Source organism: Pezoporus wallicus, unplaced genomic scaffold (assembly GCF_028554395.1).
Source record: "Pezoporus wallicus isolate ANWC-B61680 ecotype Strahan unplaced genomic scaffold, APGP_CSIRO_Pwel_v1 scaffold_2696, whole genome shotgun sequence".
NCBI lineage: Eukaryota > Metazoa > Chordata > Aves > Psittaciformes > Psittacidae > Pezoporus > Pezoporus wallicus.
This window is the reverse complement of record NW_026637439.1, coordinates 385,241-437,500: the sequence shown is the minus strand read 5'-3', so window position 1 is coordinate 437,500 and position 52,260 is coordinate 385,241. Positions and strand designations below refer to the sequence as shown.

At 42.6% G+C, this 52,260-nt stretch overlaps 2 protein-coding genes and 1 long non-coding RNA gene across 3 annotated transcripts in view; all 3 read left to right on the top strand.

Annotated features, from left to right (window-relative positions):
• Nucleotides 1–12,656, top strand: part of TBCA (tubulin folding cofactor A) — a 28,370-nt gene extending 15,714 nt beyond the window's left edge. Inside the window, 3 exon segments of the mRNA XM_057405512.1 lie at nt 4,389–4,494; nt 10,528–10,614; nt 12,412–12,656. Of these exon segments, the coding sequence (XP_057261495.1) occupies nt 4,389–4,494; nt 10,528–10,614; nt 12,412–12,492 (274 nt within the window). The 3' untranslated portion in view covers nt 12,493–12,656.
• Nucleotides 12,657–24,495: 11,839 nt separating this feature from the next.
• Nucleotides 24,496–27,121, top strand: LOC130597200 (uncharacterized). The gene is made up of 2 exons (XR_008971693.1): nt 24,496–26,221; nt 26,488–27,121. It is a non-coding gene; the product is annotated as an uncharacterized LOC130597200 (long non-coding RNA).
• Nucleotides 27,122–30,829: 3,708 nt separating this feature from the next.
• Nucleotides 30,830–36,848, top strand: OTP (orthopedia homeobox). The gene is made up of 3 exons (XM_057405435.1): nt 30,830–31,171; nt 32,104–32,513; nt 36,271–36,848. Exons 1-3 carry the CDS (start codon nt 31,135–31,137, stop codon nt 36,799–36,801), a joined length of 978 nt encoding a protein of 325 aa, XP_057261418.1. The 5' UTR covers nt 30,830–31,134; the 3' UTR covers nt 36,802–36,848.
• Nucleotides 36,849–52,260: the final 15,412 nt, after the last annotated feature.

Genomic DNA, 52,260 nt, shown 5'->3' with positions numbered 1-52,260 from the left:
GTGTCTGTCCAAGTTCTCTTTAAGGAAGATTACTAAAAAACACACTCTTTTTTACAGAAGAGGAAACAACTACCCCTAAAATGGAGATTTAAATACCTAACTTAGAACCAGTAGCAGAGCTGACAGTATCTATTAACACAGTGTGCCTTACAATGTGTAGAACTTTCTGATGATAAATGTTTGGTTTATTTGCAGAGCCATTACAGTATGCAGGATATTGTGTAGCTGAAATAAGGCTAACGATAGGGTTTCAGATGGGTACCAGGTGACAGATTGTTTAAAATTACAAAGATTTTTTTAAGGAACTGTCTATTGTAGAATAAAAGCTTATTGCACATATACAAATATGTATGTGTAATATACAAGTTATGTATGTACATATGTCATATGCAAGTATAATTGGGATAGGAAGTAATCTACATTGATTCCTTTTATTTTGGATTCTTTCAGTTAAAGTTATTAAGCTTGTGTTTCTTATGACACTATAGAATGTCTACTAAAGTTATGCCTGTAGTGGTTTGTATGGTTGTAGGTTTTTTTTCATCTATAAATGACTTGTGTACTTGCAATGCAACAGATTTTAAAACAAGAAAAAACAGCGACCACCACTGCACCCCCAAAAAAAACCCTTAAACAAACAAACAAAAAACCCCAAATCCTGTTTCTAGATAGATAAAGGGTCAAGGAAGAAGAGGGGAACAAATTATGATGTGGATATTTTTTGTGCAGAATTCTGTTGAAATTTTCAGGTGGTGAGTAAGGGGTAGTATTACTGCATTATGAAATTCCACTTCCATTTTGAAAGCAAGTTACTGATTTAATTCAGTATCTCCCCAGGCTACATATTCAGTAGAAATGCCTTCATGACATTTAGACAAACAGTCTAATACAGGAAATGTTTTCAAATCAAAACTTGATAGCATTAAACATCAGCATCCCAATCTTACAAATGATAAATGGAACATTAAATTGGATCATTTTGATTACGGAGAAAAGCTCAGTGGAAAATTTTCACAGAAAATTGTCTCATACTTCAGGTGTCATGTGTTCCTGTTTTGAAAGTAGAATGTTTCAAGTTCTGCTTCTGAAATGTACAATTACTACAGAACTAGAAATAGGTAGATAAATATGGATGCAATTCTTAAGTATTAAAATATGAGAAATATGGGCAAAAAATCAAGTTAAATTAAGTTCTAACCAAGGCTAGAACATGTGGGCCTTTCCTGTTTGGTAAGAGTAAGGAAAATTGAATATCAATCAGTTTTAAAAGTGTGCATAGAGCGACATGAGAATATCAAACTATAATGTGAAAACACAAGTAATGACAAACATTGTGCTTTTTTTTTTTTTTTAGCTAAGAAAATAATTAAAAATGATGGGTTTAGTGATTGTAAGTTGCCTTCAGTTTCAATGGCATGCACACTTCAGGATGCAAATTGACATAAAAGCTGCATTTAATCCTATCTTTCCCTGATCTTCTTTGCTGTTCTCATTCAAAAAAAAAATCATGTGTCTCATAGGTTGATTAAAATTAACTTTTTTGGAACCTAAAAATAGCAAACCAAGTAATACTATCTGGATTTAAATCAAGTAACCTTGATCAAACAATTAACTAATCCTCTATTCTGCTGATATCTGCTGATACTAATGCTGGAGCTAGTTCCAGTAGTTGAAATTACAGCCACTGATTTAGTGTCTTTATTAGTAGTAATTAAGTTGTCTTTCCCTAGTACTCTTCTCAAAGCCAGTACTTGGCTGACTTGTAGAAACTGGTCTTATCGATACCTACAGTACATGCTCTGTATGCTGCTTAAAGGTTCTTTGTAAGGCTGAAGGCCCTTTCTGATGGTGTGACTCCATGAGCATTGAGATGAGTTCAGGTGCATGTTGTCACAGCCTAACTTATGTCATCTGTTGTGGAGCCATAGCTTAAGGCTATTTTAGCAAAAACTTTTTTGATTGATGTAAGCCCTAATAAAAGCAGGGAAGGTTCCTACTGTTGCAATATCAGTACATGCTCTTTGGAATTTTTCTCAAGATACTACTGCAGTGATGCTTTTATAGCAGCTTCACTTCATAAAAGGTTCTTGTCACCCCAGTACCATTCAGCCCATCCTCAGCACTAGAAATTCTAATAGGGTACTTAACTGTGACAAATTAAGAATTGATTTGCTCTAGTGTGCTAACATGACCATGAAGCTCTCTCTACTAGGCCTTTATTTATCCTGTTTTCATTTGTATAATATATTTTTTGCTTCTTGAATGTAATTGTGTCCATTTTGGCTGTTAAGTCCTCCTTAAACAATCTTACATGGGCTGATCTGATGCTTATTCTTGTTTGGGAAGGATTTTCTTTGGCATGCTCTCAGGTTTGCAGTAGCTATCAATGTTTAGTTTGGTCTTGAATTAACTGATCAGAAATTACTTTGTAATTCCCAAGATCCGGGAGCATGTTTTGGTTCAGATCTAGCATTACGTGATCCAGTGTTTTACCTAATGAACGTAAGCAATAAAGTGGAAGATGCAACAGCAAAATTGAAGTAACAATTGCATTCGACACCATCCCGCATGACATTCTTGTCTCTAAATTGGAGCAACATCAATTTGATGGATGGACCACTCAGTGGATAAAGAACTGGCTGCATGGCCGCACGCAGAGAGTTGTAGTCAATGGCTCAATGTCCGCCTGGAGACCAGTAACAAGTGATTGGTGTTGGGACCGATCTTGTTCAACATCTTTGTTGCTGACATGGACAGTGGGATTGAGTGCGCCCTCAGCAAGTTTGCCGATGACACCAAGCTGTGTGGTTCAGTTGATACCCTGGAGGGAAGGAATGCCATCCAGAGGGACCTCAACACGCTTGTGAGGTGGGCTGATGCCAACCTCATGAAGTTTAACCATGCCAAGTGCAAGGTCCTACACCTGCGTCAGAGCAATCCCAGGCACAGCTACAGGTTGGGCAGAGAAGAGATTCAGAGCAGCCCTGTGGAGAAGGACTTGGGGGTGTTGGTTGATGAGAAACTTAACATGAGCCGGCTGAAGTGTGCTCTCACAGCCCAGATAGCCAGCCTTATCCTGGGCTGCATCAAAAGGAGTGTGACCACTAGATCGAAGGAGGTGATCCTGGCAGTGTTCAAGACCAAGTTGGAGGAGGCCTTGGGTGATATGGTTTAGTGTGAGGTGTCCCTGCCCATGGCAGGGGGGTTGGAACTTGATGATCTTAAGGTCCTTTCCAACCCTAACTATTCTATGATTCTGTGATTCTAACAAGCAATAATAAAGTTGGATAATGGGTTGCAGTGTGAAAATTACTGTAAGGCATCAGACTAGACTTCACCTTAATATTCCCTTCTGACCTCCAGAAGTATTTACATTGCTCTCAACATTTAATTTTGCTTGTTAGCAAAAAAAAAAGCATTCCATTCTGAAGTATGGGTCCATTATTAGGATTCAAAGATGGACTCTAGTCCTTTGAAAGAGAGGCCATAAACAAAATGGCTATGATTGAAATTATGGAACTGTCATTTTGTGTATAACCCCCAAATCAGCATCAAGGTAAATGGAGAAATATTCAAAGGAACACAAGATTAAGGCTACTATGTAATTTCAGAATTTTATTTTACATTGTTTTGTATGAAAACTAGTATGGGAAGTAATGTACTTAATGGCATGAAATGTAGTAATCAGGAGAAAAATATTCTGGGGTCACAGTTTTTGAACCTAAAAGGGCTTTTTCTTTTCAGTTACACATTATAACTTTTTTCAGTGTTACTACTAAGAAGGATGTCTGTCATTTGTCTAATAATGAAGGTGTAGTGGTGTTATTTAGTATTGAATATGAAAGAGGAAACACCAGCTGACTGGAACAATATAGGACACTTGCGAAACTGTCAGAACCTGGATGATATTGAGAAGGTCTGGCAAGTGCTGATCTAATAGCTGATGATAACAGTGTTTTCTTTGCAGACATTTCATATTGTTTATTTTGGCTACCTGTGATGTGAGGACACTTCTGAGATAGATTGCTTTCTTCTCTGTACTACTGCCTTTGTTAGCACTTATCCAATCTACAAGGCATCTTAGCTATTTCTGTTACGTATTTGAAATTAAGTACCAGGATATAGCTTTCTAAGGATATTCAATATGGGTAAATCTACACAGAATCTTTAAGAAAACTTTCAATTTAAATTATCCTCATAAGCATCATTATGCATCACAGCTAAACTTAGCATTTCCTAGATGCAGTTTTTTGCAGTGGTTAAAAATCTTTATTTAGTAAAACTGTTCATTACCTTATAGGTCTGCAACTTTCAGAATTGTGTTATCAATAGTGTAACTTATTACTATAATATAACCAGATTAACACAATCACTTGATTTAATTGCAGATTGGCAAAAGAAAAAGTTATGTATGAAAATGAAGTAAAACAGCAAGAAGAAAAGATTAAAAAAATGAAAGCTGAAGCATCTGATGATTATGGAATTAAGAAGCAGGTAAAATATCCTAAAACTTGTTTTATAAAATCCTTCTTTGCTTTCATTTAACAATAGTCATCCTCAAATAAAATAATCTACCTTTTTCCAGACTCCTGTTATATAAGTACTACACTAAAATTGTGTCAATTATAAAAGTCATAGTAAGCATTTGTAGAGCTTCCTGTACTCCAGAGCTATTAAACTATAAGGAGACCTTATGGATTATGTAGTACTTGGTTTCAGGATGGCTGTCACTCACTAACAGTGTGTATGAGGCCATATATACATGGTCTGGCATTTAGGTAAACTAAGTGCTTGCTTGCTGGTAAATCCAGGTGTTACAATGAAGTGAGGCTGTTTGATAATTAATACGAACATGAAACATTTCAACTCCTGAGCGAGTATACTAGTGTCCCTTTTGTTAAATCATGGACCTAAAAGAGAGAGCAATGGGTATGCAACTGCTCCTACCAGATGTTAGAGTTTGTAGTGAAGTTTCCAACTAGCAAGGTGTATGCTATAGTTTAATCTGTTCAAGAGTACATTTTGATGTCACTGTTACAATATGACTAAACAACTAAATTGTTCTTGGAAGTTTTCAAAGGATAGTGTCTGCAGATGGTTGTTATATAGCCTTTTGGCAGGAGAAAGAGTGGCAAGTTTCCTTCTAACTGGGAAAATGCTTGGGTTTGGGAGATTCGTGTTTATTCTTTACTGAAGAGTGACACGTGCTTAACTGTGGCCTTTATATTCTTTCAACTAAATCTTTTGACTATGATTGGGTCTTTTTCCAAGCATTTCCCAGTTGTTTTCTCTTAAGTCTTCAGAGAACCTGAAACTGTAAATTAAGATTATTTTAACTTTTTTACTATTATACATTATAAAATGTAACCTACTGTTCTCCAATCTTCATTTTTAAATGGTGGAAAAGTAGGTTTCAGTATACTCAAATATAAAAATAAAAAAGAGAGGAGAAAGACCTTTTAAAACAAGCTAAACCAACTTTTTTTAATAAGTTCAGATTTCAGTTCATGTGTGTATGACTAGCCTTGCTTTTGTTATGCTGTAGGAAAGAAATGCAAATAAAGAATTTGTATACAAATAAGAATTGTATTTATAGGGCTGAGCTGTTCTTCTGCCTCACCATGGTCTGAGACACCAAGATCCTACTGAACAGTAGCCTTTCTGAAAATCCGCTGGTGCTAACAAGAACTAATGAATGCAATTCTCATTTTTAGTGTCCCACATTTATCAGATTATTTGACTGCACCGTGGTATTTCCGCAGTGACCTGCAAGATATCATCAAACTCAAAACCAGCAGAGGCTGTGAACTTCTTCTGTGAAATGAAATGTTGCACAGTACCTGAAGGTATTCTCAGAGACCAATGACAAAAGCCTTCACAGAGAACAGTCTCGATTCATTCAGAAATTGCCTGATTCACTTTGAAAGCAATCAGTTTCCTCAATGACACCTTCAGTTCTTCTTCTTTTAGTGCACTTTTCATTCTGGAAGTTGGTAATATTTCAGGTTATGAAGAATTTGTAGGCTCAGAAAGAATGCACACTCTTTTTATAGAATCAAAGAAAATTACATATTAACAGGAGAGCTTGATCAGAACCGTGTTTTGGATAGAGTTAATACTTTGAGATGTTCTTCAGGAAAAAAAAAAATCTGTGGTTACACATTTTAAGAATTGCTTTTAGTTAATAATTCCTAATCTGAATAACTATGTATTTAAAAATATGGTTGTAGTCTTTCTTTCAATAATGAAAAAATGAGGTATCGGCTAAATCAGGTATGTACATACTTATCAATCCAGGGTTAAAGGAGAGATGCTTACCTTTTAATGTAATAATATTTTTATTTAGCTTACTAATTACAACTCTGCAGTAGAATATATGGTTTAACAGTACACAAGTGACTATGGAAAACTGTACTTTAAAATTAGTATTGCTGTCCCTACAGCATATGTAGATTTTAGGTTGTGTTTGGCCTGTACTGAGGGATCAGTCCCTTTGTAGAACAAGAGTTGAGTTTGACTAAGTATTTTTCTCATAACTCCTTATGCAGTGGGGCAGCTTGTTTCTGTGAATTCCAGTGGCCTCCAGCAGAGGTAGTGACCAGCTGGGGTATAGTTGGAAGTTGTTAACACTGTACAGAAAGACTTACTTAACAAGGACCAGATTCAACATCAGAGAAACATAAAGGACAGTTTATCACAGTGCTGGTATTCACTGACCAAGATTATTACTTGAAGAACCTATTGGAGGGCATGAGAAGACTGTTACGGTAACCCAGGATAGTTCTCTTCCTCACATCTGAATATGCAGAGTCCCAGGCCTGTGTTATCTCATTGTTATGGTAAACCAGGGTATGTTGCTTCCCCCCCCATCTGCTCCCACCTTTGTACAGGCAGCAGCATGATGGTGGGTTGGAATTTGGACAGTGGCACCTGCCATACCTCAGCAAGTTCACTGAAGAGCAAAACAGGCCATTGTATGTGTATGACAGGTTAATCAGTGCATGTTTTACTGTTCACCCCCAAGCAGGGCTCTGCTGCATTCCCCATTTTGATTAGCATCAGCGTCCTGTGGCTCCCACCGTGGTAACACTATGCTTTCAATAAAGCCAGACCTTTTAAGTCAGTCAATGTTGTGCCATATACCTGAGGGGTCAGCACTTGCTATTCACCTATAACACCCCTATATTGCTATTGTCCTGGGCACAGGTTGTATGTGCACTGCTTGCAAGTTGCAATTCATGTACTTCAGCTGAGTCTGAGCTGGGTGAGAGCTACTTGTGGTAGGTTGTATATCAGAGTGAAAGAATCTCTAGCATTTTGAGGCAAGGAAGCCCTTTTGTTTCCATCACAGCTTATGTGGAAAAAAAAAAAAACAAAAAACAACCAGCAACAAATCAACAACAACCTGAACATCACTCTGCTATTGTCTGGTTTTTATTTATTAAGGCAGATGAGAAATTTAGAACTTAATTTGAACCAAAATGGTAGAAAAAGACCATAAAAATTGAAGAGCAGTATTTGGGTAAAAGTAGGCTATGAAATAAAAACTTTCCTATCTCAAAATCACACTTATATTCAACTAGAAGACTTGTAGGAAAAAGGTTTATTAAGTACTTTAATAAAATACTAAATTGAAAATAATTTTATTAAAAAGTATTCTATACAAAATTTTATCAAGTTTGAAAAAATTAGGAAAAAATATTGAGACTTGATATATTCCACCAGGTGTAATTCTGCATATACTTCTGTGGAGGGTCACGAAGAGCCCTGACTGGTAGCAGTAAGTAGTGCAATTTTATCTCTGTGTGGAGTTTTCATAATGAAGACTTAGTTTCTTCACAGTTGTAATGATTATCAGTGTATGAAGACTTTACCTGTAATAGAAACTTTTCTCACTGTAATCACTTAAGAATGCAGACTAATGATAGGAACCAGTAGTTTTATGTATTTCTGTGGTTGTTGAGGTGTTTCATACATAAATAAACATCCTTTCCCAGCTAATGCTTTTAGGCTACTGAATGTGAGAAAAGCCGGAAGTACTAACTCCTCGTTTCCTTTCAGTGGCATTGTAGATTCACTGTTAACTGCCAGAATTTTTACTGATAATTTTTTACTTTTTTAAAGTTATCCTACAGTTCCAAATTACTCCTTGAGGATGTCATCTCCTAGTGAATTAAGTATCCAATGGATCTAACATAATTTGGTATCTGCATGACAAAGTGTACACAGGAGTACATAAAGTACATCTTGCTAACACACAGGTTTTTACAAGTATCAGTGAAAACAGCAGTAGTTCTCTTGCTTTGTTGAGTGAAAGGTAGAGTGTCTCCTGAAACAGTTAAATACATTTGAAACCAATGTGTGTTGTTTTGGAAAATTACTGTAGAAGATGATAATTTGTTGCTAATTTTATACTGGAGACGTGCTCTCTGAAAGAAACACAGTAATGTTCTGTAAAATTTTCAATTTAAAATGTCTATATATTCTCTGTCTCAGAGAAATATTCCAGTTCAGTTGGCTTTTTACGTTTTTCCTTCTTTCTGCCCCCACCTGACTGGTACAAACAAAGGTTCATTCCTCTCACCAATCAAGTACAATAAGGTTAGATGAAACGTACAGTTTCACTTTCAGTCTGGTTATTTTCATATTTTTTAAAGAGATAGTTTTTGTTTTAATAATCTGAACTTCAGCTCTATTTGGTTAGGTAAAGAGGCAGTTGAAATGCTTATGAAGAGTCTAATGCTCCCATGTATCTATTTAGACAGCATCCTTAACAAGTAAGGTTTGCTTCCTTTAAAGCTAGCAACTTGGAAGTTTTTGTACTAAGTACAGAATTCTATTCCTAACATATATCTGGTATTAAAAATGCCTTCAAATGTTGGTTCTATTGCCTCATGTATCATCTGAAAGAGACTAGATGATGGTAGATCATTACTGTGAACTTTTTTCCCCTTGTTTTCTAAAGGCTGTTTTCCTTTTTATCTAGGCAGGTGTAAGTATATTTTGGTTTCCAGACTTCATGCCTTTTATATCCTAAAGCAATCTGCTGTAGAAGAAACAAGATTAGTCCTCACCTAAGAAGAGCTGCAGAGAAAACTCTTTTGAAATACTGAGGCATTACATCTAGAGGGTTGTCTCCCACTTGTGTGGGTATTCCTTATAGAACACATTTTTACTACATAAAGCAGAAGGCATCATCTCAAGCAGTTTACCGTACACCTCGTTCTATGGAAGTTAAAAACCTTTATTTACTCCTTAACTGCTGAAAGTGTAATATGCAGAGTTGCTAGTCTTACTTTTAATAGTCCAACAATGAATGGGTAAAAGAAAAGTGATAATACAAACAAGACCTAGAACTTTGTGTGGGTTTTTTTGTTTTTTTTTTTTAACATTTGTCACCCATCTTTGCATCATCAGACAGGTTTTACCCTAGATCCTCTGAAAGAAAACTGGAAACGAAGTTTTTAAACCCTTTCTCTTAAAAAGTACTTGAACTAAGAACTTAAATATATGATACTTAAAAAATACGGTGATAATGTCTTACTACAGAGGGCCTTCCTATATGCATTAATACTGAAAGGAGAATACAACATAGTAATGACAGAATGAAGTAAGTCATTTAAAGGGAACGCCTTCTGTTGCAGGTTGTCCTGGATGCAGAGGAGCTTTCATATTTAAATATCTAACAGATTTTTATTTCTAAATAGATTTAATATTACTGAACAACTCTGCACACCTTTTCTTCTTAGTGGTTTGATTTCGGATCCAGAAATGTTCCATGAAATAAATATGCCCTTGTTTAACTCCGTAGTTGTTTTCTTTAGGAGGAGGCAGGATTTTCAGATTCAGTGGGGTGCCAGTTTAGTAATTTTGCTCAAAGTGCATGGTGAGAATAATCTTTCTCCTAAAATGAAGCACAAGGATAAGTAATAACTTTTTATGCATGATAAGCATCAAAAATATGAGCCTGCTGGTCTTTGCTTTTCATTTTTCTTTACCTTTGTCTTTCAGTCAGAGCCTCCTGCAGTGTGCACACAATGTGATCAATAACTCAATAACTTTTTTCATGCAGTAATTATCTCTATGTGGTATTATCTGAACACTGTTTTTCTTTATTACCCAAAAGAGGTAGGAGATATTTATATAACCAGCTGATCCCATTTTGGATGAAGCTGCTTCATGACAGCAGGAGAAAGTTTGTTTTAAATAGCCTTTTTAACAAATGCTGTACAGAAAGCTTACCAGGCAATACTTTTTTTTTTTCAAGAGAAAAATATTCTAAATAATTTTTCACACTTAATACTTTAATTAAGCACAAAGTATATGGAAGTGTCCTATGAATTAACAGAGTTTTAAGCAATTATGCTGAGTGTCTTTTAATAAAAAAGCCTGTTCCAGAAATAGGTACAACTGCTCTGAATTCCTAGATGATGACTAGATTGATTTTTCAGAGTAAAGGCTTACCTTAAAAAATAAATGTTCTTATCTGGAATACATTCTTATCTCATTGGCTTCTGATTTTCATAGATTGAGCTCTTACAAGAGTCGCAGATGATGATTCCAGACTGCCAGCGCAGATTAGAAGCCGCACATGCAGATCTTACTCAGCTACTAGTAAGTATGGCACCATAACCCACTGATCAAGAAATGCTGCTCTTCCTTGATGAACTCGGATAAATATGCTTGTCTGCAGTGCAACTGCAGCAAATTAGGACTGACAAATTACTTTTTATAGGTCCCAAGACTAGTATCCTATAACATACCAATATTTCATTTTAGATAACTGTCTTTGGAGACTTGGTCTTCAGTCTGTAAAACCTGTGTGTGTTAGAATTTTAGAAGCTGTCTTTAATGGAATGTACACTCAACATACTCTTATATATTGAACTGCTAGAATGGACTCTGAATTTCTGTATTAGTTACATAATCAGAAAAAAGAGTTCGCCTACTTTAGGTAGTTTTCTAAATAGTGTAGATGTACATAACATGCTTCTAGTGAACCGAAACATTCAGAATACTTTTATTGCGCTATGAATAAGAAACAAGACATCAAAGTCCTTGCCAAGTACTGCTTTACATTTTGCTAGTGATGTGAGCACTAGTGCCACATTTTTAAGATACAATACCTTCAGGAATAAAGAGTTTCTTATACAAATAGTATCACTAAAATTATACTAAGTTTAGACATCATGATGCTTATTTTAAAAAGCTGCCTTCTCATCAGGAAATCAGCTACGAATGTAAATGCTACTGTGAGGCTAAAAATACATACCCTAAATTAAGCCCCACACACATTTGATGGCTGAAATGCAAGTCCCTTCTCAAAGGAAAACTTAAGGTGTCTTATCCTCAGGTAGTATGCCTGTACTAGTTATTGAACTAGTTACTTAAGGGTTAACTGGTCTGGATTTCAGCATCATGCAGAAGTGGTGCTATTGATCCATACAGTGTGTGCTGTACAAACTTAAAACAGGGAATGGAGTAGTTACGGTTAAGAATTTAAAAGTCCTCAAGAACTGCTTTCTGTGCTTACCTACCTTCAATGGTTTTATTAAAATCAACTTTCTAGTGGTATATTTTCACCGTCTTTTCACTGATCTCTATTTGGAAATTGAGCTAATGCCTGCCACCTCTCTGGGTGGTACGATTATCCAACAAATTCCTCATCCACCAAACAGTTCATCCATCAAATCCATACCTCTCCGATTTAAAGAGAAGGATGTTGTGGGAAGCATGTCAAAGGCTTTACAGAAGTCCACATAGACGACATCGGTAGCTTTTGCCTTATCCACTGATGTAGTCACTCCATCACAGAAGGCCACTAGGTTGGTCAGGCAGGAACTGCCCTTGATGAAGCCATGCTGGCTGTCTTTAATCACCTTCCACTTCTCCATGTGCCTTAGTGTGGCTTCTAGGAGGATTTGTTTCATGGTGTCCGCGGGCACAGAGGTGAGGCTGAGAGGTTGCTAGTTCCCAGGTTCCTTCTTTTCTACCCTTTTAAAAATGGGTGCAATGTTTCCTATTTTCCAGTCTCCAGGACTTCACCGGGCTGCCAGGACTTTTCAAATGTCAGGGAGACTGGCGTGACAACTACATCAGCCAGTTCCCTTGGGACTCTAGGATGCATCTGGTCAGGTCCCATAGACTTATGTAGGTTTGGATTCTTCAGGTGGTCAAGAACCTGACCTTCACTTACAGTGGGAGTGGCTTTGCTCCCCCAATCCCTGTCTTGTGGTCTGTCCACTTGAGAGGTGAGGGAAGAGAGGCTGCCAGTGAAGACTGAAACAAAAAAGTTGTTGAGTGCTTCAGCCTTCTCCCAGCCTGTTTTTACCTTCCCCCCCCCCCTTACCTTGTTAAATTTAATATGTCAGTTATTTTCAAAGTACTCAGTAATTTTGCTTTTGATTCCAGGAAAAAGAAAAAGAATTGGAAGAAGCCGAAGAGTATAAAGAAGCACTTTCCATACTGGAATCAGTGAAGCTGGAAGCCTAGAAAGTTTTTCAATACTCTCTCTTTATATGCATTAGCACTGAGTCCATTCCACACTTTTGTTTGACTATGGCTCTATTACTATTGTTGACTTGCTAAGGTTCCCTTTATGCAAACTGGCCTTTCTCTAACTGCAAGATGCATCAAATAAAGGATGTTCTGAAACATCTGTGTGTTCCATATTCAGACAAAATATAAATATTTCCAGTTGATCTATACTACAAAAAAGTAAAAAGCCAATTTAATGTAAGTGTAATAGTGTAGCAAGTAATATACAGAACTTAATCTGACCACCTCATGCTAAGAATCAAAGTTTAGCTATAAGGAATATGAGGGACCAATAAATATGTTAGAATGAAATAGAATGGTTTGGCTTGGAAGGGACCTTAAAGATTTACCTAGTTCCAAGCCCCTGCCATGGGTTTTAGAAGCACCTTATATTTGAAATAATTTCAATAATTTTAATTATAGTATAAGAATCTGTACTGAAAGAGGAGAGGGAGTAAATGACCCTTCAAAATCACCCATCTTTTTTCTATGATGCAATTTATCGCTAATATTATCAAGTATGTACTCCTTATCTTTGCACCCAAGACACAATTAAGAGCCGATTCCAAATCTCCCTCAATTTGCCTGGCATTGATTCCTAGAGCCAAATTCACACCATTACCATTGATCAAAATTCTGTTATTTTTTTAAGAAACAGAATTTAGCAGCTGACTAGTATGTTGTCAGTTGGATCTGCTGGTAAGAGTTATGGACCAAAGGCTCTTCCTGAAAACATCTTGGTTTTAGTGACATTTTTTTGAACAAGGCTCAAATCCTGGAAGATGAAAGAGAACTGATGGGTAACGGAACAGTGCTTAATCTGCCTGGAAGACCATTAAACCATTACATACAAAAGTTGTGGTTCTTTCAGAATAGCTTCTCTAAATAGTAAAAGGTAAGCTCTGCTGATAAACAAAGCTTTTTACATTAGTTTTTCTAGCTTGAAAGTGCTCTGGCATGTTCTATAAACGCAACACAGAGCACAGTGTACCTTTTGTGTGGTGCTATATTGAATACTTTTTGTTAATTTGCTTGAGTTTGGGTAAACTGCAGTTTTATTACCTCTATTTGTGTGCCTTAAGAGCACTGGGAGTAATAAGTCTACTTCTCCATTACTCTTAACACTGCTCTGACAGATTATCAACACCATAAGATTTCTGAATGTTTGCAGAATGATCTGCTTTTGAAGTGGTCACACACCAGTATTAGGGAGTGCTAAGACGTGAAACTTTTTGTGACACTACTATGGTTTCATAAGAGTACATGCATAGTTTGCCGTCATTGAGTGGCATGTGGTAAATAAATGCTGAGCTAAAAAGGAGATGGGGGTGTCAAGTCTGCTGGGTAAAGCAGAACTTAAAAACTACTCTTCTTCAGAATTAAAAATACACACTTCTGGAAAACAAACCCACAGAGAACTGATGCACAGTTGCTGAGCACTACAAGAAATGCAGGTCAGAATGGAAGCTAAACAAGAGGCATGACCTGTAGCGGCTGAAGGAAAGAAGTATTGTGGTACGCTTTAAGCTGGCATTTAGAGTTAAAGGCATTTGGGACTGCGGAGTTACCATATAAACCAGACTCCAGGGAAAAGTTTCTTGGTGCAGTAGTTTCTAGTGTAGAGTGGTTTCTCATGTTTCCCCTAATACTTCTCTGTCCAAGCTATTTTCTAGCTCCATCTGACTTGCACTAAGCAAGATGATACTCTCCCCTGTTTCTTTCTCCTTACAAAGTTCTCCAAAAGACTGTGCATGTTCTGTTGTATAGAAAATAGCCAGCTTCACTGATGAAAATCAAGATGAATTCATACCTGAAAGTGGTTTCTTGTTTTCACATGCCTCTGGAAATGTCTTAACTTCTAAGAGGACAGTAGAACAATACCTGTAAAAACTACATCAAAAAATTATGACAGGCCAGCAATAACATAGGACTGGCCCCTGGAGGCTGTTTGGCAAAGCCATGCATTACTCATGCTAGCAGAGCAGTTGATCCAGTGATAGATTATGGTAGACTGCATTTTTCCAGCAGAGCTGTGAGTGGCTAGATGTAGATTATTCATAAAGATAATTATTTTTACTGTCAAAACATTTATCATTTAGACTGGATCCAGGTTCCATAGTGAAGTAAAATGCAGAAAACTAAGTATAAGCAGCAGAATTGTTGCTACCCTCTCAGACCCCAAAATCAAAAGGTGGTAGCACATCAAGTAATACCATATTATTTCTGATTTCAAGTTTATTTACTCTTTTTGGATATTCATAGTCTGCATTAGCAGATACAAGAGACCATCATAAAAGAGAAAAGTCCCATTTTTGACCTCTGTTGTCTTAGGAAGCATTTTTGACTTCTGTTCTCTTTCTACCTCATCACTGGCATTACTGATGCCATTCAAAGTCTAAAATAGATGAATTGTCTTTACCTTTCCATACAATGATATATCTTAATTTATCACTCAGTTTTCATGCTGCATTTTTTACACCATGGACAGAGGTAGTGTTCTTTCAGTTATACCTCTGTTGAGGAGGTTTAAGAATTTTCCTGATGGTTTACCAGATGAACAAAGTATTTTTTACTGAGAGGTTATAGCAGAACAGCAGTGGATGTTACACCCTGACTGAAGAAAAGAGGTGATTTGAGAAGAAGAAAGTAGACTTATGATAACAATTTGGAAATTAATTATAATTGCTCTGATTACATATTTGTTCACTACTATCTGCTTTTAATTTTACCCTTGCGCAATTAAGATTCTTGCCCTTCAATGCAGAAGATGTGCTGCATCCAAATACAACTATGGAATAAAGTTGGTACCTTCACCTGGAAATTAGTATTTCTTAAGTCCTCAGTTATACTGTATAATCAAAACTCAAAGGAGTGTAAAAACTGCCCTCTTTTCCTTCACTTGAAAGATAACCACAACACTCAGGTAATTTTTTATAACTGGCTAATTTACAGGCCAGTTGCTTTTCTTATGTTACCAAGTTTTTTTCATAGAATCATAGAATAGTTAGGGTTGGAAAGGACCTTAAGATTGCCAAGTTCCAACCCCCCCTGCCATGGCAGGGACACCTCACACTAAACCATGTCACCCAAGGCTCTGTCCAACCTGGCCTTGAACACTGCCATGGATGGAACATTCACAATTTCCTTGGGCAACCCATTCCAGTGCCTCACCACCCTTACAAGTAAAGAACTTCTGCCTTATATCTAACCTTAATTTCCACAGTTAAAGTTTAAACCCCTTAACATTCCCATGGCCCTCCTCTGGTCTTGTTCCAACAGCAACATGTCTTTCTTATGTTGAGGACACCAGAACTGTACACAATACTCCTGGGTCTCATGAGAGCAAAGGGGCAGGATCACCTCCTTCGACCTGCTGGTCACATTCCTTTTGATGCAGCCCAGGATACAGTCGCTTTCTGGATTTTAATTAATACAAAGCATTTTCTTACCTAGTGATAATTTACCAAGGATTCTTTGACAGTAAGTTTCTTTCAGTCATAAAAGTAACCATGATTCTAAAACAATGTTTCTGACAAGCCTTTAATAAAACACAAAATAAAGTCCCTCAAAATTCTACACAAAAGTCAAACCTTGCAATTTATTAGCACCATGGTTTGGGTTACTGTTTTATGGTGTTTATGTTCTGGGAGCAAGGTATGGAAAAAACAAAAAAAACCCCCAACATTCCACTCCTCCCCCCCCCCCCCCCCCGAAAAAAAAAAAGCAAAAAAAAAAAAAAAAAAAAAAAAAAGCGCAACAAAACAAACCAAAACCACAAACAAAAACAACCAAAGAAAAAGCCAAAAAAACACACATTTAACTTTCTCTGAAAGTTGTTGAATAGTTAAGAATAGGATCCAAGAAACATCCACACTTCAGCACGAACCATAGGAAGCACATCATTAAGCCACAAATCCCTTCCTCACCCCTATTCTTCCAGCTTTAACTGCAAAAACTAAGCTGCATCTGTCTGGGATTTGCATCTCTGAACTTCTGCTTAGAGTGCAATGTCTTATGTCAGTTACTTCCAAAATACAAGCAGAGGAAACAGCTGCCACCACATCCTTTTACCCTCTTAGTCATTAGCCAAACAGGTACCACTTCACTGAAATATGGAAATCTGTTCTTGTAACTGGTTGCACTATACTAAAAACCAACCAACAACACAAATAAGAAAACTGAAATTTTTTATTTAAAAAAAAAAAAAATTGTAATATGGGGAAGAGGGAAAAGCACAGTAAGGTCTGAAAGCACTTCCACAAGGAGCTTCACTATGTACAGGTCATTTCTGGCCACAGCTTACTAGCATAAAAGGGAAGAGAGTGAATAATGTTTCTAGTTTGTTTTTTTATCCAGACAAAACATTGCTCATTGAGTTGAATTAGCTGAATTTCACTAAGATCACACAGCACAAGTTAAAAGGAGATTTATCCACTGAAACACATCTCCAGAAGGAACAGACACAAAGACTTAACTTCCAACAGAAAAAGCCTATCCTGCAGGCACATAATTAGCTACAAAAACGGACAAGGTATATCTTAAGACTTCACCATCCTTTAACAGGAGGGAAGAGCTAACTGTACATAGATATTTTGGGTTAAATCCACAGAAAAGGATAAAGGTGGTACAGCACATCCCTTTTAGAAGCCTTCCAAAGTACCTTGAGATAGGAAAAGGGGACTGACTGCAGAGTGCAGAGCCAATTAGCATAGTGCCACTGAATCCAAGGGCATGCATTTTGTAAATGGATATTCTGCAGATCTGTGAGCATCAGAATATACCCCGTGCTACGAACACTTGCAACACTATAATATTTTGACTTTCAGGCAAGGGAAAAGTTTGAGCTTTTATAATGGCACTCACAAAAGGCAATAAACTATGCAAGAATTTTTAACCTGCAGGAAATGTAAAGATCAGAACAAAGAAAGGCTTATCTGCCTGTTTTCAAATCTTTCCTGCTTAACATAAAACAAAGGCTTGAATCCAGATCTGCCAGTTAAAAACCAAGGAAAAAATTAAAATTCACAAACACAACTCCCTCCTCCTCCTGCCCCCCAAGCTGCTCTACTTCCTTAGAACAATACCACTTTGGCAACCCACGTCCTGCACCTCTGGTGAAACCCTTCAGCTCTGACACTGACTGAACTGGCTGTAAAAGCCCAGGCTGAGACCTCTCCCACCTAATACCCAGCCACCAGGGTTCAAAACATTCTCCTGTGGGCATGGGGAATAAGAATTCAAGTTCCTGGTTTATCTCAAGCAAGCAGAAGGGTTTAGATCAAGGAAAATGCTTAACTACTGGCAACTCGTTCTCAATAGACCAGGGTCCTCTGAATTTCCACATCAGCGGGATAGTAGGATAGGTGGCTGCACAGCCTCCTAGACTGCGTAGTTACCAAAAATTTACTACTAAAATTGAATTTGGGGTCTGGCCACTTCAAAAGGTGCAGTTCTGTTCAGCTGACCTGTATGGCAGAAGAGGTGAAAATGCAAGTGTGTGTATTTAATATGTGGGTGATACAAGGCTGTTCAGTATCATAAAGGACAAAACTAGAAATCAAAGGGTTTCTGATGAATTTGAGAAAGTTTAGATTGCATTTCAGTAAGAACAAATTTAAATGAAAAATGCAAATTTTACCTGGTACATTACAACACAGTGGACTCAAAGCTGGAAATGGCTCTGAACAAAAGGACTAGGTTATGGTCCAGATGATTTGGTTGGTTGGTTGGTTGGTTTCCAACCTTTTTATTTACATTTCTGAATACTCATCACTAACGCAATGCCAAAAATGAGTTAAATTCCCATTTGACAATGATGTTTATTTTGTGCACAACTGACTCATTCAGGGAAAGGTAAGAGGCCAGAAGTTTGGACTGAAGCTGGAAACTTAAGGATGGGGCTTGTAAGGCACCAGAAGTGAACTGCGGGGCCTGCTAGAAGCAACTGGGAGGGAAGCAGCAAATTCAGTTGAAAGTTTCGCCCTCAGTATGGACTCAGAGCAGGACTACAAGCTTGAGGAAAAGAAGAGAACATGCTGCTTATGGCCTAACCACCTTAACAGCCCTCCTCCCACCTGTTCTCTCAGAGCATCCACTCTTTATAAGGGCACCACAAATAGATAACAGAAAAGGAGAACCACTTACTGGGTTCTCTTCCATATGCAGTCTTGGCTATATGCTGGTTATTATATGTAACAAAGACCTCACAATATATCCAAGTGATGGACTTAGGGCTTCAGAGGAAATGGCACAAGAGATGGGTAACTGCCACCTTCCCCAGTTTTCTAAACACATATTCAAGCACAGTGAAAAAAAACAGCACTTGAACTTTGTACATTACTTGCTAGCATGTTCTAGGATACCGCATTCTGGGGCAAACGTCACTTGAACTCTTGCAAAATCCAAAATCTAGAGCAACTCAGCATAGACATTGCTTGTAACAGGAAGAAGGAAAACTCCAATATTACAACAGTTTTGTTTCCTGACTGAAGATGTTACATTAGATGGAAGGAAACCAAATGACGCATAGAGCGAGCCTCAATTAGTAAGGTTAACAGAAGCCAAATAGGTTGAAATTGGGAAAATAAGCACATTATTTATATATCAATTACTACTTGCTCCCCATTTCAACAAAAGGAAATAAAATTTTCTCATCCTTCCTATAATCCAGAGGCCTCCTCCTGCCCCAGCATAATTAGTGATAAATTTCACCACAGCTCTCCATAAGCAATCAAAAAGGCTACCTAATTAAAAAAGTAATTAGTTTACACAGATAGATGTGAGTGGGTAGATTAGTTTATGAAAACAAAATGAAATTCCTCTGGATGCTTTTAGTGACTTGGCTTCTTGCTGGTTTACAGTTTCTACACACTTCCAAGGGAGTGGGTTAAAAATAATAAGACAATCCATTTGCAAATGAAGATGGTATGTTTCAAAACTAATTGATCAGATATGTCAATTGTACAATTTGTCCTCTGTTTTCAACACACAAGATGAACTTCCTATTTCTGCATAAAAATCAATGCTTCCACAAAAGAATTAACATGTTATATGTTTCGTTCTCTTGGATCATTTACACAATACCTGCTACCATCATCTAGGCACCAAGCTGAACCAATGCTGAACCTAGAGGAAGAAGGCCTTAGCGCTATCACCCAGCACACCACAGGATCTGTAAGAAGCTAGAACAGCTCTTGATAGCAGACCAGACCAAGGGCTCTTTCCTCTAGTCATCCTGCTGTCAGAGAAGCCAGGGGAAACACCTTAGGCAGGAATGCAGCAATGTCAGGATGAAGATCAACCCACACATTCCTATGTGCCAACTCCTGCAATTTCCTCAAATGCAGGGAGCTGTATTCTCACCCTCTTGAGCTGGGGTACAAGTGGGGAACACAAAAGCCAGTAGCCAGCACTCAAGAGAAAAGCATAGAAACAAGTTTAACAGCACACCTGATGAAAACTAGGAAGCTCTGCCAGGGAAATTGGTGAATTAAGAAACTTCCTCCCTCAAAGTCCTTATCATGGCCAATACCTACTGATGGACCTCACCTTCATGAATGAAAACACCATTTGACACCTTGAAAAAAAATTGCAACAAGAATTCTAACCAGCACAAGAGAGCAAGCTACCTTCTGAACAGAGTGGGTGGGGAAAAAATAGAACAGCAACACAAAAAAATAACCAAACCAAACAAAACCATTACTCCTAGTTGAGCAAGCTAAAGGGTTGTAAACTGATATTTTCATACTCCTCTAAATTAAGAAGGTATACATGAAACTGAAGTTTTTAACAGTGATATCAGATACAACTAGCTATACTGAATTATTTAACCAATTTGTTTTCAAAGGATCTTATTTTGCCTGCCTTCACTATTTTTTGAGTGCTACCCCCTAATTTGAGGAATATTGAGTCAACTGGAAATTTGTGGCTAATGTGAACTTCTGAGAACACTGAAGACATCTGAAATTCCACACATACCCTTGGGCACAGTAAATGGAGCTAGTTTGGAAAAAAGAAGCTTTTGGAGTGATCAAAATTAAGCAATTTTCACAGCAAAGCTAGCAAACCTCAGATTAGTTAGTCAAAGTAATTTTAAATCAGTAATTATCAATATTACATACACACTGTTCAGCAGCTTACGTAAAGTCAGATGGTGAACCTGGTCCATTTCTGAATATTACTGAGCTTTTACAGAGACAGCATCTAAAGAGCCATCACATTAGGTCCTCACTGCACTGGGGGCTGTACAAATGAAGGGGAACAATACTTCAAGGAAGTTTATGGTTTACAGTCTCAAATGATCATGTGAACTCAGGAACAAGCCATGCAAAAACTTTAAAAAGAAAAGGTAACCAAGAGTCTCAGCTAGGAGGAAAAAATCGTGGCCACACCACCAGGCTACTACACGCAACCTGCAGAATTTCTTGACAGTCTTAAGCACAGATGTTAATTATTCCAGGATATTTTAAGTATGAAGTATGTTATATTCAGGCAATTAATACTGTTAACCAAGCAAAAATAATTATTTTCTTACGAGAGAAAAATCACACACATTGCAAGGTTAACACATTAAAAGGTACTTTTAATGGCTAGCTGTTTTTTAAGAGTCTTATGTGCTAATGCTCAGCTTGTCAATGGTGGTAAATCTGACTGAAGTGCCTAGGTAGACAGGGTAGGATGAAGAAGAATAAAAGCTGAAGAGACTATTGCCAGGTATTTAGACTAACTCTGGATGCACAAGAGTTGGGTTCCAGGCAGAGAATTAATCCAAATGCCTATGCCAAGCCAAAGAGAGAATCACACCCCACCTCCTGAAATCCAGCAGCTGCCCAAAAGAACATACACTGTGCTAAAAATGGAAATATAGCAAGATGATCACAAAGGACAGCATGCTTTGCAGTCCAGAGTAAAGACCTCATAAAAATGTCATAAGACTACTTTTTGAGCTAGGTCAGGTAAGTTCTACCAACACTTACATACAAACCAGCCTCCTTTGAGCTCTTATTCCTACTAGGAATCTCAATAAGCAGTCCAAGGAACCTGCTACTGTTTTCAAACACTGAGTTCAAAAAGGATCACACTTATCCTGACTGTACTGGGCTATTTTATCTCTGCCTCCCTAATTCTCTCCCTGCAGAGCAGAAGGAAGGCATACTCTGAAGGCAGTGTAGAAGAACAGTGACAGCTGGGACCATTCAAAGTAAAAGCCATGTGCGGGAGGTTTCCTTCCCCAGCATGTCACCATCCCCTTCACAAGGCTCTCTCTCCTGCAACCCCTCACTGCTTCATTAGCTGTAAATGATGCAGCCTAGGAAGAAAGCAAAACTGTATTAGCATTCAGAGAGGCCAGCATTGCACACAGGGACTTGATCTGCTGATTACCAACAATCAAGCCCCACACTGTGTTCTGGCTCCCTCCCCAGTTAGAACATCCCAACACATGACTTTCTCTCTAGTTCCTCACCCTCAAAGAGTAAAAATGATTAACACCACCATACCTTGCCACCCCTGACTCCAACACTAAAAAAGGAAACCCAGAAATTCCAGCTGAAAACCACTCTCACACAGACCAATCAAATACGAAAAGGGAGAGAGTTGCAGGACTCACTGATTCCAAAAGGTCTGTTTCAGCCCAGTCTTACAAGATGTCACCATTGTCACCAAGTTCTGCATTTTCTGTGGATATAAAGCTAAATGTATTCATGCAAATTTATCCACCTAAGTCATAGCTACTATTCTAGGCTGAAAGTAACCCACCTAGAGAAGAGATCATTAATGCCAGGTGAAGATAAACCAAAGTCAGGCACTTACCCCACTTGTGGCATGTTATTGCTCTACTATGTTGACTGGAAGCCTCTACTAATTGGATGAGTACAATTCCCCCAGTGCTTGTAACTAAGGGAAAAAGCACCTGCAGTCTGAAGCAGCTGCAGTCATAAGCACATGGCTACTCTTCTAATAAAGGGAGGCAAAGGAGGTTCCAGGGCACTAATAATTTAATGGCTGGTCACTATTCTGAAGCTAAATAAAATCATTTTCTGTATAGTACTCCAGTCCACAAAAACATTAGTCTCCCAACATGCAAAGCAGCTTCTGCCCATTACAAAATTTTATACTTTCTTCTCAACTGGAGCATAAAGAAACAATGGCTTTCAGTTCTCTAGCTTCCCTAGCAACACAGGATGCAAAATTCTGGGTGCTGAGTCTCAGCTCCCCTCATAGTACCCTACTTACAGTAAACATTGTTTGTAATTAATCTCTGCTTTCAGTTGAAAAGGGACAGCTAGGTTTAAATATCAAGAAATGAGAAGACTTATGTTGAGATGTGTACAACTCCTCACTACAGCTGGATCATGAGAAAACTGTCCCACATTCCTGACGTTTTTAGGAGGCAGGAATCCTTCTTTTTGCAGAATGTCATTTGATACCTTGTAAGCCATAACTAAAGTATCAGCCACTGGCCAGGAAGAGAAAGGCCTGCAGGGAAGAGTTTGCGTGTATGCAGAGAACACAGATTAAGCAACTAACAGAAGGTTTGGAAATGAAGCCCAAAACAGAAAGAGTATTTTTTAAGAAAACATTTATTTACCTTTTTCCAGCCAGTACCAGGGTCTCCTGAGAATCGTGATTTTTTTTTTTTCCCTTTAAATGATTTGCAATTTCTTCCAACAGAACCAGTCATCCAAAAAACCCCAAATGGTTTTTGTTTTCCTAAAAGAAAAATGAACAAACAACAATCTTAGAGCTGTGCCTTAGAGCTTAGGTTTTCATATGTACTACCGATAGGATATACTGAACTATGTCTGGCCAACTCTGGCGTATCTCCATCCTTTTACAAAGTAACAAAAGGGGAGACGTGCCTCAGGGTTTGGGATATATGTATGCATGGAAGTTGCAAATGATTTAAGACTACAGAACACTCTACACAAATACACTGAGACCACAGAGGTAGTCAGTAAAACACTGACTACCTCATGACAGCAGAAGAGCAGAGTGAGTCTTCAACCCAGAGGCCACCGGTGCTCCTGTGGCTCTCCGCTCCCCACTGCGGAGAGCAGCCCGCACGCAATTTTTGCTAATGTCACACAGACCTTTCTGCTAATCGAGAAACTTGACCTTTACTGTCTATTGCAGGTATCAGGCTGAAAGGTGAAATGTTTTTTGTGATAATGAGAACAAAATGTAGATGCCATCTCCTCCATAAGTTACTGAGAGCATAAGCAAAGAAGAAAAATATGCTGGCTTTTATATTGGTGTTTCTTATGCAAGCCGTTTTTCTTGACTAGATGACAAAACACGAAGACATGCCCGATAGTGCACTATTAAAAAAAAGAAAACAACTGGGGACGAAAGCAAAACAATGGTTTTCCCTCTGTCACACTGCAGAGCCAGTGTGTAATTTCCCCTGGGAACGTGAGACAGCCTATTATCCCGTTTACTTCCCTTTATTTTATGTAAAGATAGCACTTTGCTCTCCAGCAGGCCTGCTCCCTCAGAGGTACCCTCACGCTCCCCAGACCAGCCCACCGCAGCAGCCAGCACCTGGCCGCCCACGCCCTCACACTGCCCCGGCTTGGAGCAGCTGTGCTGCCAGCGGTAGCTCCTCTCCTCCTCCGGTACTTCAGGAGCCTCTGAGACCCACCACCAACCCCATCTCCCCCAGCGCTGCCCAAGGCATGCGCGGCAGGCGGCCGACGCGACTGCCATCTTGGCGGCTTCGTGGTTGTGACGGCCGGGGCCGTCGTGGTGGTCCTCTGTAGGCCAGCTGTAATTAATTTTCTTAATTAGCCATTTTAGCTCTGATCCGCCTTCCCTGACTGGCTGTGCGTCCGTGCTTGTTGCCGGACGGAGGAAAGAGTTGACTTGCTTTCTCATCGCTTTAGCCTTCTGTTTTCCACATGGCGGTTCGCGCCCACCCGTCGCGGGCCGGGGTAGCTCTCTGAGGCGCCGGCTCTGGGGACCGCGGGTGCACGGTGAAGGAACGGCGGGGGAAGGCTGTGGTGGGCGCCGGGTGCACCCGGCAGATGCGCAGCGGGAGGGGGCTTTGAAGTGTTCTGCGTCTCTCTTTAAAAATGGCCGCGTTAATGACTTCTTAAAACCGGGCCGTGGTCAAACTGGCCACCTCCGGAGCGCGCAGCCCGCCGTGCTCCAGCGAGCGTCTTGCGGAGCGGGACGGGCGCTCCTCCGCAGGCGGCACCGGGGCTGCGGCCTGCGGCCCGGTCGGGAGCCCGAGCTCGGCGCTGGGCTTCCTCGGCAGTTTAGATATTTTGTGCAACTCCCAATATTCACCCAAGCCTCATTACCACCTCTTAATGAGACCCCTTTACTCCGTGACGTGCAACCGCTCCATCTCATTAAGGAAATCGCTCTTCAATGCTGATTATTTTATTTGCAGCCATAATTATATTTCTTTCGGCTAAATCACGGTTTAATCGAGCCCACATGGAGGGCAGCAGCACTAATTACGGTGGGAGATGCGGCGACGGCGGCTGCTCGCCCGCCCGGCCGGAGGAGGAGGTGACGGGGCGGGCGCGGGCTCGGCGCTCCCCTGGCGGGGCCCGGCCGGGGGCAGGGCGGAGGGCCGGGGACGAGAAGGTGGTCTCAAACACAACAACTTATTACTTCTAATTCCCCGACTGTCACCAAATCACCTGCACGAAACAAGAATCTAATTTGTTAAGCTGGCATTTCTGCAGATGGAAGATCGATTTTCTCTTTAGATTTCTCTAATTGAGTGAATATAGACGCCCCGAATTAGCCGCGCTGGGGCAAGAGGGGAAGGGAAGGGGAGAGGGAGGGAAAAGAAAAAAGTCAACAAAAATCATCCTTGTAAAATAAACCATATTACCTCTAGAATTGCCCCCCAAATAATAAAGGAAGGTGGATCGAAAGGTCCCAGATTGAGTGACAGTCATATTTCTGGAACTAACTGGTTTTTAAAAGAAAAGGTTAGGACGGGTGGAGAATGCTAAGTAATGGTGCGGGGGAGAGATGGCTGAGCTCTGAAATTGCTTACAGAATTACATTTGTTTTTCTTGTGATTTTATTAAAAGTCACTCCTCATCTCCAGAATGCGTGAAAATATCTACTTTCCACTCAGATACACCACATTAACTTGTTGGAGGCGAATTTGTTTGTTTGTCTATTTTATTTATTTGCCAGATAAGATTGATGCAGTCTTATTAGCGCTATATCTAGTTAGAGGAAGAGATAAGGATGAGATGTTTTCTTTTATTCCAATTACTAGACTTGTCACCTAACTGAATAACTGATATATGATTATTTATCTTGAGTAAATAGAAATCAGAAAAGCAGCCAACTTAACACATACAAACAAAATGTGTATGTTTCTTATTACTAAATACCACCTATGTAATTGGAGATTAAAACTACGGCCTTAAAAGGGAGAAAGTTAAATACCCCATTCACGTCCATCTCTGATGTGTATCCTCTCATTGCCACACATGGTGGTTTATTTTATCCAGCCGGATGAAGAGGTTTGGGGTTTAAAATATATGGGTATGTGTTAAGCAAATTCATCAAAGATCAGTAGGAAGAGTCTTCGTGGAAGTGCGCTCTTTCCCTAAACAGAGGTGCATCCGGAAAATGCTTCGTACCGGCGCCGGTGCCTTCGCCCTCGGGGCAGCCCCAGCAATTCCTATCCTGCCGCACAAGGCAGGGCTCAGTGCGCTAGGCTTGGGCTCCGCATTTTTAAGTTTGAGAACTTAGTGCAATGCCCGAAGCCTATACATACATACGTGCATACAAAGCTGGGGGGGGAAGGGGGAAGCGACTTCGTGTGTATGTGTGAAGAGTTTGCGTCTGGACGGGGGAGAGCGAGTGGGGGGTGTCAGTCATACCTTTATATTAAAATAGCTTTTTCCCCATAAAAGACTGGTTGTCATCGTTCTGATGAAAATTAATTGATAGAAGCCATCCTTTCAATCTAAGGCAACCGGTTCGCTGTAGAGAGCTGCCCCGCAGCCTGCGGCGAGAAGACAGTCGGAAGCGCTGCCTTTGACTCCGCCGGAGCGAGATGCAGATATTTAGATAAATAAGCAAATGGCAAAACGCTGTTCCTGGCGATGTTTGAGAACAGATGACAGGAGGAGACCCGAACTCTCCCCGTCACCCTCAGGAAGGCTGCTTTAAGAACTCCTGGCGGCTGTCTTTCTGATCAGCAGCGATCGTTCTTGCCTCGGATGCCTTTAAACTTCATAAAGTTGCTTTTAAAGAAGTATATTCATTGCAGCTACGAAATGCTGCATGCAGCCTAGTGTCGTAAAGCAGCGATGATCGTCACAGTTAGTTCTGACTGGAATGAATAAATTGGAATCTGTAGCTGCTTGCAGCCTTGTCCTTCATTTCCAAAGAAGTCATATTTTCGAGAGGGTTGACTGAAATTAAAACACGTGTTTATGTTTTTCCATTTCTTAACTCCAAATTACGCCTAACGAAAGGATATGGTTTGATTTGTCATTTGTGTTTAGGGTATGCCGATGTGGAAAAGTAAGCAAATAACACTCAAAAGCATAGCTGTAATTTACAATGAATTAAAATTGATTCTTTTCATCACGCAAGAAAACAGGGAAATGTGAGGTCGTTAATTATTGAGGGAGGCGCTTCTCATTAAGGCGAACAATGCTACAATGCAGCACTGAGGAGCGGGAATGTGAATAATAATATCCGACATTTCAGCACTACTGTCTGGAAATAATGAAATAATCAAATAAAAATAATAATAACGAAGTCGCGCGTACAATCAGGCAACCAAAAGTTATATTTGATCAGCGCGGGGAGCGTCGCTAAGTGTAAAATGTAATTTCGGTGCTTTGCATACAGCAGTCCCCTTAACTGGATGGGTGCTCAATAAGTACATAAATAAAAAATTACGAATCTGATCAGCCATTTACGCTAAACCACCCTGCTGACTTTAGCAGTTTAACCTTATTTTACCGTGTTGCTCGCTCCAGGTATAATTATTCTGATAAAAGAAGGTTCTGTTCCTAAATTAGAACAGAATTGGTTAAATACACTTGTTTGTATTACAGCCTCATTCGATCAGGGCTTCAGTTTAGCGGCGGGGAGGGGAGGGGGAAGCTGTGGGGTTTGGAAAGTTCTCTACCCTTTCTTCCCAGGTCACGGCACCGGAGAATTAGGGTGACACCGCTCCCAAACGCGGCGCGCCCCGCTCCCGCCGCCCTTCCTTGGGCAGGTGGGAGCAGCATGGAAAGGGGCGGGGGGCGAAGGGGAGCAGAAGGGAGAGCGGACTCGGCCAGGACCCCAGGACAGGGCCTAACAAGGAGAAAGAAAATGAGAGAAAGGAAAGAAAACGAAGGGAAAGTGCGGGGGGAGATGATCTCCCAGTGCCTAGCCCCTTGGCAGGCGCTCCTGTACGAAATTCAATCTCTATTTTTTATGAGAAGTAAACTGTCTAAATAAATTTTATTAGGGGCAACCAATATATTTTCTGGTACTGCCCTTTGTTCCGGTTCTACGTGTGTGTAACAATCTAAAACCTATTTATTGAGGAAAAATCACTGGATCCGTCATAGAAAATCCTTTTACTTTGCTCTGAAGTGATTTCTGAAGACACTCGTGTCACTCTGAAGATTTTGGGCCATTGTGCTAAAGCCTTTCCTTGTTAGGAACTTCAGTTCCTATGATCATGTGGGGAATACCGTAAATTGTAACAGGGAACGGACTTGACTGGCAGTTTTCTGGCTACACTGGGAAAATGGAAAGATGACGGGGAATAAAATCCTTGTAAATACATCTCCGACACTGCCCAGGTGAATTCAGGCACTTGACAAAACAGGAGTGCGCGGAAGCAGAATGCCATTAGGGTATTTTACATATGCCCTATTGTCATTTTCTTTCTGACACGCTAGAGTGTCAGCCCTGCTCGCTCCGTTCTCTCCCGCGGACTTCCTTCTCTGATTTCCCCCTTCCCTTAAGACGATTTCGCTCTGAAGTCTTCGAAGAAATGATTTAGTTTGTTTATACTGCTATAAAAATCAAGAGCAATAGAAAAGTCATAAAATGAAGCGCGCTATCAATCACACTGCAACATTGTTATTCAGCAGTTACTAACACAGATTGATAATCCTTTGATTTCATCCCATTGTTATTACTCTGATGTGTCTGCACATTAACTATTACACATTTATTTATCGATCCGAAACATACAACACCACAGAATAGACGCGGAGGCTCGCCGTGCCGCCCTGCCCGTACCAAGCTCGGCAGAAGCCGGCTTCGGTCGCCTGCAGCGCCCGGTCATTTCTGCCAGCAGCTACAGCTAAAACTGAACCCCAAACACTCCGGCCGGCACCTGATCACTCGCATAACTCCGGCCCCAGGTAGGGCCCGACCCCCCCCCCCGGGCCGCGGGAAGGATGCGTGCCCTTTCGCTCCCGCCGGCCCCGGCCCGACCCTCCTCCGGCGGCTCCGCTCCGCGGGTCCCGGCCCAGGCAGTGGCCGGAGGACGGCTGTCGGGAATTTTCACCGCCGGGGCTTCCCCTCCTGCCCCGGAGCCGCAGACACACAGTGATTTTCAAGGGAAAAAGGCAAAACAAATAAGCCATCTCCACCGTCTCCCATCCACCCGGAAAAAGAGAAAGAAAGGGGAAAAAAAAATATCCCGAAACTCCCACCCCACCTCCACTTCTTTCTTTCTTTCTCCCTCTCTGCAGCTAGACTGTGGCCCGGCTCTGGGTTTCTCTCCCTGCTTTTAGCGGCCGTTCCGGGCACCCAGGTTCATTGCAACAGCCCGACGTCTCGAAAGCTGGATTGAATCAATGTAGCCTGAGCAGGGAGGAGGGAGGGAAAAAAAAAAAAAAAAAAGGCAGTAAAACTGCGCTCGAGATCGGTCGGCCGGTTCCTTTGTCTCCTTGTTCAGTCGCTGCCGAAACCCCTGCACATCTGAGCTGCAAACAAAACCACTCTTGCATCTGTTCGCATGCAGTATTTACAATGTTTTGCGTAAGTCAATTGGGTGGCGAGGATAAAAAAAGCCATTGGCGCTGTATTATTTAACACAGACTTCACTGGGCTCCCTTTTCGGTGGAAGCTTTATTTGCACTAAATGAATAATCTTAATTGCATCACTTTTGAATTAAAAATCAATGTTAATCAAGTTGGAAATAGTAAATATCAGTTTTCATTGTGCCCGGGTAGAGGGTATTTTTCTTGTTTTGCAAATAAAAATACAAGTCAAATAACTTTAAAAGGGCATTATGTTCTGCTACAAATACAATTGAAACGGATTGTTTAGGAGCGGATCAGAAATGGTACAGAATTTTGCACTTAATTTCCTCAGTTATCATTTACAATAAGAACCTCTTGGCTTGACAGCCAAGTCTAAACAGTAGTAAATTAGTACAAATTTATACTGATTTTACTCTAATAATCGTAATAAAAGCTTATAGATTTGGCACTAATTACATAAATGCCTAATGATCTTGAAAATTACTCTGGTTAGAAATATATTACTAATCTAAACTTTGTTGTTGGCTGGCTTTGAAAAATCAGAACATTAGAAATGGTTCGCTTCACTTGTGCAAAGCACTCTAAATTGTTCGAGTAGTTTAACATATTCAAGAGGAAAATAAAAAGCATTTAACTTTATTTACTGCTTTGAATTCAGTTTGTAGCGATGCGAACTTAAGAAACTTTACCCGAAAAAAGAGAAAATTGGGTTTATGGGCTTTTAAATCCCGGCCCGGGAGGCAGCGCTCCCGGGGCGGCGGGGACGCGCCGTGCTTCCCTCCCTCTCCCTGTGTTGCCGTTGTGCTTCTGCACCTGGCTAAAGAGACCGAGACCAGGTTGGCGGGCAGCCCCGGAGCCGGGCGAGCCTCTGCGGCGCGGGCACTGTGGGAGCTTACCCAAGTTTCTTTTTTCCCGCCGCCCCGCAGCCGTCGGGGCCCCGCGGAGACGGCGGGTGGGTGAGAGCCGGTCGCGGTTGCCGCCGCCGGTCCCGTTCCCCTGGGCGGCTGGCGAGCAGGACCAGCCCTTGCTCAACGTTTTACATCCCCCTAGGTGGGCGCTGTGCTTGCCAGCCACTACTAGGAGCCTGACTGGGCCGGGTGCGAGGGTGCGCTCCTGGGAAGCATTAAAAAAGAAAAAAAAAAAAGAAATGAAAACCACAATAAATAAGGGGTGACCTGGAGCGGGAGAAGGGTGGCAAATGTGCATTTGGAAGACAAGGGAAGAGGGGTAAGGAGGGCGGCGAGGGCGAGCGGAGCACGGAAGGGAACGGCGGCGCGGCGCGGGCCGGGCCTGGGCGGCGGGAGGCCGGGGCGGCGGGCGGGCGGCGGGCGGGCGGAGCGGGGCGATCCGGGCGCTGACATTTGCAGGCTGCCCTCCTGATTGGTCCCCGCGCCGAGCTGCTCACAGGTTCATTGAAGTGTTAAGCACCTCCCCGTCTCTCTAAAGGACATTATAATGCAAGAGACCCCCTTTTTAACCACACACCGAATTTTCTTTCATTTAGGGGATCTATATATATATATATATCTCATATCTTATATCTATTTTAAATAACTTAAGGCCGCTAAAATTTGGGGGGGAACAGCCTTCGCCCTGGAGCGGTGCGCGATGCTGTCTCACGCCGACCTCCTGGACGCCCGTCTCGGTGAGTTTCCCCCAGCACCCCCCCGCCCCGCGACTGCTGCACCGCCGGCGGCAGCGAGCGGGGAGGAAGCCGGAGCAGGAAATTGACAATTTGTTCCTTATTTTACCTTAATGCGATCTAAATGGGCTAATTCCTTTAAAAGTAATTGTACTGTATTGAAGTTTAATTTGATTTAACATAAAAAAAAAAAGAAGAAAAAAAAAGAGAAGGAGTATGCAGATCTACAGCGAGTTGTGGATCATTTAATTTCCCTCTCCCCTGTTTTTATATACATACCTACACGTTATTATCATGATGATGATTATTATTATTTTAGGACAAAAGTGTTCTGGGTGGCCTTTTTCTGCTCTCCTGCTCGCTTCCCCCTTTCCTTCTTTTCCTTAAAAAAAGAGAAATACCTGTATCTGGCTCTTTATGGTTATTCATTAGTTTGTTTAGAGGAGCGGATGGAGGAGAGGGGAAAGATCGGCCAGGGTGACCGAGGTCCCCACACATCTGTCAGGGAGGTAAAGCTCCTGGCAGCAGGGCGGTTCGAGCTTTCCTTCTTTCTTTCTTTCTCTCTCTCCATCTCTTTCTTTTACCAGCTCCTCTGGAAAAAGCCGTCTGAACCCGACAAAACTTGTCCCCCCTTGTTCTTTCCCTCTCTTGGTCTCGGAAGGGAAGGCCTGTCAGAGAGCTGATTATTTAAGCATGACGAGGAGCTCCTCGGTGTAAAGTTTTCTCTCCGCGCCCCGGTTGCGCTAGGCCAGGGACATTGCGCTCCGTGGAGCCGAGCCCAGCCGGGCTGCGGGGCTTGCGGGTGGCCGTGGGGAGGCGGGGGGAGACCGTGGCGGTGGCCGGGTGCTTCTCACCGGTTCAGGGCGCTGGAAAGCGGCTCTGATGGATGCATGCCCGACTGCAGGGGAGTGACCGCAGCTCCATTGCTTCCGCAGGGATGAAAGATGCGGCCGAGCTGCTGGGACACCGGGAGGCGGTGAAGTGTCGGCTGGGCGTAGGGGGCTCGGATCCGGGGGGACACCCGGGAGACATGGCTCCCAACTCGGACACGGTAGAAGGGACGACCCTGCTGCCGGGGGAGGACATCACCACGGTGGGATCCAACCCCAGCTCCTTAGCCGTCAGCGCCAAAGACCCCGACAAGCAGCAAGGCCAGCAGGGTGGCCAGAACCCCAGCCAGGCTGGTCAGCAACAGGGGCAGCAGAAGCAGAAGCGGCACCGCACCCGCTTCACTCCGGCACAGCTGAACGAGCTGGAGAGAAGCTTCGCCAAGACCCACTACCCGGACATCTTCATGAGGGAAGAGCTGGCCCTGCGCATCGGCCTCACTGAGTCCCGGGTGCAGGTATGAGCAGCGATCCCCGCGCACTTCCCACCCCGCCGGCACCTTCCCCAATCGCACCGAAGGTAGCAGGGCCGGACGGCAGCGAGGCCAGAGGCCAGTCACAACGGGGCGGGCGGCGGGTGTCCCCGAACCTCAGCCCTAACGCAACAGTTCATTCAGGAAGCCTTGAAACCGGACATCCCCGCCCCCCCTTTCCACAAAAATGTCCCTTCGGGGTGTCCCCTTGTCCCCTAGCCCCCCACAGCTCGGTGGTCCCTAGTGGGAATCGGGCGGGGATTCCCCCCGCTCCACGGCCCAACTCGCGGCAGAAAAGGGCGTGGGAAGGTGCAGCCCGGGAGGCGCGAGTCTCAGCCCTCCCAGTAATAGCGCGGCGCTAAGAGGCGATCCCAAACCGCCGGCGAATCGCGCCTCTTCCCGGCGGCGCAGTGTGCCATGGGGTTGTTGCCCCGGCTGCTGGTGGCAGGGCCGCTCTCCAGGGTACTGATAGCCGGGCGGCTACGTCGCAGCCCGGAACGGGCGTCCCCTGGAGCCTGCCGGCGGGAGGGTCGGCTGGGTGAGCGGGGGAAGGCACACAGGCTACTAAAAAGGCTCTTCGGTCAAAGACAGCTCTAGCTGGACTCGCAGTTTCCCCGGACTGCCACCCTTCTAATGCCTAGAGACAGGAAAGGTAGCGAGTAACTTTAACACGTAGGGTGTACTTTCTTCTCTAAAGTACATACACGTACATACACATGTGCACACAGGCATAAATGCATTTGCACGTAGTCATGTGAAAAACTCTTTAGGCAAATATAAACCGCGAGACTGCTCCAATACAGCTTTTGTGTGTAAAATGATATTTTATCGACTTTCTGGGTGAGTTCCTTCCACGGAATGAAATCCTGCACAACAGAAGCACTTGTGGGATGTGCATCCCCGCTCAGCACAGCGCACGGGAAATGCCGCCGCACTTTACTGCAGCCGGTGTTCAAAATTCCTCTCAGCCAGGTTAGATTCCTCAGTTAAATAAAGACACGTCAAAAGAAATCCCTAAATGAGCGGGTTTTATGAACGAAAACAGTCTGTTCTTGAATGTGACAGAAAAAGCACGTTTGCCTTTCAAAAGTAAAACAATTTGACTCAGCCTACACAGGACCATAATTAGTTTAAATTAAGAAAGAAATTAGGTTCACAAATAAAATATAATTGGACAACTGACTACGAAAAAAGAAAACGAGGTCTATTAAACTTTATTGGGTTTCCAAAGGTTAATGATACCAATTTCAATATTAGGAGTGTGGTAAATGAAGTAAAATATAAAATATAAAATGGAAATAGTTATTTTTCTAACAGCACATCAAAGAATTTCGTAGGAAGAAAGACAAAGTGTTTTAATGGCCTCTGCATAATCTTAAACCAACGCTAATAGCTCGAGACTGCTGATAAAAACAGTTTAATAGAGCGGTAATTTAAATATTTTTTACAATAATGTTCTGTAGTTTAAAAAGTAATCAGATCAACATAACCTTCTTAATTAACACTTCAAAATGATTAACATTATGTAATCTAAGGCAAAACAATTTATTTAATGTATTTACTTCACAATCCGATGTATCACCGCTCCTTGACCAAATTTAAATTAAATAGTAATTGGTTTATGTTCTTATGCCAGTACTTTACAGTTTTCTTTATAGTTAACAGATTGCCTACACATTCCTTGCAGCATGTGGGCTCCACACTGATTAAGGAATGCTCCAAACAGTTAATTTATAGCGGCTGTATATGTTTTTAAGGGTTTTAGATGCTAGGATAAATCACCATTTTCCTCATTTTAGAGCTGTATTTAATGTATATGATACATTTAAATAATTATTAAAGCGGCTGGTGCTTAAACAGGAGTCCAATTCCACGTCTGATATTGCTCTGCTTTTCAGGCTGCTGTAATAAAACCATTCTTTTTATAGCATGCCATTATTAGAAACCAATTTCAGAATTATTTATAACCTGGAATGGCTTATTAAGCAGCAATGCGAGAATCATGCAAATTACACGATCAAATGCAATATAATAAGCATAATCATTAGTCTCTAGCACGGATTAATTAACTTTCAATATTTTATTTACATAAAAACCAAATCAGTGAAATAACTTCTGCACAGTCAGGCTTGCCTTTCAATATTTTATACGAACAAAAATAATGTGCTGTAATTCCATTGACCGTGTCCCCCACAATGGTCCCGTCACCTGCCACATCTTAATAGGGGACAAGCTGAAAGTATTTTCTAGTTTTCTAATGGAATGAGAAATTGCATTTTCTTCCTCTCCCAGCACTATTAAAGTGTAATGAATTCGGCCCAGAGTTCACGGCTGACTGATCGAAATGAACCTGAGATCTGAGCTTTAATACAGCTCTCCAGATTTCCTACTAAATCTTCACATTAATCATCCACTAGATTCCAATGAGATCTTCATAAAGCTTCGGCTCATGAAAGCGAAAAAAAAAAAAAATAGAAAAACAAAAGTGATATTGTCTCCCCTTCTCTCTCCCTCTCTTTCTCTCTAACCCGTTTATAGCTGGGGAATTAAATGGGCTATATATTTTAAAATACATTTACAGTACGTCTATATTACTGTAACAGCAGACATCATCAAGGCAGATTTTTAGATTCCAACCTCCATTAGATTCTCACTGTTGTATTAATAATTTTCAGGGACTAGCTGCATTTCAAAAGGAGCCCAAAGTTGCCAAACGCTCGTGGTTAATATATTTCTAGAGTTGTCATGTGTGCATTTTCAACATCTCCCCCAGGTTTTCCTTGCGTTTTAATCTGTCATGCACCAGTTTTCATCTGGAAACATTCACATTTTAAAAGCATATGCGGCGTAGCTATGAGCTGAGGAGATCAGACCTGATGGAGATTCTTTACACCACCAGTAAACCATGAAACATAAAAAGATTTTGTAGCCGCAATTTAACTATTAACCCTAAAAGATAATTGAACGGATTTTTCGATATAACACTTAGCTCCCTAACGGCTGTTCAATCCCGCTAACGCGCGCCGGTCGTTCTCCATCTGGGTACGTATGTAGCACAAAACCGCGGCTCCAGCACCTCTGGCAGCAGGGATCCTCCGAATTCGAGTGGACCCGTTTTTGTCCCCTCGCAATTCCCCCTGTGATTTCGACGGTGGCGCGGCGACACCCACTCAGTCACCGGGGCGGCACCACCTCCCGAGCACCGAGAACATCTTCTGGGGGGTTTCTGGTTTTGTTTTTATAGACAAGCCCCGAACACGGGCGGTTGGACTGGATGAGTTCGGGCACCACTACCCGGCCAGGGGCACGGTTCCCCGCCCCGCTGCACTGGGGTCTGCTACGGTGGCGGCTAGGGAGCGCTTCCACGCAAGGGCAAGAGCCGTGGGCCGCTCATTTATTTTCTGCTGGTGTAACTGTTATTTTTCATGTATTTTTTCCGGGCGAAGGCCTGGCTCCTCTCCTGGACCCTCTCCTCGAGGGAGGCCGCAGGCAGCTCAGTCCCGGGACTGACGCATCTACGGGTTTCGCTATAAAAAGTTCTAACAGTATCATTAACTGGTGACGGGCATACGCGTAGGGCTGCGAGTGTAAAGAGCAGCTGTGGGAGAGGTAAAGGCCGGAGGGGGAGAAGGGACAGAGTGGGGTAGGGTCCGGGCTGGGTGGCGGGTCCCGCTGCACCGAGCCGCGCCCGGGCTGGCTGGCTGGTGTCGCTAACTGTGTTGTCGCTGCCCGCCGCCCGCAGGTCTGGTTCCAGAACCGGCGGGCCAAGTGGAAGAAGCGCAAGAAGACCACGAACGTCTTCCGCGCCCCGGGCACGCTGCTGCCGACGCCGGGGCTGCCGCAGTTCCCCTCGGCTGCCGCCGCCGCCGCCGCCGCTATGGGCGACAGCCTCTGCTCCTTCCATGCCAACGACACCCGCTGGGCCGCCGCCGCCATGCCGGGCGTGTCGCAGCTGCCGCTGCCGCCGGCGCTGGGCCGGCAGCAGGCCATGGCGCAGTCCCTCTCCCAGTGCAGCCTGGCGGCGGGGCCGCCGCCCAACTCCATGGGCCTCTCCAACAGCCTGGCGGGCTCCAACGGGGCCGGGCTGCAGTCGCACCTCTACCAGCCCGCCTTCCCCGGCATGGTGCCCGCCTCCCTGCCTGGGCCCAGCAACGTGACCGGCTCGCCCCAGCTCTGCAGCTCCCCGGACAGCAGCGACGTGTGGCGGGGAACGAGCATCGCCTCCCTCCGCCGCAAAGCACTAGAGCACACAGTCTCCATGAGCTTCACCTAATGGCCGCCGCCACGTCCCCCGCCGCCGCCGCTTGGCCCTGCACCCTCGCGTCGCTCGCCCGTCCATGCCCGACCCCCGCCTTCCCCCACCTGACTTACCAGGGAGTCGACTCAGGATCTGAAACCAGACGCCAAAGGGCTGGTTTGTGGGCCCAGAAACACCCCCATCCCCCCGTACACCCCCCGACCCACCTCCCGCGACCCCCCCCCCCCTGCGCGTCCCCTGCCCCTCGGCGGCCGCGTCCCCTCCAGCGGCGGCGGGAGCACCCGGAAACCCCCGGGCTCTGATTCCCTCCCTGTTTCCCTTGCTCCTTCCTGCCGCGCCACGACCAGGCGCTCCCGCCGGCCCCCGACCGGCTCTGCAAAGAAATGCTTTGTTTGGTTTTGTTTTCCTACTTTTTATGCTTATTCAAGAGCAGGATCTGCCGCCGGCCCCCTCCGCTGAGAGGGCGCCGTCTATGGGGGCGGCCGGGCGGGTGCGCGGAGCGGCACAGAGACCCCAGAGAGAATCAAACCCGTTTTGATAAAGCATTTACAAGCGAGAGAGATGGAGAAAAAGGAAAACAAGCAAAAAAAAAAAAAAAAAAAAAATTTTTATAAAAGTAAAGCACGCGGGGGAGGAAAATGGGGGGGGGGGGGGGGGGGAAGGCAAAAAAAAAGGCAAGAGCACTTCCCTTTCCGGATCTTTGGTTCCGTGACAGTTGAGTTGCCGATCCGCCCCACCTTTATTTACGCATTTATTTACGTTTTGCTGCTATTCTCCCTCCTGTATCTTCCGCTGCCGCCGGCGGAGGCACCGCCGCGGCTCCCGCCCCGCCCGGCCCGCATCGGCCCGGCCCGGTTCGGCCCCGCGGCCTGCCCGCCTGCATGTGCCGGTCACCCCGCCGCAGGGCAGGGCCGCTGGAGGAATGATCATACGATGTGAAATAGGATGTTTTGTGTAGATAAAGCATTCTCGTTACATACTGGTCGATTCGTGATATGTTTTAACTTATTGTCTGTGCTTATTTATTGAATTTTGGGTTTCTTAAATGTTTGATCTAATATAAAACATATTACTTGACTTTTCCGGACACGTTTATATCAAGTTAATGTGAATGGATAAATAAAATCATTTTCAGTAAGTGATATGAAAAAATATAGATTTTGATGTGATGTGTGAGATATGAGAGGTGTCTTGAACCGCAGGCAAAAAACATAAAAAAAAAAAAAAAGACAGGACTTCCTTCTGTAGGATTCACCAAGTCCTTTGTCTCAAGTTTGGGGATAGTTTGCTTGCTTGAACTTTGCATTGAAGCCTTTCATTTATCACGATTTTAATACTTCATGACTAATAAACTTTTGTTAATCTTTCTGCGTGGTTTGTCTTTAAACTGTGAGCTGAGTGGTGAAGGGGTGAGAGCGGGGGGCAGCGGGAGCGGAGAGCGCTTGGCCCCGGACCTTTCTGCCGTCTCTGAAATGAGTTGAGTGGCTGCTGAGGGGCAAGCCCCACGGAAGAGGAACCCCTCTGTTCACATCCGCGTAAACTTCTCCGCAAGGGAGAAAAGAGTGGAGGGCTTCGGTGGCCACCGTGCAGCACGGTTTGGTTTTCTTTCTTTGTTTCTTCCTCCCCCCCTCGCCCTTTGCTTCTTTTTAATGCAATGCACTGAGATCTCTTCTCCTTGTACATCAATTACACACCTCTTAATTACACACCTGAGAGTACCCGGCTCCATAGGCACCCGCAGAAGGGTCCTTGCCCGCTCCAAAGTGCCTATTATGCATGCATATCTAATTTAAAAGAGAAATAAAAGCAGAATAAATTATTGGTGATACAGGCCGTGAGTGAGTCCACTGGGGGTCACCTGAGGAAGCAGCCCCGCGCCCTTCTGCAGGAGCCTGCTCATGGAGGTGCTGAAACAGCCCAGGATGCTCCCCCTGGAGTAGGACAGGCAAGGCAAGACAGGTCCCCTACCATAATCCACACCATGGTGATGCCTGGGGTAAGAGGTCACCATGACCTGTCTCTTCTTTCAGCCCTCCCTCTGCTTCCAAGTGTGGCCAAGCAGTTGCTCCTGTGCACCCAGTTTGAAATTCAGGATCAGTTTAGTTTCTGAGTTTGAAATTCAGGATCAGTATAGAGATCAGCTATAAAGAGATTGGCACAGAGGGTGCCTTTGGAGCAGGACTGGTCAATAGCACCCCCAGGCTCCTTACCCCATAGGGTGCCGATGGAGCAGGGCTGGTCAATGCACTGGCAGCTCCTCTGTCCCACGGGTGCCTCTGCCTGGGCCAAGGGAAGCGTTGGCCCATCTAGGTGTCCCTGGTTATTCTCAATTGTACAGCGGTGCCTTCCCAATGCCATGGTCCGCCAAGGAGACAAGAAGTCTCCATGTATGCGCAGAGGAGTGCAAAACTCACTCTATTTCTTCCAAATGTATGGAGGGTTGTTTACAAGCACGTAATTTTTATAGTTGCTTTATATTGCTATAAGCAGGACAGCTTTATGATGTAGGAACATCATAAAGTCTGCTATGGAAGATCTTTTAAAAATATGTGCTTTTTAACGGTAGAGGAAAATGCTCTCTCTGGCTGGGGGCAGAGGATTGAGACGCAACCTGTAAGAGCCAACTTGATCCTGAATGCTGAAGCTCTATGGAAGGGGTCTTACAAAGGTCCTTTGGCATAATACTCATTCCTAAAACATCCATCATTTCTTCCATATTCTAATGCAACTGTTCTGGTTATGAGCAAAGGTTTTTGATCCTACCCAACTTCGATACAATATTTGTTTCCATGGCAATAGATCTTCTTGTTCTGAGTCCTGGAGATTTTTGAAATTATACATACCCTTAGCACCAGCCGAAGCTTTGCAACACAAAGCATCTAAGCTGATGCTCTTATGTATTTAACATGGATGAAATGAAGGGGCCTCAGGTTTCACACATACATGTTACAGGTTGTGTGTGAATGATTTTATTACAAAAATCTCATGCCGATGTTAAGAGATAAAAATTAAGCAGCACTGACCAGTTCTGCCTAAAAACATGAACAGCTTTACTTCATTCACATGAAGTGATCAAAATAAATGAGTGAATTCCATGTAAATTGAGAGGGAACATTTATGCTGAATAACAATTAGCCTATTACTGACTAAGTATCTAACACCAGGCACTGGGGCTGTTACAAGCTAGGCTTCTTTGCTTATTTTAAGGTGCATTTTATCTTTGAGCAATTCCACACAGCATATAAGTTGACTGAGATTTACGTTTTTATATATGGATTCATTTCCACACCGGCACATATCCACGTAGGTTTACTTCCCTCTAAACACAACATCACCCCTAATGTCTAAGGAATATACATAACGATAATGTCACTGAACCTTTCATTTGCTCTCTTGATGAAATGCTTTGACACTCTCTCTCTCCTCTCCTCTCCTCCTCTCCTCAAATCCCTGTGGAAGGCAGAATCTGCTCTTACCTGCTGCTGGAGATTGCATTCACTGAGCAATTACTAACATCAGAGGAAAGTTTGCGCAAGGCAAAGGATCAGATAACATTGCAGCAGGATTATATTATTGTACTAGCAGCAATGATCCCTGCTTCTGGAAATAAAAATGTGGTTTAATTTGTGTTGTGGTCTTTAAATTTTCATTTTTCAGAATAAAAATCTTTGCACATGAAAATGTATCTTGCAGTAATGGAGGTATGGCAGTTAACCTGTCAGTTGAAAGTATGTAACCTTCCTTTTCTCCTTTTCATGACAAAGGTAATCTCATCTGAGGGCATTTATGTGAAGAAATAACAGCATGGCATGGTGAAACCACTGGCTCATTAATCCTGGCATCTACTTCCTGCAGGGTTTCTTGATTAGTTAGATTCATTCATCGGGTATTTCGGAGTTTTTGATTTCTCACCACTGGCTAGGTTCACTGAGTTCAGGCTAAATTGAGCCAGAAGCAATGTTTATTAGTAATTTTGTAATACAGACTACCCTAATAATTCAGTACAAATATCTCATCTGAAATATATCCATTCACCCTAACACCTAATGCAGTCTGCAGCTGTGTTCAGAGAGAACCGAGAGAACACAAGTGATTGGGCATGTATTTTCTAAATTATTAATATGAGAGCTAATAGCAAACTCTTCTTCATTTCCAAAACTGGAATTAAGATCCCTGTTTTTTTTTAAAGCAAGCCCTGACATGGAGACAACCACCCCCTGCCTGCCATTAAGGCTGAGCTCAGAGTGGTTGGTCTGGGAAGCATGGCCTCTTCAGCCTTTCAGCAAAGAGACAGAAGAAAGAACAAAGGAATTTTAGTTTTTCCCCATGTGTGCTACAAACATAGGAGAAATCTGAATTCTACAAAAGGAAGAGGAATCCTTAGGAATTAGCATACTGTAGTATCACAGAATTATCTCAACTGTGTGATAGCTGTAATAGAGCTACAGCTTGGACAAAAGGGACAAAGAAACAATGGTCCTGATCCAGCAGTCTTTAAAGCCCATGCTGACCTGGCTGTAAGTTCAGAAGATGTATGTATGAAGATCTGTGGGATTTGTGCTCTAAACTGTTCTGCCAGAAAGCTTTCCTCCATTCTATAAACTCTCTTTACTGAAAGGAGTAAGAGGACCACACACAGACCGTGTTCAATTGTCTGACCACAGCTTGTGCCACGATGGCCCATCCAGCCATAGGTAGGAGCTGGGGCCTGAGAGTCAGTTTGACTTCAGTAACACATGCAATGTACCCAGAATCTCTGGGAAAGACAGCTGACAGCCATGGCTTAACTTAGAGAAGCAGAATTTGCCTCAAAAGACATACAACCCATAGGCTCCTTTAAAACATCATGGACTGATGATCACTGGCAGTGATGCAGCTGTGAGAGGAAAACAGAGGTGATCTTGGTGGATGGGGGGGAGTAGGGACAGCATGGTTTTAATTTGTCACCTCCTCACAAGAAGAATAGCAGCAAGTGCCAGAGGGGCTGGTCATGCCTGGGATGCAGTGGGGGATTCTCTTTGATTAACTGTCATCCTCTTTTATTTGAGTAGTGCTCAAAGAACTGCATTAATAGCCACATAAGGCCCTCTGTGAGATTTACTACTACTCCTCAGGGAAAAAACACAGGAGGGTGTCTCTCTTGTCATGCTTCTCACAGCCAGGGCTTGTGCCCAGATGAACTCGTCTTTGTCTTCCACCTGGGATATTGTACAATGGCGCGCATGGGAGGTTGCATCTCTTATTTGCCAATAAATTGTGCCTGCTTCAGCTTCTCCTGAGACCGTCTTTGTGGCTCAAGAGCTCTGCTTCACCTTTACCTTGTATCATTCATCAATGCTTATGCTTAAATACAGTTTTCAGAGCTAAAATTACACTTTTATGAGCTTTGAAATCTGCCAGAGGAGAATCAGTCCTGGGGAGGGAGGAATCCAGAGGTGTCTGTGTAGGATTTGCCACTGGAGGTTACGCAACTGTTCTGCAGAGATCCTTAGCCTTCTTCGAAGGTCGAGAGGGAAAATGCAGAATATGCTTAATATACTGTCTGTGAGGGTGACGTTCTCTCCTGACCCCCATACGCAGTCTGTGCCTTGGAGTATGAAGCTTGATTAGCCTTTTCTCACAGCGCTGGAAGTATCATGGTAGTGATCCAAAAAGTACTTTGGAAAAAAACAAACTATGGACTTTCTTTCACTGACCTCCTGCTACAGTGAATTTCATAAGCTGACGATGCACCCTGTAAGGACACATTTCTTTTTTACTGGTTTCAATTTATTGCCCTTTAATATAATTTAAGTGGCAGCTATGATTCCCTGTGGCTCTTTTACAAGCTTTTAAGGTTTATTTTTTTGCTAACTTTTTAAAGAGCATTTCAAAATGACTATGAGCACCCTCCCCTATTTTTGGTATCTCATAACTAAGAGGAAGCACCATTACCTATCTTAAGGTATAAACATTATTTTATGATGAAATTCTGATATAGTGAAAAGCTGTGATACTGAACTTTCTGCCGGATACTGCAGTCTGGGCAAAACAAAATTTGACTGTATCATGAGGACTCCTCATGTCATGGTATACAGAGGATTTGGTTGTGCCACAGTCACAATGTAAGTCAATGATATGCCAAGTGAGTGGAAGACATGATATTTGAAGGGGGCATAGTATGGTCTATCTGTTCTTTCCCATAGACACAGCCATTACATGGTGCTCTTGGGTGTCCCTTGTGCCTTCAAGGCCAGGACTCACTCAGGGAGTGCCTGGAAGGGAGGCTGTCATTTCAGGAATGGAAGGGAGGGGGCTCTCATTTCAGAAATGGCACTTGGCTCACGGGACTGTATTGCTAGGCAGACATTCACAGAATTTGGATTTATAAACAAAACCAAGTGTAAAAATGTATTTCAGCAGCTACACAGCCACAAAATGTCACCAGAAATTAACCAGCTTTGCTCTTTCAACTGGAGAACAAAATGAGAAGTCTACAGAAGGTCAGACATATAAAAATGCATTGAGATGATGGGAAGAATATTAAATTACTAAGTAAAGAATTACACTTGGTACAGTTAGTGACTCTAATCTTTGTGTCTATTATAAGCAGTAATTAACACCCACAACTGTATTTGTTGTCAGCTTGTGTTCTTATCTTCAGGTCTTGGTAGCAAATAAACAACTCGTACTTTATTCTTGAAATTTTAATTACTGTAAGAAATACTCAAAAGATAATTCTGCTATATTTTATGTTACTGTCACTTTGCCCTTTCTGCTTTAACTCCTGGGCAATTTTAAGCTCATGTCTGCCAGAACTGTGGCAGGACAGATCCCTGCAGGTGTGGGGAATCCTGCTGGGCCCTGCAGGACCCCACCTAGGTAGAGACAGCTACAGTGGAGATGCTTTCTGAAAGATGTGGGATCAGAGCTGGTTGCTCTGGCCTTTGTGTATCACACCAGAAGCTGCTGCCTTCTTAGCTCTCACACTCAGAAGCTGCTGCCACTCATCATGTGGTTTGTATCTTCACTTAAATCAGACTTTTCTCATTTCTGTTGGAGATTATTTTTGTTCTGTCTAGAATAAATTGCTCTAATAGTTCTTCATTCATTATCTTCTCCTCTCTTAGCCTCTCCAGTAGGGTGTAGATCTGTAGACTTCATTCATGGATGCTATAGTCAATCAATTACCCCCAAAACATAAAGCCAGCCTATTACTTGTTGATGCCTTCCATACACATCTTTCTTTATGTTATAACTTCGGCAGCAGCTGCTTACACCATTTCTTGCTAAATTAAAGCATCCAGTGCTGCAGGTATTTCTTTTTGAAAAGTATCTAAGTGTTTTGGTAGCTAAAGTCTCTTCTTCAAAGTAACATAGGCTGCCAAGTTCCATCAATTTTAATCCTCTTGGTACTTTCACTAGCTTCTTGTAAAATTCCACAACTAGTTCAGAATTTTCTTCTTTACCAAATAACATCTTCCCAACTGTTCTGCCCAAAGTCTCTACCAATACAGAGTTTTCTTCTTTCCATTATTTGCACTGTTCTGATCCTGGCCACCTTTCTGTTCTTGATCCTGTGTTTTATCTCTAGCTTCAGAATTAATTTATGAGTAAGGCAGTTTGGGATCCTTTACATGAAAGATTGTCTATGTGCCTACTTCTGCTTTCACTGATGCCTCTAATGATTTTGACACATCACACATCACACACTCTTTTTTTTAGCTGTATGAATCACACCAGGTTGAAAAAGGATTTAACACACCATCCCTGGCTGTGATTTTCACCCTCACCTTAGCGAACATCATGTGTGCCACTTCAGTGGTGAACTTCCATGAAATTACTTTGATGCATCCATGAAATGATGACTTTGATGCACCAAATGACCTTGATGCCTTCTAGAAGACCTAGAAAACATATAGGTCTTCTAATTTCCAAACTGGCAGAAAAGATTCAGATGAGCTGGCACTTGACCTATCAGCAAACTGTTAAGTGGCAAAAGCCTTCCTCCTTCTATGTACTGAGACAGATACCCTGCCTCTTATCGGGGTCTGTGTAGCAGTGGAAAATCTTGATGATGTCCTGTTTGCCTCAGCACAAGTTTCTTGAGAGGCTGCCAGGGAAGCAGCTTGACTGGAAAGGCAGTCAGAGTCCGTCTTGTGCTCTAGCTGAGCTGTGCTGACCAAGAGTAGCTGTGTGTGATGCCAGGCCATCACTTCCACAGCTTTTGAGAGACTAGCCTTCTCTTGTGAATACCTGTATGAGATGCCTTTGCTTACTCCTGAGTCTTCCCTGCCTTTTGGTACAAGAAAGCAACACATGAAAGTTTCTCTCAGTTTTGCATTCCTGTGGAAAAACATCCATAATGCAGCATGTTGTAGCGACCTACAATGTCCTGCACTTAAGCACAGGCAGCTGACATGGTGGCAGCTAGAGTGTTCCTGAGTTTTGTTGCATTGCTCTTTGAGTGTTCTGCTTTACGGGATTATCCTAGAGAACAGTAGACTTTACCAAGTTTTATAGCAGCACTTCTTCATTTGCTAAAGGTGGACTTGTGTTTTCAACACATTCCCAGTTGGTTTGGGTGCCTGCATCAATGCAGTTAGGGGCGATTTTCAAGGTAGTGGTACCTGAAAATCTTCAAGCCTTATGTTGGAGTTGCTGGTGCCCAGGCTCTCCAAATATTAGATTGTTAGGTTGTGCATGGGCCGCTGGACTCTGGGGGCACTCAGAAAATCCTCAGATACTCTTGAATTTAATTAGTATCGGCTGAATTCAGACTGCAGTTTATAGTGGTTTGGGGAGAGGAGAGTAGGCACAAGAGAAGGATAACAGGCCTTCACAGCACGGTGAGGAGACCCTGATCTTCTTGATCATGGAAGTGGGAAGCCAGGTTGCAGCAGCCTTGCTCTAAACACCCCTTGCTGGCTTCAGTTTAGTTACCAGAGCATGTTCAAGTGTCCCTGTACTTACTCAGGGCATACCTCTGAGGACTTTAAACAATAGGAGATACAAAACACCAGGTTTTTAGGTTGAATTTAGGTTGTCTGTAGATGGCTGGGTGTGACTTGGGTGCCGTTGCAGGACTTTGTCTTGCACACTGAGATCCAGCACCAGGGCTTGGAGTCCAAAATGCAATCCCAGACATGATTCACTGGCCTAGAGTTGTATTTGGTGAGTAAGAATATCAGTTCCAGAATCTTACCATGGTTTATTTACTGGTCATATTAGCATGTAAGCTGATTCACATTGCCACAGAAAACCTTTGCTTGCATATGAATGTTATTATGCTATCAACCGCTTCTGATACCTCACAGATTTTTTCTGTTTTCATCCTCCTAATCTATTTTTTTAGGCCAACAACCCTGCTTCAGTGCCAGCATCTGCCTTTCTAATAATGTAACTATTTACTGCATCACTGTGCTTGTACTCTCATGTTGTCACACTCTCCACGACATTATTTGAAAATTGTCAAAACTCTCAGTGAGAAATTTCTACCAGAGGGGAAACGAGAAATGCAAGCCGTGCAGCCTGGTTACCAGGAAGAGGCATGGAGACTGAAGTCACGCTGTGCCTCTCCAGTGTGACCTCCTTCTGTACTCAGGCTGAGACACTCAGACCACATGTATTGCAGAAGCTGATGCTTGGTTTATCTTGCCATGTGTGCTTTTGATATAGATGCTCTGAGTCCCTCTGGACAGCTCTGACTTGTTTCCGTGATCACCCTTTGTGGTCTTCGGTCAACAGAGTTCACTACTTTCTCCATCAACAAATGTCCATGCAGTGATCAGTGAATTATTATAAAACCAGGACTTCTTTGTATTGAGTTACATCTCCAGGACTGAGAGAGCCTGACTTAGGCTAAGTGGCTTTAACTGAATCAAATGCGCTAGATAAAGGAGAAGCAAAAAATAACTGAGTATGTTGAATGAGGTGCTTGTTGTCAACAACTGTCAGATATTTCCCTGAGCTCAGTCCCCAAGCAACTCTACCTATGGCTGCTCACAATTGCTTTGTCCTTGTCAAGGCAGTCCTTAGCAATAAAGCAACAGCCTGGGTTTGCAGTGCCTTGTCAAAGCCCTCCCACTGCATGCTCTGCAGGCTGTGCAAGGCCTGTGCCCAGGACTTGCTACAGCCATCGTGCTCAGGGTAGGGAAGAAAAGCTGTTTTGGGAAGAATGGTATGTTTAAGCAATCACAAGTTTGGGACAGTGTGGCTACACAAGAGCCCATCTCTAGGGTTGTGCCTGCTGTTTTCATGCTGTTTTCCAGCTTCCATCCCATGTGCCTCAGAACTCCACCAGCTCTGGGTGGAGCTAGCCCTGAACCAGGCAGTGTGTGCTGAGCTACTCAGCCAGCCTGGAGCAGAGGACGTATCTGGCACAGGTACCTCCCTGCCTGCCCCAGTGGCAACATGTACCTCAATCTCCATGAGCTGACAGCAGCTGGAATGCATGCATCAAGTCCATTCACACCTCAGAGGTCAGAAACATTCCTCTTCAGGTGTTTCACCAGGGTCCTATACTGAACAGGTGGAGGATAACAAGCCACTGCAGAAAATGCCGCCACAGAAGGGATCTGATTAACCATCGCCAGGCTGGCTGATACTTGCTAGTGTCTGTGTCCCTGGCTAATTTCTCTGTGGAATTGTGCAACCCATTATTCACAGGGTAATGTGCTAGCAGTACATGGACTACCTTGCCTGCAATTGGTGGAACAAGAAGTCTCCAAAACAAGAGAGCCAGAAGTCTGCTTCGTAAATAAACAGCTTAAGGCTGACCCAGACAGAATGTTCTTCAGCTGTTCCACAAGCTTCCAGCTAGAACAAGGTAATTTATTTCTGGACCCAGCACTGAAGGGAATGAGAGCCATCTGCAGGGTTTGTTTTTTTTAAATGTAGTGGTACACATTTAGAGTCTGTCAATAAAGAAGCCAAATGCAAACTGGTACTGCAGCACGCACCTAAGGCATGTCTGCATGTCTTTCTCCATGTAATAAACATGATATTGTACCAAGCTTTATTCCCTGTGTTTTGGAAATCCACCCATGAAGTTACACATTGTCCCATTTCTGGCGTGGGACAATACAGGAGTTTTCCTAATGTTCATGAGAAAAATGTGTACTACTAAAAATTACCCCCCCAACAAATCCAAACAGAAACACACGTTGAGTTACTCATAATTTTCAGCCAAATCAGCTATCAGAATGTCGTCAGAATAAAGCTGGTGTCATTTTCTAAGCTTTGTTTGGCTAATCCAGTAGGGCTACTAAATATCACCAAGTATTAAGGATGTGAAGTCAAAAAGATTTTTTTTCAGTTCAGCAGTGCTGAATGGCAATTACATATTCTGAACAATCATACAACTTCTTTAATCAAATGAGGTAATATGAAATTGGCTAGATTTTCCTCAATACTTTCAACTTCAGTGAAAAACAGAATAATTAAACTCTCGGTACAATGACTTTCAAACCTCTGCTCACTCTCAGCCCCCTTTCTTCTCTCTCTCTGGATAATAAATCCTTATGAAAGCTGCCAAGACGACTGAGACAGGTTGTGAAATTTTTTAATAATGTTGACTCAAGTAGTGACATCATTTGGAGACTTTTGGTTTTCTTGCAAGATTTTTAAAGACAGCTGCGAGCTGCTGGATATGACAGAACAGGTACAGCCCCTGGCAGCATGAAGGAAGGTGTTTGCAGCAGTGGGGTTCTCTATATCTCCCCACGGGGATCAAGGTGAGTCAGCATTAGGTGGAGGAAACCCTAGCAGGAAGGAGGAAACCTCCTTCTCCTTGCCTCATGGCCTGTCTTACAGGTCCTTCTTTGAAACACTTCTATTAGAAGAACATTGACAGATGAATTAATGCCTCATAGTTTGGAGGCCAGGAATGGTGCCCAAACCCCACTTTTGACAGCCCAAACATAACTTTTTAGTGTGGCTGGAGAATGAAAACACCATGGGAAAGTAAACCCCACAGACCCAATTGCTTTACCCATTCTGGGAAGCAACTGCCGCATTAGGCTCCAGGCTCTTGCTGATCCTGTATGGAGTTGGCAGTTGGGCTCTGGGAACATTTGTTTTACAAAACTGATAATTTCACCAGGAAGAGGCAAATCTGCTTTAAGAAAGAGATAAAGAACAAGACCATGAGGTTCCTTCCCACTGTCATACTTTTTCATCTGTGAATGGCTAGCTTAACCTCAGTGAAAATTATCAGCATGTATCTCAACTGGCTGTATATTGGAGAAGAAAATCACTTTTGTTTCTTGTGCAGGAGGAGGTGTGAGTCTGAGCACCTGGGCTCCAGTCTGAGAGCCACGTCATGTTTCAAAATGCAGTTCAACCCCTTTGAAGTACTGCAAAATAACAAACTCCCCAAATATCCTGTGGTTTTAAAAGTATGTATCTAATAAATCTGAGCATTATCTTTTTAAACGGATGTAAAACGTCTGTCTCTCAAAAGCTGGGCTGTAATTCTAAGGACGCCATGGAAAGAAGAAAAAAAATTACTAGCTCTAGTAACAGATGTGAAATTACATTAGATAAATATAATCATTAGTTTCACTCTCACCCTGGTTAATTTGTTTGTGGAAATGTGCAACCCATTATTCATTAGGTAATTTTTCACACATTGATTAGAAAGCCATGTCGAATCGTGACCCAGCACATTGGGGTTTGCCTATCTTGCAGTGAACTATATCGCTTACAATAGTGGAAATAGGGGACAAAATGTTTATCTCAGCCTGATTTTGTACCAATAAATAAAGTAAATCAATAGCCAGTGAAGTGTGAACGACATTTCTCTGCTGTATAATATGGTTTTGGGGGCAATTTGACATGCTACAAGGGGAAACAAGGGTCTTGAACAGAAAGGTAATAAAAGCAAATCATGCTGGTAACTGTTACTGAAGTCCTGTATTTTTCTCTACATGGGCTGCTTTAAGATGAGAAAAATAATGCACATAACAGTCTAAAACCACCGAGACACTCCCCAGCTTTGTAAACATTGGGGATTGAATCCAGATGTGGTTGAGAGAGGGACAGGTCCCTGGAAAATCAGTGTGCCCATGAATGCCGGCTCTGTGTTTAGATGGGACCTTGGGCTGTGCTGGCAGTGCTGGTGATTCCCTAACAGCACTTGCCTCTACTAGCTTCTTCCCTCGGTAGCTTCCTTTCTGTGGGGTTAAATTCTGAGGCTATAAATAGGTTTGTATCAAATCACAGAAGCAGTATTTCCACATCCCTGTGCAGAGGCTACTACAGCACAGATGCAGCTTATTTTACACAGCGTGTGCTGCCTGTGTAAACCACTGGAACCTGGTGTGTTACACCCATTTGCACTGGCAAAGAAGGTGAAGTCGATCCATCATTACTGCGGTACAACTTTGATATTTTGCCTTTGCATATCGTATATGAGTAAAAAAGGAAAGGAGAAAGAATTACACATTTGTAGATGGTGCCACCAGTCTGTCTTTTACACCCTTGCCAAATCGTTCTTCCTGAAAGACAGTTTGGGCAACATACATACATACATGACCAGTGATTTTACACAAGCACCCATGGTGGGGAACCTTGTTTCACCCACACTGCTTCTTGTGCTTCTTGAGTCAGCCAAACATAAATGGGAATAAACCAAATTCTTTAATTCTTTAATTCTTTTTCCTTTTTTTTTCTGTAAGAAAGAGAGTAGAAAAGAAGTTACAGCACAGTTCAAGCAAGTCAAGTCAATCTTCAGTGAAATCTTAGAAATTAGTCTCAGCTATCACCATGGCTGGTATCAGGACAAAAGAAAAAGACCACATGGCAAACACAGGGCAAATAGCTTCTCTAGGAAATGTCAGTATCCCCAAAGCAGTCTGCAGTTGTGTTACATGTAATGCCCGCACAGACCATCACAGCATTCACAGCAGTCCGCATAACTTAAAATACGAAATAAACTCAGTCCGGAGGAAAAGCAGTGTAATAAACTCAGTCAGGCCCACCTTTCCCAGCTCTGTGCCCGTGGCTCTTGGTGGGTCTCAGCTTCCTCCTGTGAACACCCAGGCAGTTACTTCTGCCCTGCAAATGTGGACAGTGCAGGGGCTGGAGTGAGCAATCACCCATCTTCCAGCTCTAAATGCTGGTTAATAGAGCTGAGATTGTCAGCCATTAAACTGAATTTTGGCCAGTGCAACCGTCTAGGGTGAGAGTGTTCCTCTGTCACCCCAAAGGTCATTTTGCATTTTCTAGCTTCTTCCTTCACCACCCTCTCTCAGGGGTTGAAAGTCCCTGCAGAGCCTGGGCCAAACTAGCAGAAAAACTGCTGCAGTAATGAGGTCTGCTTGCTGAGGTGCTAAGTAGTTTAATAGAAGGCAAATTGTTTAAGCAGCAGGTTGCAGGAGGGAATTGGTTGGTCTAGAGAAACTCTCAGAGTTGGGAAGTGGGCAGTCCTATTTTCTTGGGGCTCCTGTCAGTGATTCACAGGTGGCATGGTCCCTCTGAAGGTGGTTGCATGAAGGGGCAGCACAGAGGCATCCATGTTTATCCAGAAATCAAGATCCTTCAATTGAATCACACACTCAGTCTGCTGAAGTTAGAAAGGACTGGGTTTCTGATGTATTTTAAAAAAAAAAGAAATAATTGATATAATAGAAAGAATCAATACATCTTAATATCATTTTAAATTGGCTACTAATGATGGTAATTTGTGGTTTTCACAGAAATAAAAATTAAATTGTCTGAAACAGTTGCTACCTGAACATCTGCAAAGTAATATAAAAACATGTCTCTATCTAGAAGAGAAGAATCTCTTCTAACACCAAAGGGGCAAAAGCAATATTTATCTGTCAATTTATAAGGTGTCTCTGCCTGACATTTTAAGCCTCAGATGTTTTCTTTAAAATACAGTTTAAAATAACTTACGTTTTTCCACATAATGCAGACTGCATTAAGGCAATTAACATTTAATTAACAGCAGGTTTTCCTCAGCAGGTCAGATTGCGAAGGGCTCACTGTTGTTGCCATAGAAAGCGGAAGGCTGGGCTGTTTGGTTTACAGCAAAGGAACAGCTGTGTTTGAGCCCTGACAGTCTGAGATCAACCTGGGTAGGCTATAATGCTCCAAAGGACATGGAGGTGGAGGTGGCTGTCAGTGTCACAGAGACCATCTCAGGCTGATGGAGAATGTCATCTCTTTTAGAAATCAGTGTGCTGTTACTGGGGTATTTTTTTTTAATTGAACTGACAGTAGAGCTCTAAAACTCCTGTAAGCACTCAGTAAGCTAATGTTTTCCTCTGATACGCTTTTTAATTGCATGAAAGGAGCAGTGCAATTATTTATCACAGTTTTCCTTTTCATCTTTTATTTTTGCTGCTCCTCTTTCCTTCAGATTCTTTACTCTTTCTCCTGGTATCTATTTGGGGCTCATTACAAGTATTATCCAAGAATAGATAGATGCACAAATTTCATTAAGAAGTGGCATTGTTGCTGTGAATTGAAAGCTGTTATCAAGATGGT

Excerpts from the sequence above, each read along its gene's own strand:
- OTP (XM_057405435.1), top strand. The coding sequence starts at position 31,135 with ATGCTGTCTCACGCCGACCTCCTGGACGCCCGTCTCG. Across the intron at positions 31,172-32,103 it reads CCTCCTGGACGCCCGTCTCG|GGATGAAAGATGCGGCCGAG; the intron begins GTGAGTTTCCCC and ends TTGCTTCCGCAG. Across the intron at positions 32,514-36,270 it reads TCACTGAGTCCCGGGTGCAG|GTCTGGTTCCAGAACCGGCG; the intron begins GTATGAGCAGCG and ends CGCCGCCCGCAG.